Source organism: Dipteris shenzhenensis, chromosome 3, assembly GCF_047967505.1.
Source record: "Dipteris shenzhenensis isolate YYH24624 ecotype China chromosome 3, Dip_SZ_1.0, whole genome shotgun sequence".
NCBI lineage: Eukaryota > Viridiplantae > Streptophyta > Polypodiopsida > Gleicheniales > Dipteridaceae > Dipteris > Dipteris shenzhenensis.
Window position 1 is genome coordinate 1,487,389 of NC_141598.1, and position 60,948 is coordinate 1,548,336.

The 60,948-nt window shown below is 40.9% G+C and overlaps 1 protein-coding gene across 1 annotated transcript; it reads left to right on the plus strand.

Moving 5' to 3' along the window:
• Positions 1-31,501: 31,501 nt before the first annotated feature.
• On the plus strand, positions 31,502-57,461 carry LOC147903209 (transcription termination factor MTERF5, chloroplastic-like). Its single transcript, XM_087372695.1, has 5 exons — positions 31,502-31,726; positions 31,816-31,892; positions 55,591-55,655; positions 55,914-56,123; positions 56,316-57,461. The coding sequence occupies exons 1-5, from the start codon at positions 31,577-31,579 to the stop codon at positions 57,455-57,457; spliced, it is 1,644 nt and encodes a 547-aa protein (XP_087228821.1). The 5' UTR covers positions 31,502-31,576; the 3' UTR covers positions 57,458-57,461.
• Positions 57,462-60,948: the final 3,487 nt, after the last annotated feature.

Here is a 60,948-nt window from a genome sequence, read left to right on the forward strand (position 1 = left end):
ATCCGATGGGCACAATACTTTGCACATACCTTTAAATCAGTGGAATTGACTTACATGCAAAGTGGCGATCTCATCCCATACCACTTGTTTGAATAACACACCTAGGACCGTGTTTTTTTACGGTTGTGCATGACACTAAGGCAAAAACGGTATTTAATGCTCCCTCGACCATGCAAAGCAAATCCGATGGGCACAATACTTTGCATGATCCTCAACCATGGTGGTATTGCATTGCATGCAAAGTGATACACCCATCCCGATAAGCACTTGGTCGGATAACTCACCTATAACTTAGTGTGTTTTTTAATGGTTGTGCATGACATTGAGGTACAAACAGTATTTAATGCATGATATACGATGCGAAGCATATTTGATGGGCACAATACATTGCATGCACCTCAACCTAGGTGTTGTTGAGTTTCATGCAAAGTGGCATGTCCGTCCAATAAGTACTTGATCGGATAACACACCTAGGAGTGTATTTTTTTACGAATGTGCTTGACACTAAGGCAAGAATGAAATTTAAAGCTCAATTGACCATGCAATGCATATCCGGGATGGGCACAATACTTTACCTGCACCTCAGACTAGGTGGTATTGACTTGTTTGAAAATAGGCACACCCATCCGATAAGTACTTGGTCGGATAACACACCTAAGGGCGTGTTTTTTTACGAATGTGCATATCACTAGGGGAAAGATGGCGTATAATGCGTGATCGACCATGCAAAGCATATCCGATGGTCACAATACTTTGCACACACCTCAACCTAGTTGAACTTGACTTGTGTGCAAAGTGGAGCCCCCATTCGATAAGTACTTGTTTGAATAACACACCTAGGACCGTGTTTTTTAATGGTTGTGCATCACACTAAGGCAAAAATAGTGTTTTATGTTTGATCGACAATGTAAAGCATATCCAATGGGCACAATAATTTACACACACCTTAAACTAGGTGGAATTGACTTACATGCAAAGTGGCTCTCCCATCCCATAAGTACTTTATTGGATAACATACCTAGTAGCGTGTTTTTTTACGGATGTGCATGACACTAAGGCAAAAATGGTATTAATGCTCGATCGACAATGCAAAGCATATTTGATGGGCACAATACTTTTCCCATGCCTCAACCTAGGTGGTATTGACTTGTTTGCAAAGAGGCACACCCATCCGATAAGAACTCGGTCGAATAAGACACCTAAGGGCGTGTTTTTTTACAAATGTGCATATCACTATGGAAAAAATGTTGTATAATGAGTGATCGACCATGCAAAGCATATCTGATGGTCACAATACTTTTCACACACCTCAACCTAGTTGAAATTGACTTGTGTGAAAAGTGGAGCCCCCATCCGATAAGTACTTGTTGGAATAACACCCCTAGGACCGTGTTTTTTTATGGTTGTGCATGACACCAAGGCAAAAACGGTGTTTTATGCTTAATCGACAATGCAAAGCATATCTGATGGGCAAAATACTTTGCACGCACCTTTTAATCGGTGGAATTGACTTACATGCAAAGTGGTGCTCTTATCCCATAACCACTTGTTCGACGAATAACACACCTAGGATCGTGTTTTTTTACGGTTGTGCATGACACTAAGGCAAAAACGGTATTTAATGCTCCCTCAACCATGAAAAGCATATTTGATGGGCACAATACTTTTCATGCTCCTACAAAGTGGTGGTATTGAGTTGTATGCAAAGTGGTACACCCATACGATAAGCACTTGGTCGGATAACACACCTAAAATTGTGTTTTTTAATGGTTGTGTATGACACTGAGGCACAAACGGTGTTTAATGCGTGATATACCATGCAAAGCATAGCCGATGGGCACAATGCTTTGCACACACCTCAACGTAGGTGTTATTGAGTTGCATGCAAAGTGGCGTGTCATCTGATGAGTACTTGATCAGATAACTTCTCCCACCAATAAATTAAGTACTAATTAAAAATTATAATAAATGAGTAGATTATTAAAAAGAGACTAATATTTATGTAATTGTTGCTCCTGCAGCTTGCTTCCAAAGGACTCTCACAAAGGAGATGGCTACAGATTTTGTTCCAGGGATGGATGTGATTTTATGTAGCAAAAGAGAAGTAGTTGCATTTGCTACAATCCATGATAGTGATCCCAATTCAGTTTGCCACTTTTGAAGACTTGGCGAAGATAAGGTGGCAGTTACTGTATCAAAGATTCTTAGCGCACATGTTGAGCTAAAGTATAAATGTGGAGATATGGAAACACTTGGAGATGTTATGCCCTACAATACATCCAACAAATCATTTATAGCATGGGACGAAGATGAGACTTATGCAACAGACATTATCAAGAATACAAAGTGCACCACCTTGGATTTTACTATAGGGGACATTTTACAAATGAGATCATTTGCAAATAAGACTGTAGTAGAAGGTGAAGTATTGGGATTTGAACAAGTGGAGCAATGGTCATTTGCACAAATGAGGATTCTAAAAGTCACTGATGATGGTATGGTTGATAACATAACATCCTTATGTGATCCCTACTATGAGGTAGGCAAGAATATGAGATGGAACATGCAATTTTTAAACATGAGAAAGAGTCACGTGGTTTTCAATGATAAGGACAAGGTATACTACAATATCAAAGGACCTAAAAAGCATGCCCATGTACCAAGCTCTATCACTTCAAACGTGGATGATTTCAATGTACTCAATTATAGAAGTGACATCTTATCTGGAGTGGATGAGTTCATTGGTTCCAAGAAACAAAATGATTTTAAAATCGAAGCCTTATCTGGGGTGGATGAATTCTTGCACAGTGAGAAGGGCAAAGGTTCAATAGCGATGTCTTGTCAAGTGTGGATGAGTTCATGCATATTAACAAACCTGGTGTCAATCAAGCTTGTGGATTTGTGAAAGCCATGCAAGATGTCCCAATGAGCGATGTTCTCTCAGGAGTGGAAGAGTTTCAAGGTTCTCAATACTCTCGTAGAATATTGAATTCATTGAATGGTCCTAAGAGTATGTTAAAAACGAGGATGAGATCAACAGAGGATTATTCAATATTTAACTTTGATTGTGATATGGCCAAGGATGCAACGACCAATCATGGATGCTTGGTTACAAACAAATGTGAGGAGAAGAAGTGCATAAATATAGATAACAATGTGCACGAGGAACGAAAATGGTCATACATATGCATGAAGAGAAAGCGAATCCAGGCAGATCCACAAAAGCAACCAAAGAGGAAGAGAGTAATGAAGGCGGAGAACATGTTAAATGCATTGGGATATCTATGTTGCAAGCAAAGATGTATGCGCTTCATTGATCTTGCAGACATCAGGGAATGTAGAGGACACGTGTGGCAAAGAAGAGGAAGCGAAAGAAATGAATACCTTCTCACAAGTCTCTCTTGCTTTCTTCAGAATGGCAATAAAAGGCTAAGTTCAAGACAAAAGGTAAAACCTCTCGTAAATGGAAAAAAGATTTGCAATAAGGCATATCACAATATTACTGGATTATCCCATGGTACATATTGGGATTTAGTCACCAAGGCAAAGGGCGGCAACAAATTTAGCATTCATGATAATAGAGGAAGGTCCAAATCAAGAATCTCAACTGTCAGGGCAGCAGCAATTTTGCAAGACTTCATTCATGAAAATGCTTTACCTTAACCCCATATATCTACCAAACTCCCTAACGGTGACGTGATCACTGAAATGCACCTTCCAATGGGCTTGACAAAGCTCGAAGTATTTGACTCTATTGCAGAAAAGCAAAGGCAAAGAGGGGATCTTATGGCTTCTTCTCATACTTTGTATACTCTTTGGAAGAAGAACTTTGGATATGTTAAAATCCCAAAGAGGCAAAAAATGTCAAAGTGCAATGTCTATGATGATTTAAAGCGAGCGATTGAGAGTACAACATGTCCAAATCAAAGGGAATTATACAAAAAAAACCGAAAATCTCATCATGACCTTATTTGACATTCCAGACAAAAATATGCATTTTGGAAGGAGCAAGCTATTTCGCATCCTGATGACTACATGTGCCTTATTGTAGATGGCATGGGTCAAAATGCAACAACATTGCCTTGTTTTGTTGCCACTCCACCTAAATTACAAGGAAAGCACTTTCTAAAGACACATCTATGTGGAGTGTTAGTGCATGGAATTATGTTTTTTGTAGATATATGGATTGATTCCTTGCATTACATGATAGCAATCAAGTTGTAACATCTATTATGAAGGCAATTCGTAATGTACATGCAGAAAAAGGTTGCCTACCACCGACTTTGAGAATACAAGTTGATAATTGCTAGCGAGAAAATAAGAATGTACTCATGTTTGCATTCTGCTCCATGCTAGTTGCTCATCGAATCTTCAATGAGGTCGAATGTGGATTTTTGTATGTTGGGCATACACATGAGGATATCGATCAGGTTTTTAGCACAGTCTCAAGAGAGCTTAAATGCAAGGATGTGGAGACAATAGATGACTTGGTAAGAAGATGTGGCAAGCAAGTTGGTGGTCGTAAGGAAAGTACAGTATGTGAGAGGCTCAAAAGAATGTATGATTGGAAGAGCTTCATTCTACCTTTCATACAAACGGGTGGTGATGCATTGACAGGTCATACCAATCCACACTACTTTCTTTTTTTTTTTTAAAGATGAAAAACCCATAATGCAATGGCAACAGTATTCTCATGATACAAAATGGGAACCTGAAGAACCTTACAGTCTCTTAACTTCAATTCCCAGCAAGGAAAGGTATCCAACATGGGCTCCTATACAAGAATTCAATGAGAGGTCTAACTGTGAAATAGTTACATACAAAGAAGAAATGCTCCGGAGATATCCTGATTCGAAGCCTACTTGGAGAGAACACACTACCATTGTAATTAACAAGACACAAAAATTAATAAAGGACCTTGAGAGAATGCGAGGCTCAAAGGATGTCAAGGACGAATGCAATATATTTTGGCCAAATGTTCATAACGATTTGCGCCCAACTCCAGTCTTTGAAAATGAATTTGTATCATTACTCCCACGTCCATATTGTGGACCGAAGAAGAGAGAGTTTCTACCACAAGTAGATATAGAGGTTGATTGTTTTGTTGTGGTTCGGCCATCGGATGATGAATATGAGAATGTGAAGTTTTGGGTTGCAAAAGTAGTTGATGTGCAAAGAGATGATCAAGGGAGAGCTACAACATTTACAGCGGTATGATATGAGCCAAAGGGCACGAAGGACAATATGGATAACAACACATTGTATACTAATTGTATAATGAAGGAGTGGGTCCCAAATGATGAAGCGGTCTCACAAGTTTTGACGGAGACAATCAGTGTCTTGGAATTCAAGGGCAAAGAAATCAAAGAAGCGCATGGGATATCAGGTAGAAGGAAAAATAAAAATACCACAGCAAAGTATTTTGCATATACACGAATTTTTAAGGATGCTCGCCATGGAGGAAGTAGAAGGAGACAGTGCAAATGAAGAATGTCCATGATTAAAGCTTTGTATTGAAGTCCATTGAAGGATTTTATTTGGGTACTAGGCAAGAAGCCAATTGACAATTATAATCATATATTATTAGACTAGTAGGTCCAACTGTAGGGAGTTAATGCAGATGGCACCTGGCAAGGGACTATCACATTGAGCAATAAGACAATGGAGAGTCAATGCAGATGGCATGAATTCAGGCTCTTTAAGAGCAACAATTTAAATTGTAAACATAAGTTCAATCTATATCATTTTATACAAAGACTCCAGCTGAGAGCAACGTCTCTCAATGTAAACATATAATGATAGCTATAATTGCTATTATAATTCTTTGATTCAATACAAAACTTGGGTCTTATGGCATCATGTCTTTTTTCTATTTATTAAAAGTTTTAAAAATTTTGTGCATATTGCAAGTGACAATGTTATTAACATGAAATATTTAAGTCTCCTTTCATGGATTTATAAATTTATCACATTAAGGAAAAATATTTAAAATAATTAAATTAACAAATAACTTAGGAGGATTATTTCAAATTCTTGCATGTTAGTGCAAAAGTATAGATGAAAAAACAAGATTTTTATGTGAATATGATAGTGCCACAAAGTGAACTTTTGATTTGGGAAGAATATTTTCAGAAAGTAAAATTTTGATTTGGGAAGGATATTTTCACAAAGTAAACTTTTCATTTGGGAATGATTTTTTAGCTTCGTCCAAAAACAATAAAAAAAGTCCAAAATTAATGAAATAGGTGTTTATAATATTAGTCCTGCAGACTCCTTTAGCTCTTGGCTATAGATTAGTGGGCCTTTGGATGGGAAAGTTGGGAATGGGTGAGCTTTTGAAGCCGTTAAGTCTCGTTAGTCTACTATAGCCCCACTAATGGTGAACTAGGAGAGAGGAGGGAATGCAATTGCACAAAATTTTCCCCTGGGACAAAGGCCATTACCTTGATTGTGCATTGCAACAAAGGGCTACATTAGGTGACAAACAAGCCCTTGTTGTGCCCTTGTTCCACCGCCTTGAAGGAATATGGAAGATTGATAGACTACTCAACTCGCATAAAACTGAGAGCTCAGGCTCGAAATGGAGACATAAATTTGGCCGGGTGTATTATCGATCACTTGGAACTTATGAACAAACAATCGATTCATTTGTATGGGACATTGAGTAATGTAGGCAAGTGTGTCAGCCCAAGCGGACAGTAGCTGGCGACGCCATGGATGGAAATTTAGTAGACTTTGAAATTTTTCGTATTTATATGTCTTGGATGGACGGATGCAATACCAAGGTTGGCATATCTCTCTATAGCCCCAGTAGATTTTTGCAACTTCGAAGAGCATTCTTATGAGATTCCTATCCCAGATTGTGTTTATCCTTGTGTTTATCCTCTTACTAGAGCGACTTTGTCAAATTTTGAAGTTTGTGTCACTGATCTAATGCTAAGGTTGCTTGTTTGTTTGATGCCTCTTTTTTCACTGTCTCCATCTGTCTTGTTTTCTTACCTTGTGGTTTGTGTTGTTCATTTGTTGTGGATGGCTTCTTGTCTTGTATGGGCCTTCAACCCTTGAGCTTCAAAGAAGCGCTTGCTTAGTTCGAAGGGATTATGCTCAATCTTCCACTTATACCTTTTTTGTTATTCCGGCCCTTATGGATTAAAAGAGGCTACCATTGGTCAAATCCTATATTGTCTATCTATCACGGGCATCAAAAGAGGCTTGCAGCATACATATATTTTTGTCTATAAGTGACAGATGATACCCATAACAATTGTGGCCAGATACCTACATTTTATTATGTCTATAAGTGACAGATGATACCCATAACAATTGTGGCCAGATATCTACAATTTATTATGTCCCATTGTAAGAAAACAATACAACATCTGTGCTCAACAGATAATAGGATCTCGTATGCAAGAGAGAAAAGAATATAGTATGGAGAATCAAAATTTTGATTATTGTAAAACTGATACAATAGATGGCGCTGCCTCCCAACTGTGCACTCCTGTGTGAGAAGCTTTGATGGCATGCTGGAAACAGTAGAGGATGGAGGCTAGATGCTCAGGAATCAGGGTTGATGTAGCCAGTGATAATAATGGGCTTCACGGGCTTGCTCTTATATAGCCACTACTCATAGTCAGTTAGACCCAATTGGGTGACCGACCCAGTCAGCCCAAAATGGCCGACTGGAGGTCAGTCCCGAAATAGGCCACCGACCATACATTAGAACCGTGGTGCAGAATAGAGCAACAAAGCTATGGTCACCGTTCGGCCCACCATCTCGGATCATCTAGGGCTCCAAACAGGCCCCGCAACCCGAGAGTGGGCTGCCCCGAGAAATGCTCCTTCTACCCTCAGTGCGGTCAGTCATGGAATGCCTTCCCACACTTGCATGTAGACTAGTTGGTAGTGTGCCAACTCTATCTGAAGCCGTCCAGCCATCAAGCCACACATGGCCCCCATTTGGTGTCCAAACCAAGACCTACTGGATAACCTAGCTACTCAAATGCCTTCTCCTCATATGGGGGGCTTACAAGTAGAGTTAGCTGGTTCCCACGTAGTTACTCAAGAGTGGAGCATTGATATCTAACACCCATAGGAACTCTACGCTAGGATAGAGTGAGGATGAGACATAAATCTCCTTCTCGAATAATCATTTGAGAAGTAAAACACATAGCATCTAGTCCAAGTCTAAGCATGGATTATGATCTTTATTGTTTATTTGGCCTTTGATGCATTTTTATTTTTGTAGGATCATCTCATGAGGCTACTTTCACTAAAGCTCCATTGGAAAACCAATTAGCTACTAATCTAGGTTAATAAATTGCAATTTTTTTGTTTGAAACGAATGTACTTGTACTATATATAGTGTTTTTCATTTCTTTCATTTTCTCTAAAATCTATATTTTGTTATAGATCATCTCGTAATACAATGGTGATGGGTCTATCATCATCTGTTCAAGTTGGATCCCATGAGTGAAATCATAATCTCTTTATATTTCTTATGTATTCATATTATTGTCATTTCAAATTAGAGCCATAATATATTTTTCAATAGCCATGAGATATCATTGACAAAATGATTTTACATCTTAGGAGATGATTGAACAAGAAATTTGGTAGAATTTTAATGGAAGTCCAACAAAGAAAAGGAATGCACTAACTTTTATTGTCATGCCTGTCCTTGCAATAAGCACAATGGATATATTATAAAGTCATGCAATCGAATCAATAGATATCTTTAGATATTGTCCTACCAAAGATTGGAAAGAAGTATGTGAGACCCAAAAAGTAAGCCTTTTCATAAAATTATGTGGATACTAAAGATACAGGAGTCTTAAAAATATCAAAACTATTTTATTTCTTGCTATCACAGTGGGCTTGGGGAAATTATTACATGCTCTATCGAAATGTAGAGCGTGAAATCAACACAATGGAAAGAATTTCATTTAACATAAATTGTCCATCAAGCTTAGAGGCTCAAAGGATCAGAGATTTTGATCCTTCAAAGAATGGTGGTTGGAAGGGTAAACTCCCAATTCCAATAAATGAGCCTATTCAATATTATGGAAGAATGTATGAGGCTTCACAATCATCTATAAGTGATGTAGGCTTAGGTCTTTTCAGCCTCTCTAAGATCTCCAAGGGAGCTTCTTTGCTTTCTTACATAGGAGCAAGGTATGACCATGAATTATGGAAACAATTATGTTTGTAGTATCCTCAAACACATACTTTATGCAAATGGAGGAGGAAGAACAAACTTATGTTGTGGGTGATGTTATTGATGGAAATGTAGTAGGGTATATTAATAGCTCCCTCTGTGATGATAGCTTAATGAATGTGGTCTAGATTTATAATCTTACATGTCCCTCTTGGAGAGAAGATGGACATGTAGGTTTTATTGAGACACTCCTAATTAAGACATTATGCCTAGAGAAGAACTTTTTACATTTTATAAATTAATTTAAGTTTAAGACTATATACTTTGATTTGGAATTTGAAGTGTATTAACCACTTTAGCTTTTGTGTTTAGAGAATAACCACTTACTTTTCAGGAATCTATTATACTCTATGATTCAATGTCTAATTTGATCTCTTTAGATTACATCTCTCTTTTTGTTATGAAACTTCTCATTTTGATCTTTAGTATATTATGCACATCTCAAATAAGAGTTGGAAAAATCTTTCTTAGAAAGAATTGGAAGATAAAGGAGATGCAATTGAAGTGATTTTAGTAGAATGTAGAGAATACATGCACCAAATAGGTGTTACAATATATCCTTCAAGGCATGTCGTGGATGTTTACTTTAGGTCATGCAAGAATTCAAGAGCATTTACTAAAGAGAGGGGCATGGAAAAATATTGTAGTTGATGAAAATGAGAAGGTATGTTAGGTTTGTTTAGCTTATATACATGTGTGTCTATTCAACTTACATTTTGAAAGCTAAGGACTCCTTTTATATATATATATAGCATACAAATGTTAAAAATAGACTAGATAAGGATACAGTAATCAGGGACATGCTTTGAGATACATTTGAAGTTTCTGAGGAGGCATCCATGCACTAAGAAAGAATGGATACATGCTATAGTGACCATGATTTAGAGAAAGAGGTTGATAACATATCCAAATTTGAAGATTTAATGACTGATGTAAAGAAGCCACTTTTTGGTGGATGCAAAGTGAGCTCATTGCCAACTACTCTTTTAACTCTACAACTTAAAGGTGGTGCATGGATGGTCACAAACTAGCCTTAGAGAGCTTCTTTATCTTTTGAAACATAAGATTATTCAAAAAAGAAAATATCTTTCTTCCTCATCATATGAGGCCAAAAGTAAAATTCATGAGTTGGGATTACAATATGAAATATGCATGCTTGTGTCACTGATTGCATTTTATATTATGGGGAGTATGCAAGCTTGGAATTGTGTCCCAAATGCAATGAAAGTCGATGGAAGTTAAGTGGCAAGTCAAAGTTTCCTCAAAAAATATTACAGCACTTTCCTTTGATTCCACAACTTCTTAATAAGGATATGTAGATTTTGGATATTATATTTGACCTTATGCTATTAGATGTTGATGTGTATTTCTATGCTCTAATATCCAAAAAATTTAATAGATGCCCTCTTATGCCAAAAACATGAAATGACATGTTGGTGGAAGAAGTGAACATGGTTTGTGTAGGCATCCAGTGGATTCATTGGCATGGAGTCATGTCAATTGTACATGGCTAGAATTTGCAAGAGAGATAAGAAATGTACATTTAGCTCTTGAAATTGATGGTGTAAATCCATTTTTAGATCTACATAGTGTGTGGAGAACATGTCCTGTGTTGATTATGAACTACAATCTACCACCATGGTTGTCAACCAAGAAGTTCTTTTTGAAGCTCTCACTTTTAATACCAGGTCCAAAACAAGTTCCTTTAGAAACCATTGATGTGTACTTGTAGCTAAATGTGATCTTTATGCATGTCAACATCAAACTTTCTCACAAGTGGTATAGATGTATGTAGTACTTTGCTTTACTTGTGTGAATAATAATATTTCCTTTTATGTCCTAGGTTCTCATTGATCAGCTTCAAGCCTTATGGACTGGAGTAAATGCATATGACACAGGTGAATTTGATCCAAAAAGAAGAGTATTCACTTTGAGGGGAATTTGTTATAGACAATTCATGACTTTTTAGCTTATGGACTCATTTCTGGTTGCTACACAAAGGGGTACAATGCATGTCCCATATGTGGTCTTGTATTTCAAGGAAGACACTCATCATGCCTTAAGAAGATGGAATATGTAGTCCATATGTGCTTTCTTCTGATGGACCATAGCTTCAAAAGTTTAAGAATTACATTCAATGGCTCCACAAAATATAGAGAGCATCCTATATATCCTAATGTCAATGAAATAAAGGGACTTTGTAGACAAAGGGAGAAATGGCTATTGGAAAGTAAAAGGAGGCCTAAATAAGAACCAAGGTTATGACGGGGTGCAAAAGATGGTCAATATTTATACATTTTGCTATATTGGGAGGTAAGCACTCATGCTTCTACATAATTAAAATTTTTTAAATACCTTGTTTTTTCTTCCATGGAAAACTAAATTTTGTATTTTTTTCATGTAGCACCTTCTTGTTCGTAGCACTCTTGATGTGATGCATGTGGAGAAAAATATTGTTGAAAATGTTTTAAAGACACTCTTATAAAAATCAAATAAAGATTATTTAAGAGTTCCTCTAGACATGAAGGATATGAAAATATGACTAGAATTATGGCCTCAAGTAGTCCATGGAAGAAATGAGAAGTTGAAAATGCCATATGCATCATATATATTTACAAAGAAGGAAGAGGATGATTTTTTTGCATTTGTAAGAATATCAAAGTTCTAACAGGGTACTCAGCATCTTTGCAAAAGAATGTTCTTGGCAAAAAGCTACAAGGAATGAAAACACATGATTATCATATTTTCCTTTAGTAGGTACTGCCACTAACAATAAGACATTCTTTGATTGATTTTGTTCACTCCACTATTATGAGACTAAGTCTTGTGTTTCATGGAATATCTGCAAGAGCTTTGGACATGACACAATGGGATGCATTATATGAAGAATCCATATATGTTTTATGTTTAATGGAAAAAGCATTTGCTCCTTCCTTCTTTGATGATTCCAAAGGAAAGAATGCTACAATGAATATAGAGAAGTATGGATCCAACTAATCAACACAAAGAAAATGAGCTCTTCAAATCTTGATGACTAGCCCTTTGTCATGGCTACACATGTACAACAAGTTTTAATTCAACACAGCAAAATTGGAGTGTTGTGCTTGATCACATTCCAAGAGCAAGGGCAGATATCAATTCTATTTTTTATTTCTCTATGCTAGAGATTTCTCATGCCCATCATCATTTCCACACGATATATTAGATACTTATAATGGACCGAGAGAGGGAGAGGAACCAATTTTAGCTCTGACTTGTAACACAGATCAGATTTTATATACTGCAGTTCTATCTTCACCGACGGTACAGAGATTTCACTTGGCATCTTCAGTGTATTTGCAGTTGATTCATACAGAGTTTTCCAGGACACTTTTTGAGTACATTGTTTGCACCATGTCGACTAGCAACCTCAATCTGGAGGCATCTGCTAAGTTAGACAACTCCAATTACGGTACATGGAAATACCGAATGGAGACCATTCTTGTGCTTCAGGACCAATGGGAGTATGTCGATGGATCTATACCTAGACCATTGGCCGATCCAGCCACCAGTAGCTCTACTCCATCTGTTGTCACAGCACCAGCAACGGGATCTACATCTACACAAACAGTTTCCGCACCAGTAGCAGATCCTGCCATTGCCCGAGCTCAAGCAGAATGGGATAAGAAAGACAAGTATGCCTATCACCTGATCAAGCAGAATGTGCAAGATGTCATGCTAGGACAGCTCAACACAATCAAGACATCAAAAGAAGCATGGGATATGTTCGCAGCTCTCTATGAGTCTAAGAACACATCCAGGATTCTCACCTTGAGAAACCAGATCAACCAGAGTTTCCGCAACAGCAGTGAAACCGGTCATGCTTATGTACTCCGCATCAAAGACTACAACAATCAACTTGCAGCAGCAGGAGAGACTATGAATCTCGCAGAAATGGTTCAAGTAATCCTAAATGGACTAGGAGAAGGATATGAGAATCTAGTCCAGAGTATTGCCATCCAACGGCAAATTCCAACACTGGAAGAACTTCAGTCAGTTCTACTTGGTGAAGAACTTAGGACTCAGGCCATTCAAGCACGTAAAGGTCATTCTAATGATCAAGCATTCACAGCTTCAGATAGAAGCAGAGGCAAAGGCAGAAACAGAGGTAGATCATATCAGAAAAGTGGTCATCATCAACAAAATCAAAGTCAGAATCAGCATCAGCATCAGCATCATCCTCAGCAACATCAAAATCAGCAAAGAGGAAATTATTCCAATCGAGGAAGATTCCAAGGACGAGGGAATGCATCCACCAATGTGTCAAACATCCAGTGCAACTACTGTCACAAGTTTGGACACTATGAAAGAGATTGCCACAAGAAGCAGTATGACCAAGGCGGTCAATCCACAGCAGTAATCAAGGGAATTCCTGAGGAAGAGGAAATCATCGTGGTGGACATTCTAGTCATAGTCATTTTGCAAATGAACATGGCAATATGTTTCTTGCAAGTGAGGAATTGCATCAGACTGATACAATGCACCTAGACACTGATTTCAATCCCAAAGAGGATTTCAGCTATCAAGTCGACCAAGTGGAACAGGATCCTTGGTACATCGACAGCGGTGCATCATCTCATATGACAAATCATTAGGAATGGTTCACAGAAATGAAGCCATTAGAAGGACAAAAGAATGTCATCTACACAGCAGACAATACACCGAATCCGGTTCAAGGGACAGGTGTTATCCCTATGAACAATTTCAATGGTACAAAAGGATTAGTCAAAGATGTGCTCTATGTTCCGAAGCTCAGCAAGAACCTTTTGTCAGTAGGTCAAATGATGAAACACAACTACAAAGTCATCTTCGACGGTGATGAATGCACTATCAGAGACAAATCCAAAAGAGGTCAACTAGTAGCAAAAGGTGTCAAGGAAGGACGCTTATACATGATGCTAGCTACAGTACCAGATAAGCATGCCATGTCAGCTCAAATGCAATAGATGCCACTATCTGCAAAATGGCACAAGAGATATGGTCATGTCCACTTCAAGTACTTGTTAGATCTAAGGAATCAGAATATGGCAATTGGGATTCCGAAGCTACAGTTTCTTGGAAAAGTTTGTGAAGCATGCTGCTTCGGCAAACAAAAGCGAACCAACTTTGTCAGAAGTACCTCTCGTGCACGAGGTATTCTTGATTTGATTCATACAGATGTATGGGGTTATGCCCAGACCCGCAGCATCAATGGTTCACTTTATTACTTGACCTTCATCGATGACTATAGCAGATATTGTTGGGTCTACTTTCTAAAAGAGAAATCTAAAGTGTTTGCTAGATTTCAAGAATTCAAAGCCATGGTAGAAAACCAAACAGGCAGAAAGATCAAGGTCATGAGATCAGACAGAGGAGGTGAATACATGTCTTCAGCATTCATGAACTTTTGCAAAAATCACGGCATTCGAAGACAGTTCACATGTGTAGATACTCCTCAGCAGAATGCAAGAGCTGAAAGGAAGAATGCAACTTTAGCAGACAGTGCTAGAGCAATGCTTAGTGAAAAGCATCTTCCGAATCAGTATTGGGCAAAAGCAATAGCTACAGCTAACTACTTGCTTAATCGGCTTCCTACCGAACCGATACAAGGTATGACTCCTTATGAAGCATTCACTGGACACAAGCCACGCATTGGGCATCTCCGCATATTTGGTTGCATAGCATATGCCCACATACATGATGATCATCGCAAAAAATTGGATGTGAAGTCACGCAAATGCATCATGGTTGGCTACAGTGAGGAAAGCAAAGCATACAAATTGTATGATCCCATCAACCGCAAAGTCATTATCTCTAGAGATGTGATCTTTGATGAGGAATCAGAATGGAAAACCTCACCTACACAGGAGATAAAAGCATCGACTTCACAGTCATCTACAGAACAGGTTGATGAAGAAGAGCAAGAATTGCCAGCAACACCCCAAGCAGCACCACAGTAGCTCAGACGGTCTACTAGGGAAAGTAGACCACTAGCCAGATTGACATATGCTCAGAAAGGCAATTCAATTCAGGTGGAAACCACCAACTATGCTCTTATGACTACCATCATGGCTACAGAAGAGCCAGTGTACTTCGAAGACGCAGTCGATAAGCCAGAATGGCAAACTGCTATGAATGAAGAAATGGATGCTTTGTATAAAAATAACACTTGGAAATTATGCGACCTTCCACCAGGAAAGAAGGCCATAGCCAACAAATGGGTATACAAAGTGACGTACAATCCAGATGGCAGTATTCAGAGATACAAAGCCAGATTAGTTGCAAAAGGATTTGCACAACAATATGGCCAAGATTATGATGAGACTTATGCTCCAGTAGCAAAGATGGATTCCATACGGTTCTTGATATCACTAGCGACACTCAGTAAATGGAATGTGTATCAGCTCAATGTCAAGAATGCATTTCTCAATGGTTATCTAGACGAGGAAGTCTACATGCAACAACCAGTTGGTTATGTTGAACCAGGAAAGGAGAACAAGGTCTGCCATCTCAAGAAAAGTATTTATGGCTTAAAACAACCCAGAAGTTGGTACATCAAAATTGACCAGTATTTTGATGATCTGGGATACATGAAGTCCGATGCAGATCATACTCTCTACTACAAAGTTCAAGGGGATGACATTACTATTGCACTTTTGTACGTAGATGATCTGATTGTGACAGGAAGCAAGGATAGCTTCATCAAAAAATTTAAACAAGACTTATCTGCAGAGTTCGACATGAAAGATCTTGGACTTATGCACTATTGTCTTGGAATTGAGTTCTGGAGAGATTCAGATAGCACATTTATGAGTCAGCTCAAGTATGTTGACAGTCTCCTGAAGAAGTTTCATATGGCAGATTGCAAGATTGCAGCCACTCCCATGGAATAGAGTTTGAAACTTACTAAAGATTCAGAAAAGCCTACAGTCAATGACAGATACTACAGGCAACTCATTGGATCTCTTATATATCTGACAATCACATGACCAGATATTTGTTATGCAGTAAGCTCACTAGCATAGTTTATGGCAAATCCAAAACAGTCTCACTGGAATGCAGCCAAAAGAGTCTTGAGATACATCAGAGGTACAAGACAGTTTCGGATAGAATACAAAGGAAGTCATCCACAGTTGCATGGATACTATGACAGTGACTATGTCGGAGATCATGAGACCAGGAGATCGACACAGGGATATGCATTTTTCCTTGGTCAAGGTGCTATATCATGGTTGTCAAACAAACAACCAACTGTTTCTTTGTCTTCGACTGAAGCAGAATATAGAGCACTCACTACAGGTGCATGTGAGGCTATATGGCTCAGAAGACTATTGTCAGAAACAGATTACTTTGATGAGTCAAAGCCAACAACAATATACTGTGATAATCAATCGGCTCAAGCATTGGCCAAAAATCCAGTATATCACTCCAGGACAAAGCACATTGATGTCAGAGAGCACTTCATCAGAGAAAGAGTATTACTTGGTGACATCACACTGCAGCATTGTGATAGCAAAGAAAATGTTGCAGACATCTTTACTAAACCACTCGGTAAAGAGCTATTCGAGAAACACCGACTAGCTCTTGGTTTGATGCAGAGGAAGGACATTCCCATTAAAGGGGTGTGATGGAATGTAATGCTCAGTCCTTCTTCGATTCCCCAGAATCATCATCTTGAGGGAAGGCCTCCTTCATGATGTTGATCTTGAGGGAAGGTGTTGAGAGTTCACGCTCAACATCATGTGATCATGTGTGCATAGCACCATCACGTGATCATATGTGCATAGCACTAACCTTATAGAGTGCTATAAAGGAAAGGGTTAGATCCCCTAACCCTAACCCTAAAAGGGTTTGTATATATTCTATTTTTTCAACTAAATCTAGTGTACAGTTAGTCATTTATGGTGTGCTCTCTAGCTGTGCCCTCTCTCCTCATCTCCACTCTTCTCCTCTCCCCTCTTCATATTTTGTCATCATGTATAGCTACATTCATGCTAACTAGACTCGTGGTAGACTACTTAGCACTAAAATATGCTAGCTTGGAATTGGAGACCAAAAATTCGAGCTACCTTGGCCAATCCATGAGGACCAAACACTCTTTATTGATTTATTTCTTCCATGCTAGCTACCTATAGTATGCTAAGTTTGTTATTGTTATAGTAGTATGCTAATTTGTTTCAAGTAACTTTCTATTTTGTTAACTAACCTCCTCTATACATTAACTGCAGGTTTTAAATCTGCCCCGGATTCTTTTTCTCCATGGAAAAGTATGTCAACACAAAGCAATAGTGCAGCAATAGTGCAGAATCATTGTAGGTGAAGAAGCATGCCATAAGTAGAGGCCTCATGGAAGATGCAAGGATGGGGGTGATGGCAGCAATATTATCCTTGTCATCATTTTTCGTATGGCAGAGGGTGAATAACCTTGCAATCATGACATATCTGATGAAGATATGACCTTCAACAAAGCAAGCGTGTACTTTTGCCATGGGGAACCATAGGGTGAAGGGAGAACATGACTTTCCCCCCCTCACACCATGTCCCTGCCCTCCACCACTGACACACCACACCCACACACATACACAAGGCCATCTACAAGGGGCATAGTTGCGCATGGCCTATGCTGAGAGGGGGGCGATCAGAGGGGAACCAAACACGGGTCGCAAGCTCAAGTGGGCGAACAACTGCCAAGTGCTCGACTTGCTGATGTTGGTGGGGGACTCTAGTTTGGGTTTAACAAATGGATACTTATCCACATGAGAAACTTTGGGATCTCTTGGCATCTTATGGTGGTCTCTCACTACTTGTAGTACTCTTCTTCTTCCTCTTAGCCATTCTTCATTTTTAGCTCTTCAATTCTCTATTTTAATAGTCTTCTCCACCATGGCTGCCATCTTTGCTTATTTTTTTGCTCTTGGTAACTCTGCAATTGCCTCCTCTTCCCTCTCACATGACCAAGCATGCCCTCCCTCACATCCCACTTATCGTATCTTTTCCTCTGCTTCTTTATTCGCTTCCTTTCCTCCCAAAGACATGTTTCGACAAAAGGGGATAGCTTTTCAAAGAAGTCATGTAGCTCAATCGGTTACTTTGTCACATTGGTTTAGTGAGTTTGTTGTATTGAACATTGTTTGTCCATATCAATTGTTCTAGGAAAATCCATGAGTTTTTAGTGGGGCTTGCTTTGCACAAGTCTCCACATAGAATAACATCAACCCCATCGAATAGTTCATGGTGATTGTGTTTTATTTCACGCATGCACATGTCTAATGCTTTGAATGTGTTCAATCCTACCAAAGATATTTCACATTTCTTTGCTAGCTATCTCAAGGTTATTTGCATTGGCTAGTTATGCTCTTTACCCATACTTTGGGTTTACTCACAAGTTCATCCATGGCCCATTCTCTCATTTTACCACGGTCGTGTCTGCAAACTCAATGATGATTCCCACATCAACATATTCAGCTCTTTCTCGATCAATTATGGATATTCAATGGGGATAACGTCCACATTTCTATTGGGTATCATGCATGATATCACTGATGCAAGCAAGGTGGCTTGCCAATTACTCTAAATACTTTAACATCATAGCACTCTCCAAGGAAGAATGAATATGTATGACTCACCTTTCCCTTTGCGAGAAGCCCTCTCTGCTTGACAATGATTGCTCCTATTATTGACATCCTCCTTGCCTTGCCCATCTTCAATTTGTCTTCCAATGTCTCTTTGGCACCCAAGTGAGTGTAGGAAATAAATCTCTTTAATCCACTATGATACACAACTTGAGCAAATCCGACACCAAAGATGTCAAACATCTCCCATCAAGAAACGTTCTGACCCATCACCCATACGAAAACAAATTTGGAATCCCACCCAATAGCCCGCTAAGGCTTGTTATGATCATCCAATGAATAGGGCTTTGTTCCATAGCAATAGTTGGTCAGGTTATATGAGCAAGTTAAAGAAGCTAGTTTTGAGAGCGCTTACATATTGGACACAAATCCACAAATATTTGAGGTTGCTACGATAGCATTCATAATCTTGAAATGCTTTAATGCAATCAGCAAGACAAGGCAAGCGCTTAGACCTGTCACCTAAGTGTATATGTATAACATCTTTTATAGAACTACCTTAGTAGAAATGAAAGAATAGTCAAAGGAGAGCTCATACATGCCTGCAATAGCAAAATTCATCCCCGCTTTTGCATTCCAAGAAGCTGTATCCCTCAAAGCTGATAGTTGCAAAGAATAATTAATGTGACATTGGGAATCCATGCAGGTAGCTGTATTGAATATTGAAAAGGAGAGTTGGAATGCTTACTCTCAATAATTTTACAATTCGCATTTAGCATATAGCACTTTGTGAAAAAGAGCTTGAAGTCAAATATTGAAAATGAGAGTAGATCTGGTGTTAGATAATTTTGGAAAGCATATGCATTTAGCACATAAACACACATTCGTTGTGGGGGGAGAGTTGGCACACTTCCCCTCCAAACATTATAAGACCAAGGAATGTGCCCTTCCTTGGGTTTATACCACATTGCATAAAACTTGCATTGATAGTATATGCATAACACATAGGAAGTTGCAATTTGCATTGATAGTATTTACATTCCACTTGCATTGATAGTATATGCATAGCATATTTGCAATTCACACTAGAAGAAAGCCTAAACTACTAACAAGATAGAAACTTCCCCCAAAGAAAAAAATAGCCTAATGTGAATACACTACCTTAAAGGCCCCATTACCTAGTACCTCCTTTTACTGCAAGGTTAAGAGTACATATCAATCAACACACTGCCGAAGTAAAAAGAGTGACTCGAGAGCAAGACAAGTTCATAAATAATGCATCAAGAAAAGTTGAGTTGCATGTCAATCATGTATGTTCCAAGTTCACCAAAGAGGAACCTGGCCTAAATTTCAAATTGAAATAGAAAGAAAAGAGGGTGTCTCTTGATCACCTTATTGTTAGGCTATATTAAAGAGGTGAACACTGAAATGTAACAAATGTGACAAGGCATTAGGTATATCCTCACATTCATGGGCAATACCTAGCTTGACTAGTTTCAGTTTGAATCAACTTATACTCAAGCTGACCATCTTCTAACAACCAATCTACCAACAGTGAAACAACCATCAATCTCCATCGCAAGACCAATTCATTAGTCAAATTTTTGCCTCTGCTCAAAGTGGTGCTCAAACATTGCAACAGTGAAATCCCTATCTGAAAAGCTTTTGTGCAATGTGAACATGCCAGTTGAAGCATCCAACAGGACCTCAAACATGCTAGCAACCATTTTTTCAATATCCACAACACAAATCTGAAACCACAAAATTGTGGCCGACTTTTCATCCCAAAGCCCACTGTTATCATTCTAGTTAGGACTGGTAGCAGCAATATGCAATGGCTCGACGAGCTCCAGCAAACTAAGCACCCAAACTTCTCACTCACTTCTCATAATACTTCCATTTGCTCGTGCGACTAAAGAATCCTTACCCTAGCATCCAACCGATGATGCAAGGCAGGAAATTTCAATGCACAATGGTGGAGCTTTTCAGAGACTGCATGTTTGCTCCAGCTCTTTTGTTCACCGGCAAAAATCAATTTGGTTTCTATAGTAGGAAACCAAATTTGTTCCTACTATAGAAACCAAATTGATTTTTGCCGGTGAACAAAAGAGCTGGAGCAAACATGCAGTCTCTGAAAAGCTCCACCATTGTGCATTGAAATTTCCTGCCTTGCATCATCGGTTGGATGCTAGGGTAAGGATTCTTTATCAACTAAATCTAGTGTACTGTTAGTCATTTGTGGTGTGCTCTCTAGCTGTGCCCTCTCTCCTCATCTCCACTCTTCTCCTCTCCCCTCTTCATATTTTGTCATCATGTATAGCTACATTCATGCTAACTAGACTCGTGGTAGACTACTTAGCACTAAAATATGCTAGCTTATGCTTCTTTTTGCACTGCAAAAACACGAATGTATGTGCATTGAAATTTCCTACCTTGCATCATCGGTTGGATGCTAGATTTGCTCTTCTTATGCTTCTTTTTGCACTGCAAAAACACGAATTTTGTTGGAATTGTCGAGACATACATACAATCATTAGAAAAATAAGGTGAATGTAAGAAGTAGAACAAGAGGCACACGTGCCTAGAGCACTGCCCCCAAGTGGCTGAGTATAACTGTTGTTGTTTCGCTTTCAAAGGGGATCAAAATTAGCAATTTTCTAGTAGCTAGAGCCCTGCCCCTAGCGGGGCATTGCTAACAAAGCCTCTATTGCTTTCCTAGTAAAACGAGCTCAAACCCTTTTACCTATGTGGAGTAGTCTCCTTTGAAGAGCTCCTCCTTTGAAACATCCTTTGAAAAGTGTTCTGAATTTAGAAACTCCTCCTTTGAAATGTCCCTCCATTGCATTGAAGAGTGTTATGTGCTCAATCCATGTTGAATAGAGTTCTGCGTTAAAGCTCCTCCTTTGAAAAGTCCCTCCATCTCCTCTTATTTTTGGGTTGAATAAAATAGTTCTATAATACTAGCAGTCAGACTTGTTGTGATCATATTTGGTACAAGCATCAGAGTATTTTGTTCTCCATTCATTTTCTATGTGTCCTTTCTAAGAAAACTTGTTACATTGCTTTTCATTATGATTAGGCTTCACTCGAAAGCCATCTCTTTTATGGCCTTCTTTACTATATGCTTCAATTTGTCTAGTTTTGTAGAAGCATGTTCCTTATCGCTTCCTTCAACCTTTTTCTTTGACTTCTTCTTGGTAGGTCTCCTTTTTTGCAATGAGACAACTCGGTTCAACAACTTTTGGCATGTTATCGTCAGGTCGATAATTTTTGGAGACCTCAAATCAATTTGGGTGCAACCTATGATCAACCATGCATGCAAGGACTTGTTATCTGGTGGTGTGGTTAATTTCTTGATTAACAGTCGGTATTGTCAATACAAACTCTTGAATAGATTTATTCTCATGTTGTTGTAGACCACTAAGCTTGTGCATACATCTTGTTCATTTATTTCCTGTTTGATCCGTTTGAGAAAAGCTTCAGACATCTGCTGCTGCCAACCCTTGAAATAGCCAATTGAACCAGTGTTGTGCTATCTTGGTCAAAGTGAAAGGAAATTAATTCATGTAATCTTTCTTGGTCACAGTATCATTTATATGATAGACTCACAAAAAATGTTGCAAATGATTGTATGAATCTTTTTCGTCAATTCCTTTGAAATCTTGTAACTTGACCTTAATAGGCATAGATGCCTTAACTTTGAAAGTTGCTAAATCAAGACCCTTTGGGATGTTCCTTGTTAGCATCATAATTTTCTTTATGTCATATGTCTTCGCCAACGACCAAGAAGATTGCTTCAAAACCTCTTGGAGATTAGTTGTCTAAGACTCCTCACTTCCCACTACCCTCCATCTATTGAGTACCATAGCCAAAACTTACACTTGAAATCTACCTAGCACTCAGTGAGAGAGATCCTGCAAGATCATGAACAAGGAGAACATAGGGTCGTCAATAGCAAGGTCTCCATGCAAGATCAACATGAGAGAGGTAGATTGTGAGCAAGGAGAACATAGGGAAGTTAATAGCCACCAAGGCATGTGGGAAACAGAGGGTGTGACAGAGAAGATGTAAGAGAGGACTATTTTTAAAGGTAGACTAGGCTTATTAGAGTGACGGATTATTTTTGGCTTGCCCTCACCGGAAGATCTAATTGGAGGTTCTAGTTGGAGATGAGAAAAATAGGTCTTTTTGAATTTAGCATTTAGAATTTTAAGATTGGGCTAAGTTGCACTTTCTATTTGCATCCCATCTTTTTCTACCCCTGTCTCTCTCTCTCTCTCTTTCTCTCTCTTGCTATTTGCATCCCATCTTCCCCCCCCTCTCTCTCTCTCTCCCTCTCTCTCTCTCTCTCCCTCTCTCTCTCTCCCTCTCTCTCTCTCTCTCTCTCTCTCTCTCTCTCTCTCTCCCTCTCTCTCCCCCCCCCCCTCTCTCTCTCTCCCTCTCTCCCTCTCTCTCCCTCTCTCTCCCTCTCTCTCTCTCTCTCTCTCTCTCTCTCTCTCTGTGGGCAGGCCACATGAATGAAACTCATCTTGTTTTTTAATCTAGTGACTTATAATAATAGCATGCCACATGTTTGAACGTGAGCTCAAATTTTAGTTTACTTGAATCCACAATGATGCCTACCTAAAAGCTTGAGACTTTGAGGCATTTAAGCTAAAATATAGGATTGATATGCACATCATGTCAAAATTAGAAATCACTCATCCGCGTAATCTACTAAGACTGCCCCGTCTGAAAATCTATGGGTTGGATTCCTGAGACTAGTTTTCCCATATGGACATAGCCATGGCAGATTGAGCTAAGGATCATCAAGGTCTAGGTTGCCCTCGATTTCACTCCCATACCAATTCATGTTAAGCAGTTTGATGCTCTCATTTATAAAGAAGGGATGTGGATGGAAGAAGAGCTAGCTTTAGGTATGGTGCTTTATATTCTTTCTTCTTTGGATTAGAAGGAATGCAAAACAAGAATACACTCTCACAATCTCTTCTCTAGAAGCTCATATAGCAAAAGAAGAATGAGAAGGAGCCTAGGTAACCAATCCTCTCTCTCACTCTGTGTGTCTCTCTCTATTGATCGATCCATCACAAAAACAAAGTCAATGCGAGAACAATAACAACTCGAAGCAACATTAGAGAAGCAATTCCTAAACCAAACTCTTCACTAAAGAGGAGAATCACTAGAATTTTTTGATTCCTATCTCACTGCCATAATGCGAGAAAGATAACAACTCAAAGCAAATCAAAGAAGCAGAGAGAAATGCAGGGTACCGAATTTGCCAACTCGAGAGAAGATCTTCAAGTGATGCCATCACCATTGCTCCTCTTGGTCTCTCTTGATCAATCGATCGTAAAAAAAGAGCGATTCTTGAATCAAACTCTAGTTATCCACTCACTTCACTTGACTTTGGGATCCCGCCCAATAACCTACTAAGGCATTATTATGATCATCCCTTCTGAGAAAAGGAGCTCACCTGCATAGCAACCATGTGGAACTCCACCACATAAGAATAGGGCAAATGTGTGGAGAGAGAATAGGGTTTACCCCCAAAAATTCATTTTCCCTCCCAAAAAATTCAGTTGCCCCCAAAATTAAGGCCTACTCTTACTCCCCTCGTTGTTTAGCGAGGTTTTTTTTTACACTTCTTCAAATAGTTGGCGAGGGGGTAAGATGAGGGAAGTGGTAGATAGGGCAAGTAGAGAGCACTTGATATATACATATGCTACCATGGAGGTTGCCATATATCAAATGAATGCCACATCATTATCGTCTTCTCCACAGCTAAACTCTCCAATTGTATCCCAAAATGAAAATTTCATGTGTCTCCATGTAGTAGGAATTTTAATGATATCTCATATAATTGACATTGGACTATGGTGGTCTTCTTGGTGCATACCACAGTTGGGTCAACGACTTTAATATCTCATATAATTGGCATTGAACCTTGAATAGTAATGTCTATGTGTAAGGTGAAATGTCTTTTGCATGTCCATCGAGTGTACATGAAGGAAGAATACATTTCGGACAATCATTGAGGTAATGTGTAGTATCCAATTGGTGCCAAACTTTACAATGGTCTTATTCATTGGCGTACAAAGGTGCTTGCAAGGTTTACACTAACTACCGCCATAAGAGTGATTTTAGATAAGGTTTGATTGTTGATAGCAACTAGTCTTACAAGCTACTTATGGGACACTTATGGCATATCAACTCATTGGGCTATGTATTAAATACACATAATGTAAATCTTAAGTTTTAAACATGAAAATGTAGTAATGTACGCATTACAAACACACAATGTGGAGCTGAAATGTGAATAGTATATTTTGTAAAACTTGGATAGCATCCAAAAGCTTTCCAAAAGCCATAAGGCATTCCTCAGTCAAGCAATAAAATTTTATTCATAGGAGGCAACATTTCAAGTTTTCTTTTTTAAAAGTCTAATTAAATTTTCTAATCATTCATAACCAAGCTATGATGCAATAAAAAGTATATGAGTTCGAGATTATAGAATCAATAGCTAATGGAACTCTAAAGAGCAAAATGAAGTGACCAATCATAGAACAACAAAAAACAAAGTCCAACGATGTTCATGATATTAGAGATCAATGTATACAAGAAATCATAGCATCATTATGCCAAGGCCAAAGTGAGCAATTGAGAGAGAGAGAGAGAGAGAGAGAGAGAAGCATTCTAGAAATCAAGAAAATGAAAGAAAAGTGCCTACTCATTGTAAAAGGGAAATTTTAACAGTAACCTCCCAAAATGTCCCATGATATAAACCAATCTAACCAAATGTTTATGTTGCATGTTGGGATTTTCTAGAGCTGATTTAATATAAAACACCTTTTTGTATATTAACATTTGGATCTTAATTTACTTCCTTATGTATATATAAACCTGTAAGTAATGGAATTACTTAAAACCCATGTGTTGAACTCATGTGATAGGGTTACATATGATGACTACCCCCCCCCCTCGCTGATACCCAAGGAGGGAACAAGGACAAAATCAAAAATTGGAGACCCTTAACCATGCTAAACTGCAACTATAAAATTTTTGTTAAGGCCCTGGCCCTTAGAATTCAAAAGAGAATGGAAAGGTGGATTCTAAAAGAGCATATGGTGTGTCATTAATTAACATAATGGTGTACACACCCATCGCAAACCTCTGATAGTTGGGGTCCTTTTTGGTTCACTTTGTTGTGTAGCACTGCCCGACCTCTCACCTGGCATCGCTCATAGACTCGATGTCCTCCATGGCGAGGTTTTGGTTGAAGGCTACTCCCTATGGTAGCTCATAGAAGTCATGGAGGTCTGTGAGGTGTAGCTAATTTAGGGAGGTGGTGGCGCACCAACAAAATATGGGGGGTAGATCTCTAAGCCCTCTCACTTCTCTAGTTTTGACTTCTTGGACGTGGACATTTGACCTCTAGCGTTGGTCGCTTTTTCTAGACTGTGGCTAGTAGTCATGGTGTTCATTAGTTGAAGACTTATGCAAGCACAAGAGGTTTGGAGGATGTGGAGGAAAAGGAAGAGGAGCTCACACTTGTCTTGGAGATGTGAAAATGTTCTCTCCTACCTCATGGTTTACATAGGTGTAGGTCTAGCACTTGCCCTCTCTCCAATGGTCTACTAATAGTAGCTAGTTCAAACTACCCTCATCGCCTCTTCTAGCCATGAATAGGCTATCCACATCAAGATCTCAACCCATTAAGATTGTATGTTTTTGAGATTTTGTGCCCAATTTTGGTGCTCCTCCCAATCATGATTTGCATGATCAAAGGATCAATCTTGAATTGATGCGGTAACGATGCTTTTGGTTTGAGTGTTTCCATTAGTTTTTCAAGAGTTCCACTGCAAATCCTATCTAAGTGAATTTCACTCGTGGAAAAAACACCTTGATCTTCATTAGTTTGTTTCCTTCCAGGTCCTCCAGAGTAATCGTCCCATTGTCAAAGCACTTTTTTATTTGGTAGGGTGTACCCATGACCGATATTGTAGATTTTTCTTCATCACTCCCAATGGAGCACTGTGCAATAGTACAAGCATGCTGTCTTTGAGTGATCATTACTTGATGTCGCAGTCATGCCACACTTTCCTCCTCTATTGAATTGTTCCTTGTGTCTAGGCTCCCCTTAGCTATCAATTCTAGACAATTTATCTTGCCTCCCTCAACCTACTTTGTCAATCTTGGACAATTCATCAATCTTGAACAACTCGTCCAAGCTCTTCGTTATGGCTTCTTCTAAGCCATTCATGTGACACACAACCACTCTTAAACTTGGCACATGGAATTCCACTGGTATGAATGCTTTGAGACCAAATACTAGCTAGAAAGGGATATGCATCATCCATTGAGTGTGGTCTATAGCTTGTGATCCTGATTATTCACCGTCTTGTGGAGGATTATCTTCAAGACCTTGTTTGTTAATTTGGATTGACCATTTGCATGTAGATCATATGTTGTCGATTTCTTATGCTGAATGAGGAATTCCTTTTTCATCATCTTAATTATTGAATCGATGAACTAAAACCCTTGGTTGATTACAATTTTGATGGGACACCCAAATTGGAAGATTATTTTATTGTGCAAAAAATGTATTGCGCTATGGGTTGTGTTGTCCCTAATGGCTTTTACTTTGTCCAATTTGTAACATAATCAATCGCCACCATGATGCTTTTTTGTTTGATGCCTCACTAAGTTGAACAAACCAATGAAGTCCAATTCCCACTCTTGGAATGGTTTTCATGGTAGGTCGGCTCAAAGGGCATTTGATCTTGGAAGGTTGGCTTTCCAATTTGTTGACATGCAACATAATTTTTTCTATGCTTTGTCATAGTAGTGTAGAGCGTGCTCCACCATAATCTTCCACTTAATATATTTTCAACCATTACTTTCATGTAGAAGTGTTGGTCAGGCTTTGTCCATGACAATTTCTCTTTCGTGAGGAAAGACACATTGTTGGAGGAATTTGTGCCTTGCCTTTCTGTATAAGTATCCACTTATGAGCAAGTACTTCCATGACTTCATTGCAATCCTTATGCTCATCTTGACTTGCATCTCCGGGGAATGTCTATGTTGACATTCATCTCTTCGTGCTTCTATTCATACATTGACAACATGAATAGGTTGGCATTGGGAGGCTATCATTGATCCCTTCACTTGATTTCATGCTTTTTGTATGAGAAGTCCATAGTGTGACAAACCTCATTCGGGGATCAACTTGAAGTCAAAATCCTGAGCAATAACATCCACCAAATCAAACTAGGCTTTGGATGGTCGTGTTAATCAAGTACAACATCACTTAATGATCCACGTAGAATCAAATGAGTTTCCAAGAGGGAGCGCAAAAAATTTAGTACAATGTACACCATTCCTAAGGCTTCTCCTTTAGTCGTCAAATAGCTTAGCTCTGCCAATGAGAACATTTGGCTCATATAGTAGATGTGGAAATCTAATATCCCTTTTAATTGAGCCAGGATGGTCCCAATCGCCATCCTCGATGCATCAACATGCACATGGAATATCACATTCCAATCAATCTTTCAAAAGTGCCTTGATCACCATTGTTTCTAGGATCTAGAATGCTTCACTTCATTCCTTTCTCCATTTGAAATTTATATCTACTCTTGTCACACTGATGAAGCTTTGATGACTCCTAAAAAACTCTTGATGATATCGCGGCTAGAAGCTAAGGAAGCTCATGAATGAATGCACTTGCTAGGTGTTGGTTGGCTCTTTCATCTTCTCTCTAGCATCTATCTTGGACTTTTTGTGATGATGCCTTCATTGTGTGCCCCATCAATACGCACAAGGACACACAAAATACACACTTGTATGGATTAAGGTCTCCCCACATTTCTAAAACACCTTCCTCAAGCACTCCTAGTATGCTCACTTCATGCTATAGTTTGAGAAATTATCCAAGAATATTGCAAAGAATTTGTTGATGTACTTCTTGAAGGTTTCAACCATGAAGTCCTAAAGCATCGCCGGTTTATTCTTCAACTTGAATGGAGTATGCTCCCCATTCAATGACAAAGAACCTCTTTAGCTAGCGTGATTTGGTTGTACCCACTATATTCATCCATGAAAGATACATCTCGTGATAAACTAGCTACCTTGTCCATGAATGGTAGTAGGAATGGGTCTTTTATGTTCTGTTCTTTCAACTTCTTGACTTGTAGCTTGCCATTCTTCTTTTGTAGATAACAATTGGAAACAACCAATCACTTGGGGTAACTTGGCTTTGAGCATTCTATTGCTCTCTACCTTTACCAACTTGGCATACTTGGGGTTAATTTGGTATCTTTGCTGCCCAAATGAGCTTCACATCTAGAATGAGAGGGATTTAGTGTTCAATCAATCTTTGTGGGACCCTAATTTCACTATTGGTTCATTGTCACTCTGTTTGCAAAACCTTGAGAGGTTAGACAAGAACATGTATGGTGATATTTCTAACAAATAGAATAGTAGAAGTCAAGAACTATTCTTTGTATTGATGTAAAGAGATGCAATAAATTGGCACATCCATGAAGTGTTGGAGTTATGTAGGTCACTTCCCCAGTTTAGTGAGCCCCCAAATGAGGAGAGAATAGGGAAGGTGCACTGAGAAATCCCAAGACGTGTGATCAAGGACAAAGGTTACTTAGAAAAAGAAATACGAGTATTTAAAATGGAGGCTACAATAAGCAATAGAGAGCTGCATGTTGATAAAGAAGAGTGCTCAAAGAAAGAAGGTCTCACAAGGGAGGAGAAGAGTGGAGGACCACACAACTAAAGTCACCATATAAATACAAATTATCCTAATTTCTAAATATCAACACTCCCCCTCAACAAAATTAGGGTGAACTATTGCACAATCAATAGTTGATCTAAGTTGGCAAAAGCCTTTATCCCAGCTATACAAGCTTACCATAAGGTTTTGGATATTATCGAAGACATGGTGTTAATTGACAACACACTATAGTAGAAGAGATGTGTATTGATTAATATGACTATAAAATTGCTTGAACTTCTTGAACTCTATGCGCATTATACCTTGATCATCCTCACACAATGACCAAGTCATGTGCAGATGAAGATAAGCGAGCTTCCACAAACATGCATGAGGTTTCTCTGCACACACTACTTTCACTAATCAAAGAGATGCAACAACTCCTCCGAATGGCAATGAGGGAATTCCTATCAAAAGTTGGTGGAAGTATATGAGGGAATGAAGGCATTATCACTTGTGTTTTGTGAAGATCAATAACAGTGTCTATTCCTTTTGCCAAAATTTAGAGAATAAGGCATGTTGCATGCCACTAAAAATGAATATACAAACATGATTAGAGTTTTTAAAAAAGCATCGCTATGAAGGTAACCTCTCCATAAAATCCAATACATGGTTTGATATTGAGGCATCACCAAAATGATGGCCAAGTCTATGAGGCAAGGTAAAACCGTGAGCAAAAAATTTCACTCTCAAGATCGATAATCTCCCATGAAGATATGGGGGAAATGGCTCTTGACTATCAAGTGATGGATGGTGGTTTGCCATATGAAAAATAATCTCACCATGGAAATATCTTGGGCCATTATCACCTAAGAAATAATTGCTACAAAGAAAGCTTCCCCTTTGTAAGTAGTTTATCTTAAAACGTAATATACAGATATGTTTTAGAGGATTGTAAGAGCTATTTAGGCCATGCTACCAGGTCAAAATCATATAAAGTAAATTCATATCGAGATAGACTAACATGTGGCTATTAGGCAGCTATATTTGGGACGGATTGGACCTAGTTTACCAAGTAGTAAATGGAAGTTAATAGAGGAGAGGGATATGTACCAATCAACTATAAAAGGTGAACCTGACAGGGGCTATTTGGGGCTATAGAAGTTGGTTGAAGTGCACTAGTAGATCAAAGAAGTGTAGAACCAAAGCGCTTAGAGGTGAAATACCAAAAAATAGTATTGTGCTTGGATTGGACCAGGTAAAGGATGCAAAAATCACAACTACAAATTGGACTCAAAACAATGCTAGCCAACGACATGTTCTTTAGACTTTTAAATTGGCATCATTAAACAACTCACATTTTTAAATTTTAAAACAAACCCAGAATCTCTAAGAGTGTGTTGTTTATTTTTACTTGCAAGAAATGCTCATAGCAACTTAATATCCTTGAATACTAGGTCAAGCAATGCATCCCTTAAAGCCCATCCTCCTCTTTTTGAATGATATATGTAGCCCAACTCTCTTGCCCTTCATTTTTGGCTTCTTGCCCTTTGATCCTTCTCCCCTACATCTCTTGCCCTTCCTTTTCCTCTCTTGTCCTTTTTCCCTACGAGCCTTTTCCTCTCTTGCACTCCTTCCCCTCCCAGCCTTAATTTTCATCTAGATGTCCTTGCCTTTGAGAATTATCACGGATACAAGTTGTAATTTGGATTTATGCTTAACGTTGGGACCTCTATTAATCCACACAATGTTGCCTCTCGTTGATGTTGATGCAACCTTGAATGCTCTAGCTTTTTTTTGCAAAGATTAGCTAGACAACACCATTAACTCACTATTCCTTCTCACACAAGTGCTCCACCAAGACCATGCATGTGTGTGTGTGTGCGTGTAAGCACTCTAAATTTGAAAAAAACATGGATGAGAGATCCACAAAAACTACTAGTCTTTGGATTAAGCAATGTCGATTTACACATTCAAAAAAAGGAGAAGATAGCGTTGATAAATCTAGATGGAAAATGCAAGAGTGCCATAGGCTGCTTGGGACGTGCAATGAGGACCACGAGAAGCGGGCATCTGTTGCAGCTCTGTGAGCCCTTGCTAGTACGTTCCATTTACTCTGCTAAGGCTTTATCAGGACCAACTTACATGTACGCAGATCGCATGGATTCGTTGCCCGGTATCCAATCACCACCTGCACAGGTTTGGCAGCGTTTTCACGTTCTAAGAGGACATTTGCAGGTGTTTTTTTGCCTTGGTCGGCAATTCAGGCGCAACTTTTGTCTTGCTAGGATTTGAGGGTGCGGGCCTTTTCACCACTGCGAAGGTTGCCTCGTCTGGGCCCAACGGAATTCAATCTTTTTTTAAGGTTCGGATCGTGGAAATTAATCACTATTCGCGATGATATTCCATCTTAGTGAAGTTTTTTTAACTAAAGAGCATGTCTCACAGCACGCTACTTATCACAAAAGGTTCCATTTTTATAGAAAGAAAACCCGATTTCCAAGTTCTTAATCGGCGTCAAAATGTGTATGCTTCAAAAGACAGCAGTGAAACATTGCACGAAGCCGCTTTAGCCGAGTTAGCACCGCGCCTCCAGGATAACAGTCAAGAAAGCATGGCATTCATTGAAGTTCTCCCCTTACCAACAACAAAGGCTTGCTAAATATGGAGTAGAGTGTATTGGGCCCGGTGTTATTTTTAAGAAGGAAGCTTGCCTTACCTTGTTCTGTGACTATTTGCTTGATGTACCTTTGTGGCATAATGCTCCCACATGTTGAGTCATCAAGGCTTTTCTTCCTCTCATCCATCCTACTGGGGGACTATTAATTATCGAATGAGCCAAATTGACATCGAATAGGCGTGAGTCATCTGGTATGAATTTTAAAATCCTTCTGCTCTATTTTAGTAAATAGTAAACCTCCTGCAAAGTTTCCTTTACGATAGTTTGGCAGCATTCAAGCACTTTATAGAGTAACAGATTGCTATAAGTTATCAAAGCACCGCTCTTTAGAGAAATGCAAAAGAATCTCAATGGTGAAAAAGTAATCAAAGCCCTGAAGTGAGTGAGTCAAGCAACAAGGGCATTACATTTCCCTCCTAGATATAGGAGCTTATAGCTTGAGCGTTGATTTGTATGATGCAAGGTCACAACACGTATCTCGGTGGTCGCAGGTTGTAAGAAAATGAAGGAGCAGGGAGAAGAGATGGACGTAAGTCGTCACATCAAAACTATATAAACTACAAATGTACATCTAGATTAGAAAATAAAACTTATGTGATGGATTGATCCCTTATCCAACTCTGCCCACTCTCTAACGTATGCAGACTAATTGCATTATATGAAAACTTATTAAGTGGCCTTTTAACACTTCCTCTTTAGTCTGATATGTATAATACATAGGAGTTCTCCGATGTTTCAAATTCCAAGCTTAGCAACACCTTGGTGAATAAGTCTGCCATTTGATCTTTAAAGAAATACTGGATACAACTCGATTTGATGCCGGATGGAACGATAAGCAATATCAATATGCTTCGCTGTACTACGATCTTTTGGATTCTTTGCACTCGTGCTATCACAAGAAATTAATCACAAGAGATTATAGTAGCCTCCCTTGGACTGCAACAAGCTCACCCAGAAGCCTTCGCAATCATACTGCTTCACCAGAACATATTGATAAGCAATATATTTTTTGTCTGATGTCGACAAAGGAAGTGTGTCTTGCTTCTTGCTTGACCAGCTGATTGAGCAAGCATGTAAAACGAGTTGTCAACTTTGCATCTTTACCTCCATCCCAATTCGCATTACAGAATTTCATGAGGTGTGTCTTTGGCCTATATCTTTTAGATATGTATGTTCATGCTTGTTTTGAAATGGATCAATCACCAAAAAGAAATAAGCTTAAAGCTTTGTTACCTCAATTTTCTTCCCTTTTGTTTTCCTTTTATTTTCTTCGTAGAATTTGGGTATTTAGACCAACAAAAAAGCTGAATTTTTTCGATTGGATATATTCTAGTCTTACAAAGGTATATATATAAAGCTTTGCGGAAAGCTTCAGACTTTCCTCTAGGTAGTGCCTTAGTGAATGGATCAGCAACATTACCCATCTAGAGCAGTACGTCAATGTGATCTCCCCTGCATGAAGCCTTTCTTTGACATAATTGTCAAAACCTTCCCAACTTAGGGCTTCTGCGTTCATCACTACCCAGCCTCGAATTCCATCTTGCTTCCCTCTGTTAGAAAATAGAGGGTTGATTGCTCGAATTTCTTACGCAGCAGATAGATCTAGGGAACTCTTTCCTAACACTTAGAGATGCACACACAAACTGAAAAACCTCACTCAGAGAATGTACTGCAGAGAGTAGAGAAAGAGAACTCGGACTATATTCATCCACGGATGTGGGAAAACCTGCTTACAAAAGAGCAGAAAACATCCGAGGTGCAATGCTAAATTCTTGGAAAACACAAATACTCCACACACTCTCAGGTCCACGCTGCCTGCTGCAAAAGGGCTTTAGTGATGCTGCAAGTGTGGAGGAGTGGGGGCTATTCTGAATCCTGCCCCAAATCAACCACTTAGGTGTGCTGCAAAACCCGAATGGGTCTGCCAGGTAAACTGATTAGATTGGGACCGACTTTTGCTGCTCCTTGACCTGTGATTAGTTCCAGAGAGAGGTGCCTCCTAAATAGGCCCTGGAAGTACTGCTTACATGCTGATCCGTCGTGTCTGTTCCAGACTCATCTTCACATGCAGACAGTCCTCCAACCTACTGCTGACGGATGAGCAATACCTAACTCAGGTAATCCTTACCTTCCCTAGTCTCTTGACCCTTTGTCCTCATGGGGGCTGACAGGTGGGTCAGTGACTTCTAACACCCCCTCTCAATGACTCAACTGTGGGCCAATCCCCATGCGTCGAATGAGATGCTCCAGTTGGTCTCTTGGAAGTGCCATGTTGTCAGAGTTCAAATAGTACATTAGCTCCACAATCTTGTTGATGATTAGCTCCCGGATAAAATGGTAATGGACCTCGATGTGCTTTGCTCATGTATGAAACATGGGGTTCTTCGCAATGGCTATGCAACTTCGATTGTCGCACAAGATCACCTCTCGAAGAATGTTCATGTCCTCCAGAATCCATCTGAGCCAATAGTAGGTTAAGTGTTTCCATCTTATAGATTAGGTCTTAGCCTAGGTTAGGAGTCCCTTTAGGGTTCCCAAAGGCTGGACAGGTAAGCAGGGAAGGCAGCCTGCAAAAGCTGCCTAAAAACTCCCCTGGCAAATGAGCCAGGGAGGCATAGTTACCAGCCGAAACGGAAGAAACGGAGTTTCCGGGGCCCGCTGATACGGAAATGGAAGAAACGGCAATATGATACAATTTATGTATAAAAATTTATTTTTTATACATAATATAATTATCAATAGAGTGCAAATCATACATAATACAAATTACAATTATCTATACTTGAAGCTTCAGCCTTCAAGCATCAATGCATCATTCATGCCTCTATGATTCTAAATTCTTGAATGATGGTTCAATAATCTGAAATCAACATGTATCATGAGTCATGACTAACAAGTTTGGCATTACAAGAATCTGAAATTTGAAGTTTGAAGTACTTTAAAGTTTAAACTTAGCACACAAGTTGAAACTTGAAACTTGAAAGTATCCAATGTCCGGACTCCATAGATGATCATGATTCATGATCCACAAATTTCATGATCATGACTCATGACTCATGAGTCATGCAAGACTCAAAATAAAAGCACCCATGGATGATATAAAAAAAAGCAACAGGACTACTGATCATCTGCATCATCCATGGACTCCTGGTCATCGTCATCCTCTGCATCCTTAGATAAGCTTGAGGCATCTGTGTCACTGTCTAAAGAAGAATCATCAACATCAGGATCAGGACCATCGGGTGCAACTGAAGTACTAGCACCATCTCCAGATGGTTAAGTGTATGATCGTGTGTGGTGTGCTAGTGCTGATAGCTCCTCATACAACATGGTGTATATGTCCAGCTCCTCCCGTGGGATATCTGCTATGGCCTTCATCTTCTCCACGTCCACCTTGTCTACATTCACTTGGCGAGGTCCGGGGCAGCCGGCGGCGAACTCAAGGAGACGGAGGTTGCAATGACAAAACACCAACTGCTCCAATTGAGCCGTGCTCAATCTGTTCCTCTTCTTTGTGTGAAAGAGGGCCCTAGTGCTCCAGTTCCTCTCACAAGGACCGGAACTGCAGTCCTGTGAGAACACATATAGCAAGGCGTTTCTGCCATAAGCCAATTAAGCAGAGATAAGTATCAGGAACTTGATAACTTTAAACATATTTGTAGTAGATAAAACTTCAAATTACTTAACAACTAAGCTCTAACTAGTGGCGTTGGAACTTGTCTCTTAGACTCTTACCAAAGTAGGAGTACAGTTGCCATATTTCTCCCACCAGGAGACAGATTGCAACTGTGTCTCTCGGAGCCTAGCCGTAGGTCGACCAAAGGAGAGGCTGTGATTGCGGAAAAATAGAAGTTCATCCTCCATTCTTCGTTGCATCTCCAAGTCACCACCCGTCCAATTTTGTAGATACTGTTGCATCCCCTCCTCCAACTCGTCATTCTCATATTGCTCTTGACTGCGCCAGAGCGAATGCAATACATGTGCCACCGCATGGATTGGGCGGTGGAACCAATTCCACCGCTTATTCCATATAGCACGGATGGACTCAACCCTAAATCATGCCACAAGAAATTAGAATGCATTATGCATGCAAAATATAGATAATAGTGCATACATAATATATATCTGAAAATTCTAGGCTTCATGATAACAAATTGCAATTTAGTAACTGCAATAATTATACATATTACAAAAGTAAAAAGTCTTACTTATCAGGCGATAGGGAAGTGTTTCTGTTGAGGGCCTCTCCAATCTTGTCCATAAACTCGTACAAGAGCCCTAATGCACTTCCCTCCATGTCCGTGATGCGAAGCACCGTGTAGATAGGATTAATCGATTTGAGTAATGCCTCTGCCTGATTCCACCAAGACTCATCCATGATCGTGCAAAAAAATTTGATAGACTTTGCTTGGCCTCTATCATCCCAATCTCCCCACTCCCGAGACACAACCGTGCGCAACAAGCCCTGGCGCACTCGCACAAGCCTCTCCACCACTATGAACATGTAAGCAAACCTTGTGGCTGGAGGTTTTAATAGCTCAAGGTCACTGTAAGCCCGATAGATGCTGAGGACTTTGGGTCTCTTCGTGACAAACTTCACGATACTGCGGGCTGTGGAGAAGATGGCATCAATCCAAGGTATCTTCCCTAGGTCCTCAATCAAAAGATCAAGGCAATGTGAGGCACAAGGTGTCCACACAATCTTAGGGAACTCATCTTCTAACATGGCACCCATTGACACACAATTGCTGCCATTATCTATTACCACCTGCACCACATGCTCAACACCTATCTCCATAATGGCTGCTCGTAAATGCTCCCAAATATACAACCCTGTAATCACTATACCTGCAGTGGAAGCGTCTATGGCTCTTAAGAACATGGTTTCCTTGCAAGAAGACACTAAAATATTGTACACATTCCTCTTGCGTGCATCTGACCATCCATCGCATAAGAGTGTGCATTCATATTTTTTCCAAGTCTCTTTCAAGGGCTTCATTTGGTCTTCCACACATTCCCTCTCTCTTCTTAGCTCTCTTGTCCGCAAGGTCTCATATGTAGGCCCTTCCCATTCATACCCAATGTGGCTTACGGCTCTCATGGCCTTCCTCCATCGTGTAGTCTTCGCCACATGAAAGGGTATTGCACACTGTATGAAGAGCTTTGTGAGCTCACTAGTGGCCTCCTTCACTGCTTGCTTTTGCAAGCGTGCTTGAATGCTAGACCTTTGCTGTGATCCTCTTTTCCCCGCACTAGCATCCATACTAATTGATGTGAGAGAATGGAGAGTGAGAGAGAGCAAGAGAGTGAGAGCTAGAGAGCTGAAAGCTGAGAGCTGAGTTGCAATAGAAGAGTGTGAAGAGTACAACTCAATGAGTGACAGATAAGGTTTTGTCCTAGTGACAAAACCTTAGTAGTCACTAACCATAGTTAGTGAACAAACTACGGTTAGGGAAAAAAACCTCTTAAAGAGGGAAAAGTGCCCCTAACTAGCTTATTAAATTACATTGGTCACTGCTGAATTATATCTATAATTCTAACATCCCCCTGCAGTGCCAATGTCATGTACAAGGATGATCAATCACCAAACGGATATAAGTTCAGGGCACTGCGAAATGCCTCAAACTTTTCACGTGGTAGTGCTTTGGTGAAAATATCTGCAACGTTGTCATGTGTGGACACAAAGATCATACTGATCTCTCCTGCATGCAACTTCTCTCTGACGTAGTGATAGTGAACCTCAATGTGCTTCATGCGAGCATGAAACACTGGATTCTTTGCCACTGCAATGGCACTCTGACTATCAGTGAGAATTGGAGAAGGACCCTCCAAAGACAGATGAAGATCAGCAAATAGACGTCGCAGCCAGACACAATCAACTGTTGCTGTGAAAGCTGCCCTATACTCAACTTCACATGATGAGGTAGCCACTGTAGATTGTTTCTTGCTCAGCCAGGAAATGCAAGATTTACCCAAAAAGAAACACTGGATTCTTTGCCACTGCAATGGCACTCTGACTATCAGTGAGAATTGGAGAAGGACCCTCCAAAGACAGATGAAGATCAGCAAATAGACGTCGCAGCCAGACACATTCAACTGTTGCTGTGAAAGCTGCCCTGTACTCAACTTCACATGATGAGGTAGCCACTGTAGATTGTTTCTTGCTCAGCCAGGAAATGCAAGATTTACCCAAAAAGAAACAATTGCCACTAGTGGACTGCCTAGTATCATAATCACCAGCCCAATCTGAATCACTGTAGGCATGCATCTGCAAGTCACCCCCCCTGGGAAATAGCAAGCCAAAAGACTTCGTGCCCTGCAAATAATGGAAGATGCGCTTAACTGCCTGCAAATGCATAGTTTTTGGGCTGTGCATGTACCTGCTCACCTGAGATACTGCAAACTGAATATCAGGTCTAGTGTTGCAGAGATATATGAGGCATCCAACAGCTTGACTGTAAAGTGTGGCATCAACTAATTCTCTTGCATCATGCATTGTGAGTTTCGGCCCCGGCTCCATGGGAGTGGCTATGGGCTTACAATCATGCATGTTAAATCTGTCCAAGAGTTTCTGAACATACTTGGACTGAGACATAACAGTGCCACGTCTCTCATGAGAGAACTGGATCCCCAAATAAAAGTGAAGCAGCCCCAAATCTGACATGTCAAAGTTGGTCTGCAAATCAGCTTTGAAATCTGCAATTTTGTCTTCATTGGACCCTGTGAGTAGTAAGTCATCGACATAAAGAAGGATGACTAAAATTTCCTCCCCATCCATCTTGATGTAGAGGGTGCTCTCAGTAGGACTATTGTGCAGCCCCTTGCTGGTAAAAAAGGTATGGATCTTGGCATACCATGCACGAGGGGCCTGTTTCAGCCCATATAAAGCTTTGTTGAGCTTGCATACTTGAAGTGCATTTGCTGTAATTTCAAAGCCCGGAGGTTGTTTGACATACACCTCTTCCAGCAAGTCCCCATTTAAGAAGGCTGTTTTTATGTCCAACTGATGAACATTCCACTCAAAATGTGCAGCCATTGCAATAACTGATCGGACGGTGGTCATCCGGGATGTAGAAGCGAATGTCTCTTCATAATCTAAGCCCTTTTTCTGAGCATAGCCTTTAGTAACCAGCCTTGCCTTATATTTGTCAATGGAGCCATCTGGCTTCCGTTTGACCTTGAAAACCCATCGTGTGCCAATGGCATGTTTACCCGGTGGCAAGTCTACAACATCCCAAGTCTGATTTTTTTCAATGGACTGCAACTCATCGTGCATGGCATTCATCCATTGCACATTGTCCTTTGCCTCTTCGAATGTGGCAGGATCCTCCTCATCAAGAAGAGTACATGCATATGCTGATTCCACTGAATTAGCACTTTCCATGTGCCTTGCTGCACTGCGAGTCCTACCAGGTAACGGAGCATCAATTTTACTCTCCCTAAGAGTCTGTAACAGCCAGTTTGGGAATGTTTTTGCTGCATGTATGTCTGCAATTTCTTGTTGCACCACCTGTTTCACTGCATGTGGAGGGGGCAAGACATCCTGTGGCGGAACTAAAGCATCTAGAGGTGGCTGTAAATTCTGATTTGCATCATAGATATCAGTAGGGGAACCCAAGGCAATGGGTAGCAACCCCTCAAAGACATCCTCTGAAGAAGAAGGCATTTGAAATTCAGCCTAAGTGTGAGCTGAATTTTCAGCAAATATCACATCTCTACTTACTATGATCTTGCGTGTAGCAGGATTGTAGAGACGGTACCCCTTGCTTTCTGCACTATACCCAACAAATATGCACTTAATGGCTTTATCTGACAACTTGTGCCTAAATTCAACTGGCACATGAGCATAAGCAAGGCATCCAAAGACTCGGAAGTGATCCACTGAAGGCTTTCTATCATTTCAGACCTCATAAGGAGTTTTTGTTTTTAAAGCCTTAGTGGGAGCCCGATTCAAAATGTAATTGGCACACATCAAGCCCTCAAGCCAGAATTTGTGAGGCATGTGTTTGCTTTTTATCATACATCTATCTATCTCCATGAGAGTTCTATTTTTCCTCTCAGCTTTGCCATTTTGCTGAGGGGTCAGTCTGACTGTGAGCTGATGCACAATACCCTTGCCTTTCAGAAAAGCATCAAATTCTGCAGGCAAGTATTCCCCACCTCTATCTGTGCGCAATGTCTGTATCTTGAGTCCGGTTTCATTTTCAACCATGGCTGAAAAGTGTTTAAACACCGTGAACACTTCTGATTTGCGTTTCAGCCCAAAAACCCAAGTGAAATTGGAGTAATCATCAATAAATGTAACGAAGTAGGGATGACCACCCAACGATGGAGTCCTCATGGGACCACATACATCACTGTGTATAAGCTGTAATTTGCGGACAGCTTTAACTGAACCATTCTTCTTGAAGGGGAATCTATGCATCTTGCCTAAAATGCACCCTTCACAGGCATGTGGAGGAGGTATCTCAAGAGGTGGCAATGCATCAACCATGGAACACTTTTGAAGTGTCATCAAGCTGTTGTAATGAATGTGGCCATATCGGGCATGCCATAATTCTGCATTCTGCATGGCTGCTGTAGGGGTAGAAACTGCAAGAGCATGGGCTGCTCTTTTCTCAAAAAGATCAAGCTGAAAAAGCCCACATAGCAGAGTACCAGGTAACCTTAAGGCATAGTCATCTTCCCTGTCTCGGACAGCACATTTGTCATCCTCAAAGATGACCTGAAATCCAGCTCTGTTAAGAGTGGACACTGAAAGAAGATTTTTGGTTATACCAGGCACATATAAGACATCTGAAAGTCTGAAAATTGAGCCATCAATGGCAGTGAGCTCAACATCTCCTGTGCCACGTACTGAATATGATGAGTTGTTGGCACAAGTGACTTTCTTACCAACGGGAGGTGGATGCAAGGAAGTAAAAAGACACTTTCTAGAAGTGATGTGTTTGGATGCACCGTTGTCAAAATACCAAGTGTTCAGTGTTTCATTGACATTGAAAAGAGATGCATCCGTAGAAGAGTCATAACTGCAAGTCAAAAATGCATAAGTATCATCATTACAAGTGGCTATACTATCCCGAGCATCTGGAACAGCCAGCCTAGCATCTGAAATGCAAGATAAAAAGGCATAATCCTGTCCAACAAAGTTGGCTGCAGCATCCCCACTGTCAGATGCATGAGGAGCTGAATCTGAAACAGCCCGGAGCTGTTTTTCTTCTCTTTTGCAAGCCTTTTCCTGCATTCTGCAATGTGATGACGTGGCTTTTTGCAGTAGTGACAAAAACCCTTCTTTTTGGACGGACTTGCATCATTTTTAGCCTTTTGTGAAGGCTGTCCAGACCCACTGGAAGGCTGATTTACTGATGTCTTTGCCTGTCCCTTTGTTTTTGATTTAAACTTTGAGAGCATGGCTTGTTTACCTGCACGTGAAGCCAAGTTTTTCCTGGTCTGCTCTTCCTGAAGCAGAAGTCCTATCAACTCATGAAAAGTGAGAGGATTTGCACCCCCCCTCAATGATAAGTTCAGCGAGGTATGAAAGCTGAGATAAGACTCAGGAAGAGAATTCAGAGTGGTTGTAATCATCTCTGAATCAGGAATAATTTCATCTATGTTTAACAATTGCTCTCTGAGATCCTGTAGCTTTGTGAGGTGGACTGACATGGAGTCACCCTCTTCCATATGTGTATTACTTAACTCTCTTTTCAAGAAGGATACCCTTGCATCATTCCAGGCTGCATACATGCTTTCTAAAATATCCCACGCTGCCTTGGAGGTCTTACACGACCGGATATGCGGAATCATAAATCTTTTCACTGAAAGAGAGATACATGACAAAGCTAAGGCATCTCGTGAATCCCATCTCTTCTGATCTGGAGTAGTGGCTATAGCTGCACCACCACCTTCTTCTGCAGCTGCCCCCTGTGCACGACCTCTTCCACCTCCTTGCTGAGGAGGGGTATTAGGTGCCATACCTGCTGGTCGGATCTCACCCCCATTCACATAATCCCATAAATTGCGAGAAATCAGAATATTGCGTACCATAAAACTCGAGAGGGTAGTTGGTACCATCCAACTTGTCTTCCTGTGAAAGACCACCGAACTAGAGGTCATTATTCTGATTTTGCTGGGCCATATCTGAGAAAGAGATTTAAGCAGATACAAAACTGAATTCCCTTACTGGGAATGAAATGCACAACTCCCAAAAAACACAGCCAAGCACCGGCTGTAAATGCAACTCAGATTTCTGTACTTGCACTGTCAGAAATCTGTCCAAGCATCAAAAACTCTCCAGAATCTGCCAAAAGTGCTGCAAAACACTTTAAGAAAGGCAGTATGAAGTGAAAACTCCAGAAATTGCTCTCCCAACACAAAAGCCCCAAAATAGGCCTGAAATTGCAACCGGAAAGGGGCAAATAGATCAAAAGCCCCAAATGTTGCAAGAATTGCGCTCTGTCTGCAAAAGCCCCAAATTTCACTGCGAGATTGCAGTGTAATTACAAAATCCCCAAATTTCTTCAAGAAATTGTACTGCAGAACTGAAAGCCCCAAATTTCGAGCTTGAAATTGCAACCAGAAAGGGGCAGAAGTAGAGAAAGCCCCAAATTTTGCAATTTCAGCAGAAAGCCCCAAATTTCAGACCAAATATGCAATGTTTGCTCCAAGTGTAGCTCCGAAACTGCAAAATGATTGCAATGTCTGCAACAAACAAAATGCCCCAAATGTACTCCCAAAAAACTGAGCCAAACAATGGCTGTCTACAAAATGTGCCTGCCAAAGATCACCTGCAAGTTTCTCCTGTACGGAATCAGAGGACTACCTGCTGTACGGAAGCAGGACCAGTACGGAGAACATATGTGCTGATACGGATGATGACAGTGAGCTGTACGGCTGGTGGCGGCGAGCTGTACGGCTGGTAGCGGCGAGCTGTACGTACAGGTACGGAACTGTACGGCGAGCCGTACGGTTTGACGACGAACTGTACGGACGCGATGTACGACAACCACGGCACTTGTACGGACGCGATGTACGACGACGTGTGCGTTGCAGATCTGTACATCGTGTACGGTACGGCAGGTAAGGTATGACAGGTACAGTATGGATTCCGTACAGTCGTACGGACTGTATGGGCGAGGTGTAGCAGCGAAGCGTGGGTTGTAGCTGGAGCTCTACGGGGAAGAAGTAGAGAGCTGGATCAAATGCTCTGATACCAAATGTGAGAGAATGGAGAGTGAGAGAGAGCAAAGTGAAAGCTAGAGAGCTGAAAGCTGAGAGCTGAGTTGCAATAGAAGAGTGTGAAGAGTACAACTCAATGAGTGAGAGATAAGGTTTTGTCCTAGTAGAGCTGAGTTGCAATAGAAGAGTGTGAAGAGTACAACTCAATGAGTGAGAGATAAGGTTTTGTCCTACTAGGACAAAACCTTAGTAGTCACTAACCATAGTTAGTGAACTAACTGCGGTTAGGGAGAAAAACCTCTTAAAGAGGGAAAAGTGCCCCTAACTAGCTTATTAAATTACATTGGTCACTGCTGAATTATATCTATAATTCTAACAATTGATCCATGTGGCAAGGGTGTTCTTGTAGTACTAGGACCCGCGCTCGATGTAGTTGATGCCCCTCTACTTCTCTTTGCAGAACCCAATGTGCTGGCATCATCCAATGGCAACCAACACCGTGGGTATCTTCCGATTTCGTATTTGCATTGTTCCTTGGTCCAAGATTCTTGTTGGTTTGCGCCTCGCATTATCCTCTATCTCCTGAAACAAAACCACACCTTCGATTAGTGAGTCACCAGTATGTAAAAATTTCTTTAAACGAGAAACATGAAACACTGGGTGTATCTTACATCCCGGTGGTAATTCTAATTTATAGGCTACCTTGCCTATTCTTTTTAGAATTAACCATGGCCCACAGTATTGAGGCGATAACTTAGCACACTCTCCTAAAGTCAACGACTTCGAGTGCGAAGGAACTCTGAGAAAAACTTTTTCTCCTTCCTTAAATACTCTTATAGACCGGTTTTCATCCGCATATACCTTGGCTCTATCCATAGCCTGGTGGATATTAGCTCTCACAAGTGCTAGCATCTCCCGCATCTGAACCACAAAGCTCGCGGCACTAGGCACTTTCTGAGGTACTCTAACTATAGTTGGATTTGCTGGTCTATAACCATAGTTCAGTTCAAACGGACTGAACCCGGTAGAGGAATGTTTTCTATCATTGTAGGCAAACTCTAACAATGGCAACCACTTGTCCCATGTATGTTGCCTCAATGACACATATGCCCTCAGCATATCCTCTAAAGTTTGGTTGACTCTCTCTGTCTGACCATCCGTCTCAGGATGATCCCCACTACTCATTCCCAACTCAGTCCTTAGTGTCTCAAATACCGCTATCCAAAAATGACCGGTAAATCTGACATCTCTGTCTGACACTATGGATCTAGGCAATCCATGCAGACGAAATATATGTCTAATAAACAAATCCGCATACTTGCGGGGCACTAACAAACTCTCTAGTCGGAATGAAGTGAGCCATCTTGGTTAGACGATCAACCACCACAAGGATAGAATCATACCCTCCTTGTGTTGTAGGCAGTCCTACAAAAAAGTCCATGGAAATGCTCTCCCATTTACCTAGTGGTACTTCCAGGGGCTGTAAAAGTCCGGGTGGCTTCACCCGCTCGGCCTTGCTTACCTGACATGAGAAACACCGTGTCACATATTCATGAATATGCTTTTTCATCTTTGGCCAAAAGAAATCTCGCTTCACGAGATCATGTCTTCTCGACTCCTGGATGTCCCGCACATGGGCTATCATGGCACTGTCGAATGACCCTCTGCCTGAGATCATTCTGACCAGGTACCACAACCTTGCCATTTCTTTTCAGCATACCATCCCTTATGGTATATCTTGCATAAGTTTGGCCTTTTCTGGATGCCAGGTCATCCTTTTCATTTTCCCCGGGTCTAAACTCATGAGCTTTAGGCCATAAGCTCTGGACAAACTCGTCCACCTTTTGAGTTTCTCTGATCTCGGTCATTAGAGCACTCTCTAATACCGTGAAACTCATATTGTGCATAATGCGAGACAATGCATCAGCAATCTTATTATCTTTTCCTCTTCGGTACTGAATCGTTAAATTAAACTCCTGCATGAGCTCTGCCCACCTAGCTTGGCGGCCCCTCAAGTCAGGCTGTTTACAAAAATGTTTCAGAGTATGATGATCCACATCCACATAAAACTCTGAACCATACAAATAATGCCTCCATGCTTTCAAAGCATGGATAACAGCATACAACTCCAATTCATGAGTTGGCCAATTCCTCTGAGAGGGAGAAAGCTTCTTGCTTTCAAAGGCTACTGGCCTTTCCTCTTGAAGGAGAACTGCTCCTACCGCAATGCCACTTGCATCGGTTTCCAGGAACAACGGTTTCTGGAGACTCTGAGGGATTAGCCAAGTTAGTATCGCAGCCACTTTCTTCGGATCCATTTCCACCCCCTGTGGAGTAATTATGAACCCTAAATATTCAAGCCTAACCATACACAGTATAGTTTTCTTTTTATTTACATAAAGATTGGCTTTCCTCAAAGTACTGAACACGATTCTCAAGTGTTCACGATGCTTAGTAATATTTTTACTGAACACTAGAATATCGTCAATAAAATATACTACAAACTTTCCGATATACGGACGTAGTAAATCGTTCATAAGCATGATGAATGTCGCTGGAGCATTGGTAAGTCCAAAGGGCATTACCAAAAACTCATAATGACCAAACCTGCTTCTGAAAGCGGTTTTATGCACATCCTCGGCTCTAATCCGGATTTGATGGTAGCCACACTTAAGATCTATCTTGCTGAAAATCGCGGCTCCATGTAATGCATCTAACAAATCATCAATCCGAGCCATCGGATACTTGTGCTTAACAGTGATATTATTCAATGCTTTGTAATCTATACAGAGGCGAAACGTATCATCCTTTTTCTTCTTTAATATCACTGGCGAAGCAAAAGGTGAGAAACTTGGTTGAATCTGCCCCAACTTAAGGTATTCTTCCAGTTGTCTACGCACCTCCGCCTCTTCAATGAAGCTCATTCTATAGGGAGGTCTATTTACAGGTTCTGCCCCCGTGATCAGTTCAATCTTATGCTGAACTTTCCGCTCTGGAGGTAACCCATAAGGTAGTTCATCCCTAAAACATTCAGAGAACTTCTCTGATATCTCTTCAGCCAACTCGGCCATTTTCCCATCTTGGGTAGCCTCAGTGCTAGTCGACACATCATCAATCGACTCTACCGATGCTATACACAGACACAGAAACTCTTTCGGAGTCTTCCGAATTTCCATGGCTGAAATCAATGGTCCTCCAGGTAAATCCTTTTCACCTCGCAAAACATATTCTACCCCGTTCATCTTGAACTGGTAAATATGCTTTTTCCAATCAATGGCTGGATTTTTCGAAAAATGCCAAGCCATGCCTAGGGCTATATCTGCGTGAGCAAGTCTGGTCAGTTCAATGTCCAGCTTCTCAACATAGTCCTGAATTCGAAGTTCCAACTGGGTAACCCTTTGGTCCCATACTTCAGTTGAACTTCCGTCCGCCATCCTGACCGTATAAGCATAGTGAGACGGACTAGTTTTCAACTTGAGCCTCTTAATAAGCTTCGAGTTGATTACATTGTGTGTTGACGCTGAGTCAAACAACACAATCACATCATGACTGGCTACTTGCCCTTTCATTTTAATCAACTCGGGCTCATCGAAAACCATATACCCCGTTGCTGCGGGCTTTGAAAGGATGTTATCAGGTGCACCGCTTATTAACTTAGTAAGAGACACACTTAACAACACAGGTACTAACCTCTGAGAAGGTCCCGCCAATTGCATCTGCATATGTTCCGCATTGGGACTCTCCTGCATTTCCGCGTCGCATTCAGATATTATCATATTGGCCGTGTGACGGTCTTTATTCAGTGGACAATCTTTCCACTGATGTCGCTGAAGGCAGCCGAAGCACAGTCCTTTTCTAGCTTTCTCTTTTTGTTCAGGGGTCAACGAGGACTTTGACCAAGTCCGGGCTGCCATTGGAGTTATTTTCCTTTTCACCCCAACGGTGGTACTTGTTTTTGCTGGTCCCTCAACCGGCTTCACCTGCTTGGTTTGGCCACTTGGCTGGGAGACACTTGTCTTTGAAGTCCATTTCCTCTGAAATCCCCCTTTTTTCGGGTACTCATACTGAGTCCCTGCCTGCACAAATCCACTAGATCTGCCTCTGGCATCCTCATAGTTCAGGGCTACTGCAATAGATTCATCTAATGTAGTCACATATTTAGCCCGAACTTCCATTTTAATTTTGTCGTTTAGTCCATAGAAATAGTCTTTCAACTGAACCGACATAGGGAGAGGGTCTGTTATCTTCATGACACATTCCCTGAACTTGTCAGTGTACTTTGCCAACGACAAAACGAAGGTTTCTATAAGCATCCCAAGCTCGGGACTCTTCGTCAGGTGGAAGAAAGTGTTTCTTAAATTCAGCTTTAAACCCTTTCCAGGTGGTAGGGGCAACCTGATCTTTCTGTTGCTTTATCCACCATCTATCCGCTGCCTCAATAAATAGGTGAGTGGCCTCACGGATTTTCTTTAGATGAGATCTGATTTCACAATTGGGGAAGGCTTCTTCCCACTTGTGTAACCAAACCTCGATCACATCAGAATTGCGCTCGGTCATCCGACCAGCGTACTTCTCTGGTCTATAGTTGGCAATATTAGGCACCTTGACCTTCGCACGCTCTGATGAGTGTATACTGGGCTCTGGCTCTGCTGGAGCTTTGCCCTTATCAATTCTAGATGGCCTAGCCGACAAGGCTTGCACCATCTCCCTAATCTCATTGTGACCAGCGTTCAGTTGAAGCTGCTGGTTCATGATTTGCTGTAAAGCATCTTCTAATACCGAAATCCTACCCACCAGAGTAGGTGTTGTGTGATGGGACATTTGTTGTGTAGAGCGTGCTCTAGATTCACTAGGATTCACCTTGGAATCTTGTCCCTCTGCCTCCATAGTTTCAAAAGGGAAAATAGTTTTTTTTTTCTTTTCAGATTCCCCTTTTTGTTATACATGAATAATAAACTGCAGCCTCTGCTATACAGGAATAAATCGCCTGCAGCTGGAAACTAAAACTTAATATGGAAAATTTTTTTTTGCTCCCTGGAGTAATTCGTCAAAGACGGCGCTGAGACCCAGAAACCCCTCGTGAAACCCGCACTCCAAGCCTGTCGTTCGTTATCAAGCGAACGCTCACCGAAGGTCTCCCGCACAACGAACTCAGCCACCACGCTGTTCGTCGTCACGGGCAACAACCCTTCCAATTCGTCGCACGTCACGAGCAGTCGATTATCACGCATTCCTTGCACCCCATCGCTTGAGATCACGTTGCACTTCACGCTCTCTTCTCATTCCGTTCGTCCAGCCTTTGATCTCTACCATAAGCTCTGATACCAAAATGAAACGAACTTCTTCCATATCTCTCTCCTTGGTTTCATCAATCACAGGCGATGGCATCAGGTATATCCACCCAGCCTATTTCGTGGATCGCATGTTTCTTATGATACGAAATTTTATCTCTCATGCCTATCCACAAACCCACATCTCCCTAGATGGTTCCCTCTGCCACATGACCTCATTTTAGACCTTTTTACTTGGTACACCAATTACCCCTCTCTTGGGGCACAATTTAGAACATTTGCCCCTTGGCATTATTACACATTTAGGTGCACCTAGGCCTTAGCACTCAGAACCACCTAGTCAATGCCATTACACCCTCACCTAGGACCTTGGCAGTTACTTCTCTTGACCATTTTATTTATGCACATTAAATATTACAGAAGTCGGTCATCTAAGAGAAAATGCCCACCGATCTTTCCGAGGTCATGCTATCTCGGCTAGAGCATAACATTCTTCATGGCAGCTGGCTGCTCTGGTACATCTTTTTCTTCCTCAAAAGGTCTTGGTGTGGGGGTTAAAAGTCACTGTGCCTTTACCCCGGTTATGTACAATACTCAAACACATATATAAATAAATGAAAAAGAAGATTAGGGTGGTTCTGCACCCACCAAAACTTGTGGCTCTCTGTTTCTCTCTCCCTCTTCCGTTCTTGCTTCCGTTGAGAGCACTCTTAACTGGTATCAGAGCTTGGGTGATCTAGCTGAGTGTGCATGAATGCTTGAAGCTCAGCAGCTCTGTGGGAGGAAGGAGAAGCTCTGTAGGAAGCTTTGTGGGTGACTTTACTTGCATCCGAGTGTGCTGAGACCTTGGAGGAACCTTTGGAAAAGTCACTTTGGTTTTGCAAAGTGGTTTTGAGAGCGTGTTAAGTGTTTTCAAAGAAAAAGTCATTTTTTGAGCTTTTCCGTGTTCCGTTCGATGACAGAGACTCCGTATTGACTTGTAGAGGCAACTATTGCTTGCTTTTGGTGTCCACTTCACTTCAGGAGCTTGGAAACACCTTCATTCTTGAATATGGGATCATTTCATTGGATTTCTGACTCACTGTGTCAGTTTCTGCGTTTTTTGCCCGGGTGTTGGAACTCAAGTTTGGAGCAACCATTTGCAAATCTGTCAGTTCCCATGGACTCAGGAGGTCCTAAAACTTCTATGTTGCTCATCATTCGCACTCCGGTGGAGTTTACAAACAGCTCTGTTTTCAAAAACGTTTTTCAGTCCGTGTGTTGGACCCAGTGATTGAGACCACGGTTTTCAAAACCGTCTGTCCCATTGCGTTCCGGACGCCCAAAAACCTCTACCTATCAGTTCTTGCGCGATTCGGTGGAGATTTTCAGAGTTATAGATCTCTGTGTATTCGATTTCGTCTCTCTGTTATGCATTTTTCATTCTAAGGTTTTGAAACCTTAGATTTATGCCACATGGCAGTGGATAACTATTGACTTCCATTTCTCACTCATCGGTTGGGATTTTGGAGTTCTGGCAGAAGAGAGATATTTGCAAATTTTCTTGTTGAGTCCGATTATGCAATGATGCCCATGTTTTGAGGCATCTCAGGTTCTATTTTTAGTAGCGGTCATTATCGTGGGACCATGATTTCTTGAGCATACCTTATGCAGATCACTCTGGTTGCAGTTTGAGCAGTGTACGCTCATTCGTGGTGTGCATTGGGTTGCAGTGGATGATTTATAGGCCATTTGGATGCATTGCGGTCCTTATTGGATGCGCTGATAGACCCAAATTGCCTTGTGGGATGCTATTTTTTATGGACGCTTTGCACATGGATGCTATTTTATGCTAAGGGACAGCTTTGACATATTGCAGGTGATGCATTGATAGTGCTATGCTCTCTTGGATGAGATATTATTGATGCATATGCCAGTGGACAGTGTTTATGCTTGAGTCATTTGGCACTTATTAACATTTTCTTTTGGGCCAGATTTGCTCATATGGATGCATAGTATATGCACATGAGTCAGATGCATCTTTTGATGCTTTGAGATATGAGTTTTGGTGATATTTCAATCTATTGTGGCATACATATTTGGGTGCACGTGGTATTGGATGTGATTCTCTCTTGAGGCACTAGCATTTGGGATTTTGCTTTATTTGCATCATGGCATCCTCTTCCATGTCTGAAAAGGAGTTTTTCAACATTAAAAAGTTTGATGGGACAAACTTTTCTTTGTGGAAAGAACAAATAAGGGATGTGCTTATTCAAAAGAAGCAGATTAAACCCTTGGCAGGGATTGAAGCTAAGCCTGCAAATATGTCTGAGGATGATTGGAATGAGTTGGATGCATTAGCAAAGTCTATTATTAGACTTCATCTTGCAGAGTCAGTTTATTTCACAGTAGTAAATGAGCAGACTACGGAAGATTTGTGAAAGAAATTGTGTGCCACTTATGAGAAGGAAACTGCCTCTAATAAAGTTTACCTCATGAAGAGGTTGTTTGAGCTGCAGATGAAGGAAGGGGTCTCCATTGCTTCTCACTTGAATGAATTCAATATTATTTTCAGTCAGCTTCAGGCTCAGAAAATGAATTTTGATGCAGAGACTAAGGCAATATTTCTCTTATGTTCATTGCCATCCTCATGGGATACCTTCCGTACAGCTGTCAGTAACTCTGTACCTGGTAGAGTACTGAAATTTGATGATGTTGTGGGTAGCTTGTTGGCCGAGGAGATTAGACAGAAGTCTATGGACGGCAACAAGCAGGATGCAACCTTAAATGTGCAAAGGGATAGATCACAGTTCAGGGGGAAACAGTTCAGGGGGAAGTCCCAAGAAAGAGGAAAGTCTCGTAGCAAATCCAGGGCATGGAACATTGAGTGTTACCACTGTGGCAAGAAGGGTCATATGAAAAAGGATTGCTACAAGCTGAAAAGAGAGCAAAAGGATAAGAAAAAGAATGCAAATTGGGGTGCAAATCAAAAGGAAGAGAGTCCAAGGGAGGACAAAGGAAAAGTGAAGATCGAGGAGATCAATGCAGTCACACATGATAGTGACAATGACGTTCTCTTCATGTCTAGTTTATCTGTAGAGTTGCTTACCACTTCAGATGATGCATATTCCCAGGATTGGATTTTGGATTTTGGATTCTGGTGCTTCATTCCATGTTACTCCCCATAGGGAATGGTTCTCCACTTATGACAGTGGAAAGATAGGTTGTGTGCATCTTGGAAATGACTATGCATGTGACATAGTGGGAGCAGGTGACATAAAGTTTTCTTTTGCAAATGGGTCTGCATTTGTTTTGAAACATGTGAGACATGTGCCTAAGCTGACCAAGAGTCTTATTTCAGTGGGTCAACTAGATGATGCTGGTTTTCACACCACTTTTGGCTTTCAGAGTTGGAAAATTCAGAATGGCTCTATGCTTTTGGCCAGGGGTGCCAAGTGTGGGACTTTGTATCCCTTACATGTATCAGGGGTATTTGATCATGTTGTTGCAATAACCGAGCAGCCAAGCACTTCTTTGTGGCATTGCAGGTTGGGGCACATGAGCCAGAATGGAATGAAACTCTTATGCCGTTTGGGTTATGTACCGTATTTGAGTTTCTCTTATTTTGAATTTTGTGAGCATTGTCTCTATGGGAAGCAGACTAAATCAGCCCATAAAAGAAGGGGAAAGAAAGAGTTTGAAAAGCTTTATTTGGTGCATTCAAACGTATGTGGTCCCATGTCTACACGGTCATTAGGCGGGACTGAATACTATGTGACATTCATTGATGATGCAACTAGGAAAGTGTGGGCTTATGCTATAGCTCGGAAGAGTGATGTGTTCCAGGTATTTCAGAAATGGCTGGCCTTGGTTGAGAATCAGTCAAGTAGAACGCTTAAATGCCTACGGACTGACAATGGTGGAGAGTATCTCTCTCATGACTTTCAGCATTTCTGTGATACACGTGGGATTAAGAGGGAGCTCACATCCCCTCATACTCCAGAGCAAAATCCAGTTGCAGAAAAGATGAATCGTACCATACAAGAAAGGTTGCAATGCATGCTTTTCAATGCAAGTCTTTCTGGTGGTTTTTGGGCTGAGGCAATGAAGACTGCAGTGCATGTGATCAATAGATCACCTAGTAAGAGTTTGGATGGTGGTATTCCTGAAGAGGCATGGAGTGGCAAGAAGCCCTCTTACTCTCATTTGCGTATATTTGGGTGTGAGGCATATGCACATGTGCCAAAAGAGCTTTGAAAGAAGCTAGATCCTAAGTCTAGGAAATGCATCTTTCTGGATTATGGTGAAAGTGGAGAGATGGGCTATCGTCTCTGGGATCCAGAAGCAAAGAAGATCATACGCAGCCATGATGTGGTCTTCAATGAGAAGAAGATGCATAAGATACCCATGAGGGATGTGGAAATGAGGAGAATCACTTTCCAGGATGTGAATCCACCTGCATATGTTGATAGACAGCAAGTTGTCCATGCAAATGTGCAAGAAATGGTACCACCAAGTACTCCCACAGGTATACAATCAAGGGTAGATGATGAATCATCTATTAGTGGAAATAATGAGCCAAATGTGGCTGATATGCAAATTGGACAGCAAGCTGAAATGCCTTTGAGAAGATCATCTAGAGTGTCTAGACCACCTGATAGGTTTGTTCCAGGGGTAGACTATGTGATGCTTACTGATTGTGGGGAGCCTTCTTGCTACAGAGAGGCTATGATGCGTGAGGATCAACGCAAGTGGGAGTATGCTATGCAATCAGAGATGAGTTCACTTATGAAGAATAAGACTTGGGACTTGGTTTCTTTGCCACATGGAAAGAAAGCATTGCCATGTAAATGGGTCTACAAAATGAAGGTCACAGGTGATGATGTGCCTAGGTACAAGGCCCGTTTGGTTGCTAAAGGGTTCAAGCAAGAGAAGGGTGTGGACTTTGATGAGATATTCTCTCCGGTTGTGAAGATGACCACACTTAGATGCATGCTTGGACTAGTGGCAGCAGAGGATATGGAGCTTATGCAGATGGATGTCAAGACAGCTTTCTTGCATGGGGATTTGCATGAGGAAATTTACATGGTTCAGCCGGAAGGTTTTGAAGAAAAGGGCAAAGAGCATTTAGTTTGCAAGCTGAAGAAGAGTCTCTATGGTCTTAAGCAAGCGCCTAGAGAATGGTATGAGAAGTTTGATGCTTTCATTCGGTCCCAGGGTTTTAGAAGGAGTGAAATTGATCACTGCCTCTACACTAAAAGGGCTAAGGATAATAGCCTGATAATCCTGGTACTATATGTGGATAATATGCTATTGGCTAGCAAGAATACTTATGAGCTAGATGCATTAAAGGCCAAGTTGCATGAGACCTTTGATATGAAGGATTTGGGACTTGCAGGTCATATTCTTGGTATGCGCATCACACGTGATCGGAGTAGGAAACTCCTTTGGCTTTCACAAAAAGAGTATGTTACAAAAGTATTGCAGCGTTTCAATATGGAGGGGGGGAAGGCAGTGAGTACTCCATTGCCTCCATATGTGAAACTGAGTCATACAGATAGTCCCAAATCATATGAGGAGAGGGCCATGATGGCCAAGGTTCCTTATGCATCAGCAGTTGGGAGTCTTATGTATGCTATGATAGCTACTAGACCAGACATTGCATTTGCAGTGGGAGTTGTTAGCCGGTATATGGCTAATCCAGAAAAGAGGCATTGGGAGGCAGTTAAGTGCATCATGAGGTACATGAAGGGTACCAAGGAGATGTGCATCTGCTTTGGTAAAGAAGACATGCGTGTACTTGGGTACACAGATTCAGACTATGCAGGGCATGTGGATAGTAGGAGATCCACTTCTGGTTATGTATTCACCTTTGCAGGTGGTGCAGTGTCGTGGATGTCTCGCGCACAAAAGTGCGTTGCTTTGTCTACCACAGAGGCTGAGTATGTTGTAGCCACAGAGGGTTGCAAGGAGGCTATATGGCTTGATCGGCTAGTGGGAGATTTGGGGATTCATACAGGTGTACCGACATTACATAGTGATTCCATGAGTGCTATTCAGCTAGCACGGAATCCGGTCTTTCATGCAAAGACCAAACACATTGAGGTCAGGTACCATTTCATCAGGGAGGTACTTGAGGACAAGCGCATAGAGCTTGTCAAGGTTCATATAGATGATAACCCTGCAGATATGCTGACGAAGAGTCTATCTAGTCAGCGGTTTGAGTATTGTCGTGTATTGATGGGCATTGGATAGTATGCTCACTGGTTGCTCTCCCTTAAAGGCACATTGTCCTTTAAGTGGGAGGTTGTGGGGGTTAAAGGTCACTGTGCCTTTACCCCGGTTATGTACAATACTCGAGCACATATATAAATGAATGAAAAAGAAGATTAGGGTGGTTCTGCACCCACCAAAACTTGTGGCTCTCTGTTTCTCTCTCTCCCTCTTCCGTTCTTGCTTCCGTTGAGAGCACTCTCACGTGGCTCAACAATCTGAGCCACCAATGCAAAGTTCACACTGGAATCCCCGGAAACTCGTTGAGATCTTCTCACCTCCAAACTTGACTCTAGTATGTCTGTCACTCGGGAATCCGGCAATGTCCTTAAGTACCACCGTGGAAGCTGCTTCTCCTTTGTCGGACTTGAAGTCTTCTTCAATGGTTCTGGTCCTTCTTGCCATAGTTACCAGGGAACGGGAATTTGGGAAATTCAAGTGTCGGGTCCCGTTCCGGGAAGGGGGAACGGGAACCGGAACACCACGTCATACACGACACGTAGTCCCTACTACGTATATTGGAGTTTTTTTCCAACCTTTTTGTTGATTATGTTAAGGCTAAACTGCACTGTTGTTTTACAGGATGAGTTTGAGCATGCATTAATGTCCTATGCAAACTTCAACTTGTGAGTTGTCCAACTAATTGTTTCTTTCTTACTTGTCAGATCTAGACCTCTGAGATGCCATTATACATGCAAAAGCCGTGAAGATAATGTGCCCTCAGCTAATTGTGAGTACTGTTTGCAAGAGTTTTATGGATGCTCTAGATCTCTCTTAAATTGGGTGTATATTCATAAACTCACAAATTGAGTGTTCTAGTCTTGTGAAGCTAAATCATTTCTTGCTTCTCGCAATTGATGTCATTCCATTTGAGATATATGCATGCTTTTCAGGTGATCCACAGGCACTACTTAAACAGGGCTCCCATATGCACATGTGCACTTGGCTGTCGATGTGAGTAAAACATGGTTGTCTTGGTTTGTGCTAGGTGACTGTGACAATGAGCAGGTAGACGGTGTGGTTGACTTGAAGCAGCTGGCCTCCGAGAAAGAGGAGGCCAGAGCAGTTTTGATTCAATTTCTGAAGACTAAAGAGTTAAGCACTGCACTTTCCACCCGTGTAACAAAGAAGGCAAGTCGATTTATAGGGCATCTCCTTTCAATGCTTCATACTCGCTATCGCATGCGCTACTTGACAGGCAAGGCCTTTTCTAAATCTTTACATTGAGCATCTTGTTTCTTCTATTTTATAGTGTTTGATCACAAATTTGATTCTGATTAAATACCCTTGAAAGGTTCTTACAATTAAATCTTTCTTTTCAGATCATAGTGGTTGTCATCTTTGAAGAGCGCATAATTTTGAATCACTCAAGGTGCAATTCTTTTTGCAGGAAGAGAGTTGACTACTGTTGAAATCCAGAATACTATTCTTCCTTATTTGGATGCTTTGGCAGCAGAGCATGGAGATGGTCTTGTAGATGTCTTAGTGTACTTTCCACATACTCCACCATTGAAAAAAGAGTCCTCTCAAAAGTCCTTGGTATCCACACGGAAACCTTTGGCTACAAAGGATATTCACAGCTCTGGACTCACAGTTAATGGGAACTTTCGACCTTCAGTTTCATATGCCCTTGCACTTGGCCTTTCATTGCAACAAGTGCAGGATGTAACTCGCAGGTTCCCAAGCCTTCTCTTTCTACGCCCTGAAAAAAAGATCGAACCCCTAGTTAATTACTTCCTAGCATTGGGAGTTACAAAGCCTGGCATATTGAAAATATTTTTAAAGAGGCCACAGATTTTTGGCTGTAGTCTGGAAGAGAATTTGATACCTACAATGATTTATCTTGAGAGTGTTGGAGTGGACAAGAGGCACTGGGGACGGATTCTTGTGCATTTTCCTGCCTTGCTCACATATGGCAAAGTAAAATTACAGGAAGCTGTATGCTTTTTGAAGGAAGCAGGACTCTCTTCAGTAGATGTTGGCAGGACAATCACAAGATTTCCTCATGTGGTAAGTTACAATGTTGAAAACAATTTGAACCCAACTGTGGACTTTTTAAAAAGCATTGGTGTAAGAGATATCAGTGTATTCTTAAGAAGATCCCCACAGGTTTTGGGTTACAGTATTGAGGGAAATATAAAGCCCACGATTCGGTTTTTGGTAGAGCTTGGCTACAGTAAGGATGATGTTATCATAATCATCAACAGGTTCCCCCAAATTCTTGGCCTTGCAATAGATGGTAACGTTAAACCCAAGTGGGATTATTTTGCTCAGACTGGCCGGTGTAAGTCACAAATTGTGACTTTTCCACAATATTTTGGTTACAATTTAGAAGCAAGGATAAAACCTCGGTTTGAGGAAGTTTTGAAAATTGGGTGCTGTTGGAATCTAAATCGAATTCTTAGCTCATCTGAAAAGGAGTTCCAAAGGCTATTGAAGAGAGAGAGGGACAAAGTCGAGAACCCTCTTCTTTCAAGTTCTGTATGTCATGCTCCTTTGGATAATTCAACAAATCTGTGTGACAATGGTTAGTTTTTGCATGAAAGTTTAAAAGAGCTTTCTTTTTAAATTCAATTAAGATGTGATGAGTGCTTGTTATATCTGACATGTACCCTGGGTATACTCATGTGATGTTTTAAGGCAATATAACTCAACAGTTTTCAGCTTTAAAATACTGCCAAGAGACTCTTTAAAAACTTTTTATATCCAATCTTTTTACGAAGTGTTTCTTTTGGATTGTGCACAAATTGTGCCCTCAGTTTGCATGTTCCAGTATGGGAACGTATTTGGCAAATGCCAGGATTTGTCATTGACTGGATTTCATATCTTGGCACAAGCATGCAAGTATATATAATATTTAAGAAGAGAAACAATAAAGAACAAAGCTATTTTTGGCCACGGGATTACCGGACATCATATATTGAATATAATGTGGATAACTATGGGAGAACACCTCATTGTTTTACTTGCTGGGGGTTAACACCATATGTATTGGCCTTCGATGAAGTATTACTGAAATCTTTTGTAGAGGTAGGTAGTGTTGGAATATGAGGGTCACCTCCCCACTTGTGAGCCCCAGATGAGGAGGACTTGGGGGACGATGACTTATTGTATTAGATGGGACAGACGGAAAGAGATTAGGGCTGCCATGTGAGCAGCAGACCGCCTGCCACAGGGGCAGCAGATAGATCCACTGTTAGGTCAAGTTTAGGTATGTACCTGGAGTAAAATGAAATCGGTTAGACTTCGCAAGCAGTTGTAGCTAGAATGAAGAGATTTTGGGCTAGCCTTCGTCATGGCTGAGTCTGCCCTTCACCTCCGGAGTGCCCACAGAAACTCAGTAGGAAGACTTTGTATAAATGGATGCTCAAGTAAGTGTGGGTGTGTGGATTTGTGTGTGTGAGAGTATATTTTTATACTATGGTCTACACCCACTGTTGGGCGCTGATGACGTCAGTGGGGATGTCATAGTAGCTAGTCCCTACTATGCGTGATGGAGTTTATGGTTTCCGATCTTATGAGTGACTATTGTGAGATTGAAACTGCACTATGTTGTGTTTGTAGAGGATGAGTTTGGGAATGTTCCTGCATTCATCTAGGTATGTACCCGGAGTAGTACATCAGCAGCCTCAGGTACAGCAAGTACCAAGAGCAGCAGAGTCGGGGCAGTTGAGAAGAGCAAGAAGGCTGCAGCAGGCTGCGCAGGAGCAGCATAGTTCAAGGCCCAGAAAAGATGCCTTCTAACAGGCCTATTTATAGGCTGACAGACAGGTTGGAAGAACAGCAACCAGATTGGGGCAGCATAGGCTGTATACAGCCTGATTAGGTAGGCAGTCAGTCAGCAGCGAACGGACCAAGTCGGTGGAGACTGGAGCAGGTTGGCTAGATTGGGTTGGCCTGCAGCCTGCAGTCTGCAGGTCGGCCAGTTCTAGGCCTATATAAAGGCCTCTCCAAGAGGCATTTGTTGGATTCTTTTGGTGCTCAGCCTGCGGATCACTGTGCAGCAGAGAAGAGCAGTGGGATCCCCCTAGAGATCAACAAACTGAAGGAGGTCTTACAGGATCAAAGTTCCAGCAGTCCACAGCACTAGACACACTGTAGGAGAGCATAAGAAGATGCACAGGAGGGAGCTCTATCAGCAGCGAACTCAGCAGCAGAACTTTGCAGGAGTGCTCAGGCTTGAGCAGCCACTGAAGCCTACGCAGAGGCGCATGGCAGAAGAGGAGTTGTTTCCACCAGAGAGTGAAGCAAACAGAGCCTAGTTCGGTGCCTTATCTCACAGATTGTTCCTAGAGGTGTTGATACTTATTTTGGCAAGTTTTTGTACATGGTTTCTGCCTTTATATCTACGCTGTTTTAGCTGTACATCTTTCAGATCTGATTGTCCTCTTTTACAGTTAAAGTAAAGCGCATGTATTTGAGTTGTGTTCCATTTTCTATCTGGTGATCTCGGGGTTCATCTTCTGCTGCAGAGTAGTGTTGGCCCTAAGCAAGCAACCCACCTCTAATTTTCTCCTGGGTAATTCAGGTTTTCTGAGTGTGTACTTATTAACATGATGATTGTTCGTATGCTTTAGCAATGTCTGCTTACAATGGTGTGGATTTTAATGTAGAGCAACAGCGCGTAAAGAAAAGGGGTTGAAGCACCAGTCCATGGCCTAGGGGGCAGCAGGCATAACAGGGGCAATTAACCTCATGCCCCTTTCCATATGTCTTTTGGCACTGCCTCCAAAATGGCTTTCCAACTTGAAAGTTGGAGCTCTCTTGTTCTATCTTGTGGCATTCTGTCAATTTATATAAGATCGAATTGCCCAATGAAAGGAAAGGGCAAATCTAAGTAAATGTTTGGTCCAAGAACTTTCAGCTTGAAGTACATTGAAGACGTTTGATAGGTTGTGTCTATTTGATCAACTCACTTGGAACCAACTGTGCCAGCTGTTAAGTAGTCAATATATAAGGAAGACCTGAATTAAGAGTTAATGGACTTGAACAATGCAGCCGAAGATCGAATAGTGAGAATGTCAAAGTATGGATCCAAATATTTGTATTCTAATGTATGGTCCTTTAATGCCCCTATTTGGTAGAAACTATCAAACCCTTGTGGGTTTGCTCTGTCATAACCTGTTACTAGAAGTTTTGACATTACTGTTGACACAACATTGAGCCCTAACATAAGAGTAGTAGAGAGCTCCAAAAAACATAGGATTGACCTATGAGCTCGTACCTATAGCCCTATCAGGTCAGCACATACACAACTCCATTTTAGAGCTGCTAGTGATCTTTAGCGCCTAGTAGACAAGGCTCATATCTTGGACAAGAGTCTATCAAGACACCCATCCTTTTATGAATCCAAAAACCTTACTATCAAATACCAACCAAGTATATCAACATAGAGCCTCAATTGTAGAAGGATATGTCATCAAAAAGGGGTGCCACATAACCAACCAGAAGGTAGATAAGCTTGCCACATTTGCATGATAACTTGATGAGGATTGTGAAGATTGATATATATGAGAATGTTTGTGAAGGTTGTGCATAAGTTTCCTCTTGCTTGATTGTTGAATCTACCTCTTCATCTATGAAATCCTTTTCTTGATCATGGCCTTTTATATTAGTGTGTAAACCTCTTCTTATACAGTCTTGTATAAGCATGTTACGGTGGTGCATCTTTGGCAACCATTGCTGCCAGAAACTAATCATAGTCTTTGCCTAAACAATTTTGTGCAATTTGTACTAATCTTTCTGTCTTGATCTCTTGACCAATTGACGTTAATTGATCTCCTATGTCCTTTAGTTTGACTAGATAATCTTGACCTCTCTCTTTTGAAACTCGATTGCATTGTTCAATTGATTTTGATGCATAATAATTTTGGATTATTTTTTGCATTAAATCGATTCTCAAGAGCTTTCTACACATCTATGGATGGCTTTTTGTCTCTAATGATAGGAATCATGACATCTATGACATTAAAGCTGATGAGGTTGAATGCCAACTGTGCCTTCTCTCCCATTCATTTTGTTGT

What these genes read in the sequence shown, in the direction of transcription:
- LOC147903209 (XM_087372695.1), top strand. Translation starts at nt 31,577, where the DNA reads ATGAGGACCACGAGAAGCGGGCATCTGTTGCAGCTCTGTGAGCCCTTG. An exon ending in TCCAATCACCACCTGCACAG is followed by an intron (nt 31,727 to 31,815) that starts GTTTGGCAGCGT and finishes TTGTCTTGCTAG; the next exon opens with GATTTGAGGGTGCGGGCCTT. An exon ending in TAATGTGCCCTCAGCTAATT is followed by an intron (nt 55,656 to 55,913) that starts GTGAGTACTGTT and finishes GGTTTGTGCTAG; the next exon opens with GTGACTGTGACAATGAGCAG.